The sequence below is a fragment of the Castanea sativa genome, chromosome 1 (genome assembly GCF_040712315.1).
Source record: "Castanea sativa cultivar Marrone di Chiusa Pesio chromosome 1, ASM4071231v1".
NCBI classification, from domain to species: domain Eukaryota; kingdom Viridiplantae; phylum Streptophyta; class Magnoliopsida; order Fagales; family Fagaceae; genus Castanea; species Castanea sativa.
The window spans coordinates 75,084,270-75,156,358 of NC_134013.1; the positions used below are offsets into that span (position 1 = coordinate 75,084,270).

The window sequence follows — 72,089 nt, forward strand, 5'->3', positions numbered from 1 at the left end:
TTTTTTTTTTTTTTAAAAAAACCAACTTAACGTGAAGGAGAGAGTAAAAAAAAGGAAATCTTACCAAAGATATATATATATATATATATATATATATATATATATATATATATATATATATATATATAGAAGAAAAAAGAAGAAGAGGAGAGTTGGTTATATATATATATATATAGAAGAAAAAAGAAGAAGAGGAGAGTTGGTTGCCGTATTTCAATATGAGTGATTGTAGCAAATATGAATTTTAGTAGTGGTTTAGTAGATGTGAAGTTAGAAATGTAATTTTATTCGATTGTCTTCCAATTTTTTTTCAGGTGTAGGGATATTTTGGAACCAAAAAAATGTCCAGTCCAAATAAGGAAAACCCCTTAAATAGTAGTATAGATGATGATGCTAAAAATCATCAGTAAGGTACACGGTCCTCACATGCCCGGAGCAACGCTTGCACAGCACCAAAAAGAAAAAGACCTTAAGAGAGTACCAGTGTGGTACCGGCCTAATACCCTCCGAAAGTTAAGTCAGAGATTGTTATTACTTTAGAGTGCCAGAGTTAGGGTGAATTATGTGTACCTGTTTTCTGTAGGTTATGACTTTTTTATAGTGGTAAGGAACCAACCTTGGTTCCTTGGAGAAGAGGAATATTTTCTTATAGAGAAGATCTTCATAAATGCACGTGATTTAAGGGATCCTTTCCATATAAGGGATTGGTTAATCGTGGAGCTCAAGTTGCTGCTATTTGAAATTCCCTTGGAGGCCAAGTAAGCCGTGTCACTGCCACGTGGCCTATCTTGACACCGTCGTCATCAATACCCGTCCTGAGCACTATCCGTTTACTGAAGGTCATCCGTCCACTGATGGACAATCCATCCAGCTTAGACTGTCCATCTATTGAAGGTGATCCGTTCACCTTAGATCATCCGTCCATACTTAAGGAGCCTCGTCATCTCATGTTTTTGTCTGTCACCCTAATAATGCTACCTATCGTATGTCTTTGCAAATTCTGACCGTCTACCCTAAATATACCCTCTTCAATAGATATATGAATTATAATATGCATCTTATTGTGTATCTTTAAGTGTATCTATACATATACATGAGGTTACAAGTTAGTATATATAACACAAAATAAATATACCTAAGTCTTCATGGCATAGTTTTATCAAATTATCAATTCAAAATCCAATAATACTCATTATCATTACATACACACTAAGGTTTATAATATCTCATTACATAACAAGGGGCACATTAATTTAAGATGAATCAATAGCTTAGCCAAAATAGGAAAATTTTCATATATCAAATCAAGAAGAAAAAATTATGATGAATCAAATCAATTGTTCAAAAATTCTCATGACAATAATATCAAATGAAAAAATCACATTTCATATAAGGAAGATGGACATTTTAAATAAGGAGTAAGGACCAGGGAAAAAAAGTTAATATTTTGTTCGTGCCTAGGTCACAATTTAGCTGAATGGACTGAAAAAAATTTGAAATTTAGGATGAAGTCGAATATGAGAGTGATCTATATTGGTTAAGTATGCAAAATTTGCCTACCATTTCAACCTTAATTAACAAAATTTTAAACTTGGCCATACCACCTCGATTTGATTGTTCCCAATCTGTACATTTTTATTTAAGAGTAGAGTTATTGGGATAACATTTTCACAATAAAGTTTAGAACCCCTTTCCCTATTCCTTGTGTGTGTGTGTGTGTGTGTGTTTGTTTCTAAAAAGAAAAAAAGTTTAGGTAGTAAGCGGTTACTGGTTTTCATTTGAGTTTATTATTGACATTCACTTTTTTATCTACCATTAGCAATTTTCCTCCTAAGCTTTGTTGTGAAATTATTATGCCGCTAATTTTGTTATTTTTCTTTATGTTAAAAGGAGTAGATGACATGAGATAGGACACTCATGATTCGACCGGTCTCGCTTCATTGTCTTCCTTGCTCAAGAAGAGATTTTTTTTTGGGCTAAATTGAAAACTACACCTCTAAAGTTTGAGGCTGCTTGAATTTTACATTTTGAAATTTCAGAATTTAAATCTTACCCCTTGAAGTTCTAGCATTTGCATCAGCATTTCCTCCATCTCTATTTTTTGTTAAGTACCAAATAAGATTGCCACGTGTATTTAGTTCATCCAATAAAATGATGTCACATTATTTTTATTATATCATGTCATTTTTAATTTTTATAATTTTTTAGGCTACGAAAATGATGTGGCATCGTCTTATTGGACAAACAAAACACGAGTGACAAGTTTACGAGACACTTAACAAAAAATATGGACGGAGGAGTTGCATATGCAACCAGAATAAAAATTCAGAAGGTAAAACTCAAATTCTGAAACTTTAGATTATAAAAATCTAAACAAAAATGCCTTTATACCCCTATGTTTAAGTAAAAACAAAACTAAAGGATAATCCGGTAAAAATACAATTCTAACTCCACTAAAATATTGTCTAAAAAATAGGACCACCCTCTTATTGATTTTCAAATTGCTTTATCTATTTATAAATTAGACTTTTAAAATAAAAACACAAGTTTTTTTTTTTTACTACAAAATAAACGTGTAATATTTGTTCTTTTTTTGAAGCTAGCCTCATGACATTACTGGTTATATTAGTAGTTTCAAATGTGTAATATTAATGAAAAAACGTGTAATCCTCAAATTGAAATGAATGAAAAATTATGACACTACAAAAAATTTATAAAAAAAAAGTCTCATTGAAACGTAACGAAGTGTATATAACGAGGCTAGTTATTATTTATTTATTATGTATTAAAGTGTCTCAATAAATAAGTTAGTTTGTATTAGTTTGTATATCGTGGAAAATGATGAAAAGTGTTTCAGGAAATTTGCCCACTTCGCAACGTGGCCAATAAATCATAAATGGAAAGAAAGAGTCAGTTACTATGCGTTTCATAACATAGGGTCAGGGTGGGTCCAAAAGCTTGGCATGCCAGCCAATTGTCCTCCCATCCTGCAAATAATCCTTACTTTCATTCAACTTTCTTTGTACACATACATAACCTCCGCCACCACCACGATAAAAATGCCTTGCCACCAAGCTTAATGGGACCCACACACCAAACCAACCCCCCATCGTAACGCTCCCAACAAATCTAACGGCTCACCTTCCCTCACTCATAAATAGTAAATACTCACTCCTTTCCGTCCCATTTGAATCCTGATCCATCTCAGATTCTAAACCCAACCCATTATCTTTTTCTTTTCTTTTCTATTCTTTTCTTTTTTAACAAACGAGGACTCTTCACTTTCCTTGAGTGGATATGGTCATCCCGTTTCACACGCAAGTTAATACACGATGGAATCTCATAGGTGTAGCTCTAAGATATTGGCTAGAACCTAAAATCTCATGAATATTATGAGACCTTAAAAACTATTAAACCAATGTTTAGAGATTAATCCATTATCTTTTATACTACTATTTTGAGATTAATCCATTATCTTCTATACTACTATTTAATGAGTTTTTCTTGTTTGGACCGGATTTTTTTTGTTCTAAAATACCCCTACATTCTTATATTTAAGTAAAGATAAAATTAAAGGACAATCCAGTAAAAATATAACCCTAATTTTCACTAAAATATTGCCTAAAAAATAGGTCTACTCTCCTGTTGATTTTCAAATTTATTTATCCACTTATAAATTAGATTCTCAAAATAAAAAATAACACAACTTTTTTTTTTGTTGCTACAACCACAAAAAAAAGCCTCAACACATGCGTGAAGCATGTGTGATAAGACTAGCCAATATTATTATTTAAAGGGCTTCCTCTATTTGAATTCCTCATTTTTTTAGTTCAAAAATGCCTTTATACCCCTATATTTAAGTAGAGATAAAACTACAAGACAATTTGGTAAAAATACAACTCTAACTCATACTAAAACATTACCTAAAAAATATGATCACTTTCCTATTAATTTTCAAATTACTTTATCCACTTATATATTAGATTTTCAAAATAAAAAAACACAGTTTTTTTCTACAAAATAGGATCACTAAAAAAAATTTCATGTTCTGTTAATTTTCAAATTACTTTATCTACTTATAAATTAGATTTTCAAAATTAAAATTATATATATAAAATTTAAAAAAAAACATAGTTTTTTTTCCCCTACAAAATAGGACCAGTACAAAAAAAAAAACCTCATCGCAGGCGTTTTGCGTATAAAGCGTTTGGAAAGAAATCCTCTTACTAAAAATAAACATTTTTTAAAATTGGACTAATAAATTAACATAGTTATATATTTTGAAATTATAATTAATTGGATTTTATGTTTTCTATGTTCTTAATATATGTAAGTGCACAATTGTACCCAGACCCAAAAACAAGTGATGGGCTCAAGCCCAATAAGCTTTATACAATGAAATTTGTAGAGTATGAGTTTGAAACCTGAGATTGGGATGTTGGAAGTTGGTTAACAGGCTAAAGTGCCACAATCTATGCAAATGATAAGTAAATATAACAAAGAAATCTCATCGGACGTAAGCCGATGACGAGTTGTATAGTACTTCTCTTTCTGTGCCAAAAATTACAATTCTTAGTTCTTTTTTTAGCTCAGAAGCAGGTCCCCCCTTATTTCCCCTCTCGTCTTCTTATATACTTCTTCTTCTTCCCTTTTTTCATTCACGTGTCATACAAACCTTCCCCTTAGATACTTGTCCCATCTACCACCTTCTTGAAGTCTTCAAATAATAGCAGGAATGCTGAATTCTACTGTTCATAGGTCATTTTCCCATTACTGCAGCTAGGGAGGTAGATGCAGGGCCTTTAATGTGGTGGTAGCAGTTTTTTCCTCAGATATTTCTCACACGTTCATGCTTCTAAAGGGTGCTTGGATCACATTTTTACCCACCAGTTCTTCCAGAATTCTGCCTCCAATCCGTTTAGCAAGTCCCAAGGCCATTGCTGGGCCTGTCCGAGGATATACTCCTCCTCGGACAACTCCTCGGACCACTATAGTGCGGATTGACCTGTGGGCCTATGAACCCTGACCAAACAGACTTGTATTAACCAATTAGACCCAAAGCCCAAACGTTTGTTTGAACATTTTTACCCCCCACAATATGCATGTTAAATTTCATTCAAATTAGATGTTATTTACTATTCAACTAATAAACTTATTATGTTTTATCATCATTTAAAACTACAAAAATTTGAAATTTAAACATTTAATTGATAAAATAGTTAATTGATCTTTAATTTTCTTGAAAAATTTCAAGAATAGAAAATATAATAAGAAAAAGTTCCACATTTTACCCAATCCCAAAAACCTCCTACATCATCCAATATAAAGTTGTGCAAAAATAATTTTTCCTACTAGGGTGACTCCCTGATTTGGGAAAAAATAATTATTATATATTAATTTAAAAAATTTTATGATTTTTTGACCCTTAAAAAAAATTTGTGACCACCATAAATTTTTTTTAGACCCAACATAATTAAAATTTGGGCAACAAACTTGGTTGTATCATTTTCTCAAAAAAAAAAAAAAAAACTTGGTTGTAAACTTAGGCTACAAGTCCACTTAATATTTTTTGATTGGATGTGAATTTTGATAAATCCACCACGGGATTACATTTTTTTTCTTATACCCTCCTTGCTTGCAAAGTTTCAAGAAGATAAAATATTAATAGTCATATCATCATTTTATAAATAAAATTTTTTTAGCAATATCATCAAGCAAATGTTTAAATTTTGAGTTTTTGTAGTCTAAAATTATAAATAAAAATAAGTTTGTGAATAGAATAGTAAATAACATCTGATTGGCATGATTCAACGATTAAATTTTTAAAATATGTAGTCATGCTAATTTGTTTAATAAGTTGTAGTCTAAGTTTGTAGGCAAACTTTGTTCTTAAACTTTCGTCTCCTTAACCATATATTAGGCTCTTACAAACAAAATGAAAAATTTAAGAAAAAAATTATTAATTAAAACTTTGAGAGATATATATCTTGCATAATTGATAATGAGACTATTAAGTAACAATTTCAAAATAAGAAAATCATAAAAGAAAATTATAAAACTTTATGTATTTTTTACGTGCATTTTTTTTTGTTGTCAACATTTATTTTATTAGATTTTATATAATTTAAGTTTATTTAGGACGAAATTATCTATTTATTAAATTTTGTTAAAATTGACATTTAAGAAATAAAATAATATGAAAAGTTTGAAGTGAAATTTTGTTATTATTTGAAATGTCTCATTATTCCAAATTTACCCTCAGCCTACGTGGCTACGTGGCACGCTTACTCACTCGCCGAAGCCCAGCCCAAACTCCCAAGTCTCTCAATAGTCTCGCAAATAAAAGGAGACACAACACAACAACTAAGACAGCGTTGTAGGACCCTTTGCCTGAGAGAGAGAGAGAGAGAGAGAGAGCGCTTCACAGAGATTAAATAGATTACATATAGTGAATCAAAAAATCTCTTATATATTTTTCTCAGGGACCAAAACGCTTCGTTTTGGTTCATCTATCCAAACACTACAACAGTTCCACCACTATCACCATCTCTTTGCAGATCGTCCTTCTCTTCTCCGCCGATTCTTAAAAAAAAAAAAAAAAAACCTTATTCCTCTTAAGAAAAACCCTAATCTGCATCTCTAAATTTATTATTTTGAGCTCATTTCCGATATTGCCCCTTCTCGCTCAAACTCAAACTCAAAGAGTCGGTAGCATTATCATTTTTTAACATTCAAACAACAGTGTTTGGCAACGGGACTGAGAATAAACCGGAAGCGGGATAAGAGAGAGCAGGGAAAACCAGAATGGTTGGAGGTGGGAGCAGGAGAGATGAGTCGGTGGTGATAAACAGCACGAACGTGTTCGCGGCGCTCGGGAGCTTGAAGAAGAAGAAGAAAGACAAAGATCAAAGCCAGCAAGGTTCTTCGTCCAAGGCCAAGAAGAACGAGGAGAAGAAAGAGAAGGAGCTAATCTGGACCCCAGCCAAGCTCAACGTCAAGTCTTGGGCAGATGTCGACGACGACGACGAGGACGATTACTACGCCACCCCCGCCTCCGCCTCCGCCGCCGCCCCTCTCGACTCGCCCTGGGGTGCCGCCGCCGCTGCCGTTGCCGTCAAAGAAAGCGACGCTGAGCCTGTTGATGAGGTACTTAAAAACCTTCTTTTTGTTTTGTTTTGTTTTCTTTTTCACAATTCGTTTTCTTTCTTTTTATTATTTCCGTTTTGGTTCTGATATGTATGTGCATGTTGTAGATTTTGGAAATGGTATGTGGTGAGTGCTGAGTGAGTAATTGGTGTGTTTGGATTCTTCTTCAATTGGTGTTTTTTTTTGTTTGTTTTGTTTTTCTAAATTTGGTTATGGTTTTGATGGTGATGCTAAAAATGGCGATGCTATGTCGGAATTTGTTAATGTTTTTTTTGCTAATTTCAGAAAGGGCATTATGGACAATAATGGATAAGTTTTGTAGAATTTTGACGAGGAGAGTAATCTAGCAAATAGACTGGTTTTTTTTTTTGTGTTATACTATTTTTAGAAATATTCTAAAAAAAAATTGTGATTTAATGATTAGATAAATTTGATGTTTGTGCGGTTTGATATGATGATTATGTATATTTTGAGGGGTTCTTCTATGGTGCCCACGATGATCAAAATTTCAAGTGTTTTAATATTGGCATTTTGTTTATACTCGTGAAGGAATGGTGGAGACTAAAACACTTGAAAATACGTTGTTATTATTATGGTGGGTATCATATAATTTGCTATGTTCTGAGATGGACATCTTGTGTGTTTTAGAATTTATTTTTGCTTCCTTTTTTTCCACTGAGAAGTGCAATGGATGAATTTAGGAATATTGAACTGTTATTGAGCTTAATGGGAACCTAGGATTAAGAATTAAGGTAGCAGATAATGTTGGTTATTGTTGAATATGACCGTTATTTTCATGAGATACACGGATTTCATTTTAAGAAAGAATCGGACTTAACTTTGTGAATGTGGAGTAATAAATGTTATATCGTGATCTTTGTTTTGGAATTTTGTAATTGAAAGGATTTTGGTTGGATTGGTGAGCTCAGGATACGGTATCACTACGTGTGCATGGTCCATCATTTGATTGTTTAGTTTCACGACAAAGAACTTTGATCCTTCAAAGTGCACGTTTATTGGTCAAGGATTACGTGTGCTTTGGTCAATCATTTGATGTTTAGTTTCATGACAAAGAGCTTTGATCCTTCAAAGTGCACGTGTATTGATCAATCGTTACATGTGCTTTGGTCTATCATTTGATCATTTAATTTCACGATAAGGAACTTTGATCCTTTGAAGTGCACGTGTATTGGTCAAGCGTTACATGTGATTTGGTCAGTCATTTGATCGTTTAATTTCACGACAAGGAACTTTGATCCTTCAAAGTGCACGTGTATTGCTCCCCTGGGTAAAGGGTTGCACAAACATGTTAATAATAGCTTCATTGTAGCCTTCTTAATTTTGTATTTGTCCTTACCTTGAAAATTTTAGGATTAGATTGCTTCTATGCAATGATTATGAATGACAGACATGGAAGATGTCCCGTAGCTCGTCGGTATCCATACTTTATGTCAATTTATCATTTGTTGGTGGCAGCAGCTAATAATGGAGGATGTTGTCAGTTGATCAGTAGCTTCTCTTCTGTTGCCTCCGCAATAATAGTATTTTCTTTGTCGTCACATTGAGTTTGTCAAAATTAGATTAATAATATATAATGGATATGGGAAATGTAATGTAGTTTGTCGATATCTAAGGAGTATCCATAGTTTTTGTCAATTAAACACTTGTTGATGGTGTCAACTAAAAAGGTGGACATGGTCAGTTGATCCATATCTTTCCTTTTGTGGTGTTGGCGACCAAGCAACTGCATCTGAATCGATCAAAATGACAGAATGCTCCCTTTATAGTGTATATCTAAAGATTTAATTGTGTTATCTCTCAACTTGTGCAATTTATTGCTATGGATATAGATTTAGAATGATGTTCTGTTATCCAAAGTCCAAACATTTGGATGACCTTAATGGTGTGTTTGGATGGCAGAATTTGGGCACATGGATTTGGATTACAAAGGGTCAAAGATTTGGATTAGACAAATCTGTCAAGGATTTTAAATGTTAAAATCCTTGAATTCGAAATAACTTCTAAACCCATAGAATTTTAGAAATCCATATGACATACTTAAATATCTATGGATTTGGAATTAAGACATATCAAATCCATCACTTTAAAATTAAAATCCAAATTCAATTATCCAAACGCAACCTAAATAATAGCCTTTCAAGCATTTTAGATGAGGGCCTTACACTAATGACACCCAATGTACATTCATATATAGGCATATAGCCCAAAAAATGGTTGTGGACCACCAAAGTGGGTGGGGCTTTTGAACTAGCCAATCAGGTTGCTAGAGTTGGCAACAGCTAGTTCGCTGGGTGTTTGGTGAACCGAGCAACCATAACTTGGCCTTAGATATAAGTTTGAGAGTTTTGTAGCTCAACTGATTGGCACATCTTGGTATTTCTTACCGAGACATCCAAAATTCAAATCCTCCCACCCTCAAGTATGGAATTATCAATAAAATAAAATAAATTCTATAGCAAGAATTTTTCTAAAATAGTCTAAATCTATTAGAGATAGTAATATGTTAGAAATTAATAATGTCAAGGAGATCAGTATTTGGTTTCATATCTGAATATACAGTGCAGGAATAGTTATTCTATGTGCCTGATCTTAGTGCCATACTGGTTTGTAATAAACTTATTCAGGTCTTGTTTTCATAATCAATTGCGTGTGTAACGGACCAATTTTTTTATATAAAAATTAAATAAATAAATAATCTGGAATTGGTTGGCTTGTGTGGATAAAATATCACGTTGGCAACCACTTTTCCCAAATCAGTTATACAGATTATGGTGCCAATATATATATTTTTCCTTCATATAACTTGAATTGAATTTTTTATATTAGGAAAAAAAATCTAATTTAAATTGAAGATCTCTCTCTCTCTCTCTTGATGGTAAATAGAAGATCTCATAATTAGAAGTACAAAAGGAGCAATAATGGAAGGAAGATGACTAGTAGCACTGAAATCCATCATAAATTGTTGAAAACCAATAGAAAGAACTTGTAGCTTACCGAATATAGGGATCGATCAATTGACCCAACGATATATGAAAATAATCTTAGCCAAAGTAGTTAGTAATAAAATTATATAAAGGCAATAACTATGGTCAGAGTTAAGATATCGATGACACACTTTAACACTTAATGTAGAGCAAAGTTTAGAGGAATTAAGGAGTTGCTTATTACAACTAGATTATTCTTGCATTCTTCATCTGTATTTTTTTTTTTTTTAATTTGTCAACTAGAGCTATCATTTTTCCTCCTGAGATGTGGACCGTGAAATGTGTAATTGCAGTAATTGATTTGTGACTGCCCTATTTTTCATGAAAAGTGCATGTTGCTCTAATTACATTCAGTAATTTTTAGATTTACTAATATTTGGATATCAGGAAACCGAAAGTGAGGAAGGTCTTGATGAAGTTGATGATGATGTTGAGGAAGAACACGAAAATGAGCCGGGGGCACCACTTGAAACTGAGCCTGTTATTACAAAGCCTCCTGAGGCTTCTTTGGCTCCTAAAGATGCAGAAAGGCAGCTTTCAAAGAAGGAACTCAAGAAAAAAGAGCTTGAAGAACTTGAAGCTGTTCTTGCTGAGTTAGGATATACCAACAAAGAGACCAGTGGCCAAGATGATACCCATGGTAATGTGGCATTTACTGTCATATGTAGGCATAACATTTGGTTTTTTCTTCTGCTAACCAAGGATCTTTAGGATTATTTATTAGCAATGTACTTAATTTAAATTATGAAATTGATGCATTATCTTCTAAAATTTAAATGCCCATGTTGTCAAGAAGTTCAGAAATCCTGAATGATAAGAATTTAGTTGTTATTTAAGTAGAATTAATTTTTATGTGATAATGGGTTATCTATTTAATGTTAGTAATCGTGTCTATTTCGTGACTAAAGCCTGTTGGCTTCTTCTTGTTATTATATTCAACACTTTAATTATAGTAGGTCAGGAAGCAGTAATTTATTTGGCCTTCAAAATATGAAGTTTGATATCCACTGGCCGTTTTTTGCAACAAACATAAATGCTTTCTTTTGGCTAATAATTAACTTTTGCTAGAAGTACTACTGATCAATTTGATTGTTCTATTGGCATGTCTCTCCTAATTACATTTAATTGGTTTGCTTTGTTGATTTTATTTTTTATTTTTCTTTTGGCTGATTACCTGGTGGTTTTTCCTAAATGAAATGATTTTGGCCTAGCAGGTATTTCACAAGAGAAGAAAGCAGAGAATCTAAATGGAGAGTTAGATAAGAAGGAGAATGCTACAGGGGAAAGCAAAAGTGCAAAAAAGAAGAAAAAGAAGGATAAATCTTTAAAGGAGCCAAAAGAATCCCAGGACCAGCCTGATGGCGCCGATGCTGGAAATGCAACAGAAGAAGCTGCTGGAAGTGAGAAGGCAGAAGATGCATCTTCTATTGATGTTAAGGAGCGGCTAAAGAAAGTAACATCTATGAAGAAGAAAAAAACATCAAGCAAGGAGATGGATGCTGCTGCCCGAGCTGCTGCAAGTGAGGCTGCTGCTAGAAATGCAAAGCTTGCTGCAGCAAAGAAAAAGGAGAAGAATCACTACAATCAGCAGCCAGTGCGGTAAGCTGGCGAGATCCTTGGTTTTTGTAATTTCTTTTTCTCATATATGAACATGTACTCTTGGTTCATTTGGTGAATGCAAAATAAACTTTGGAAACTGGTTTTGTGAAGTTGAGTTTCATGAAGATACTTCTAATTTTACTTCAGGCAAAGGGTTAAAAAAAAGGTTATTTATATATCTTCAGTTGTTTTGTCATCATTGTTGTTGCTTATGTGTATCACCTGATCTTGAATAATTGTTGCTCCATATTGATTTCAAGTTGGTACTTGGTAGTAGTCTTCTTTAGCTGTTGCCTACATCCGAAGTGTTAGTTTGTGTGTTTATAGGCATGATCAGACAGTTTCCTATGTAGATGTCAAGGTGCACACAGCTGAAATTTGAGCTAGTAAAGATTTGAGAGATTGGAATATAGGATGATTTGGTTGCTAACATAAGGTCCTTCAAAGAGTTACATCTTAGGTTATGTTTGGAAATTGGAATTTCATAAAATATATTTTCTCTAAAATTAGGAAGCAAAGAAATATATAATTTTACTATTATCATTTAGCTTTTATTTCTTTTTTCTTGTTATAGGAATAAAATTAATCTTTTACATCAATTTCATTAAACGAATATGTGTTTATCCCACTTTTGGGAGGAATTCAGAAGGGTTGGGATGGGATTTGTCTTCCCTCCTAGTCGTTTCGTTCTTTCCCATTAAACTTCCCAACGGGAGAATGGATAAAATATTCTGTAACTTTCCTTTCAGTTCAGTGTAGTTCATTCCTTTCCCTCTCTCCTAAGCAAAGTTGTTATTGTTGATCATGGGTATATCTGCAGGTCACTTCATATCTTTTAAATTATTTTATAGCTAATTATTTTATATTGACTACGGTTACTACTTGTCAACTTGGTAGTCTTCCAAATTATTGCTTTTTTAATGTGTTTGGCACATGGTAGTCTTCATTATAAAATTTGCCCTTTTTGGAGGGTTTTGTGTGTGTGTGTGTGTGTGTGTGTGTGTGTGTGTGTGTGTGTGGGGGGGGGGGGGGGGTGTGCCCTTTTTTCTTCTACTTATTACATGTTGGCATGTTATTCCCTCACGAGTTTTGGGATTTGTGATCATCCAGTACCATAATAGTTTGGATTTTGGAATTTAGTCATGCACTCATGGACAATATTAGAGTAATAATTTGGTGAACGTGCAAAGATGATTTAAGTGAGAACATGATGCACCTTAAGGAACGGCAGATTCAGGTGATAGAATAAAAAGAACGAGTAAAATATTACTTATTTCTAATGATTTGGAAAATTTTGCCAATAAAATTATAATAATTTGGAATGATCTTATTTTTAAAGTTAATTGTTTACAATATTTATGAAATTCATCGCCATACAGGATTAATTATTAAAAATTGAGTTATCTTCATGATGAAGTTGCAAATACATCGAGATTCAGCAAATGACTCTTTATGTACTATTCTAGTTCCATTGTGACCGGATTAAAATAATACAGAAGTACTATAAAATTTCATAGTTCCTAAACCTCATTTCTTCGTGTAGCTTTATTATTGTTGTGCGAGTAGGTCTGTCAAGAAGGTAAGGATTATGGGTTTGTTTTAACAAACAAAATAACAACAATTCAATAAAAAAGAGAAGCAGGTGAATATCACACAAAGACGCAAATATATTATCAATGAAATTCGACAGATTAATCAAATTGAATATTTTCAGTTCATGAATGATATCACCACCAACTGCTCTACACCAATATAACTTTATAATCCCCATCAATTTAGCCCAAACATCTTTGTATGTCAAAGCTATAACTTTCTTCTACAAATGCCACCGCTTGGTGTGGGATCTCTCAGCACTCTCTCATGGATCTTCCGTGGGTTCAAGAGCTCCATTTCACTCACCTGAAAATTGCTATAACCATTGATCGTATGTTTTCTGTCATGCCCTCAAGGCCTATTCCTGCTCAGCCAGGTGACACCCTTTACCTCTCTAACCTCGATGACATGATCGGAGCACGTGTTTTCACTCCTACAATATATTTTTATGAGCCTGCAGCTGACATGAATTCCAGCCAAAAACCTGTCATGAAAATACTATGTGATTCTCTTGCTGAAGTACTAGTCCCTTATTATCCTTTATCAGGCAGGCTTAGAGAGACCAAGAATGGTAAGTTAGAAGTGTTTTTTGGACCAAACCAAGGAGTACTCATGGTTGAGGCACACTCTAAAATGGCCTTAGCAGATTTAGGAGACCTCACAGTGCCAAACCCTGGTTGGGAACCCTTGATCTTCAAGTTCCCCGATGAGGAGCCATACAAAGTTCTTGACATGCCATTAGTCATAGCTCAGGTAACCCTTTTTAGCTGTGGTGGCTTTAGCCTAGGATTGAGACTTTGCCATTGTATTTGTGATGGACTTGGTGCCATGCAATTGTTTAGGGCATGGGCTGCCACAGCAAAAGCAGGTGCCATAATAGCAAAACCTGAGCCATGTTGGGAAAGGGAAATCTTTCTACCTCGCAACCCTCCACTGGTGAAATTTCCACATGTTGAATTTATGAGAATTGAAGATGGCTCAAGCCTGACTATGACTTTGTGGCAAACCAAGCCAGTTCAGAAGTGTTACCGGGTTAGCCAGGAATTCCAGTCTCATCTTAAAACTCTGGCTCAACCAGATGATGTATGCACTACCTTTGATGCTATGGCTGCACATATATGGAGATCATGGGTGAAAGCACTTGATGTCAGACCACTAGACTATGAGCTTAGGCTTACATTTTCTGTCAATGCTCGCCAAAAGCTGCATAACCCACCATTAAAAGAAGGGTTTTACGGCAATGTGGTGTGTGTGGCTTGTGCAACAAGTACTGTCTCAGAGCTTGTGAATGGCCAGATTTCAGACACAACCCGTGTAGTTCGTGAAGCTCGACTCAATGTTTCAGAGGAGTATTTGAGGTCTACAGTGGATTACATTGAGGCAGTCAGGCCAAAAAGGCTTGAATTTGGAGGGAAATTGACAATTACCCAATGGACTAGATTTTCCATTTACGAGTCTGCAGATTTTGGATGGGGAAGGCCAGTGTATGCAGGTCCTATAGACCTGACTCCCACACCACAAGTTTGTGTCATCCTCCCAGGAGGAAAGGCTGATCATAATGGGACAGTGGTGGTATGCATTTGCTTGCCAGAGGCCGCTATTGATAAATTTACTGAGTATTTGTGTATGATGGATTCAAGCAATGCAAGTCATCTATAAATACTAATAAGTTACTATATTAAAATGATGCATTGAAAATAAAGCATCAAAGCATGATGCATATAGTTCATAATGATAAATACTCGTTCGGTTTGTCTCAACAAGGTTTGACGTTTTAATGGCAACATCTTGGAGACTAAAATTTATTTTCATTTACTACCTGGTGCTTGCTTCCCTTCCCATCTGTTTTAGATTTCCTTTCAAACAGAAGTTGGGAAGGTAAGACGTAGCTACCTTCAAGTTCTATGTTTCAATTAGCATTTGATTGTCAAAGAATCTTATGAGACAAATGTTTATATGCTTACTTTTCAGTATGTTGCATAGATGTAAAAGACCATTTTGCATAGTTCCCCCCTCCCTTCTCTTTAAGGATTTGAGATTTATGAGTGTCTATAAGCCCCTAACTTGTACTCTGGTGGTATGCTAATTAGTCTAGAGCATGACGTAAACCCATTGGTTCTAAGTTCAATTTACCACACTGTCGATTTATGGGGCTTTTGGAATATCTCATGGATGGAGGTGGAATAGTCTAGCCAAAGACACCACACCACTGTCTTATATATATGAAGTCACAGTCACACTTGTAGGTATATAGAAAATTTTAGTCCTAAAAAGCTTTAAAAGATCACCATAGTTAGGTTTTTAACTAGAAGCAAGACTTACCAAATTCTAACCATTGTGGATGGTCAGATGGGTGGTCAGAACTTAGAAGCGCTCCAACGGTCTAGTTTGATACAAGTATTTAAAAGGAAATTTTAAGAGTGATGGATTAGAACTTCTCATACCTTTGATATAACTTGGTTTGAGTATTTATAAGGGTAATCCTAAGAGCACAATGAGAAATTTCCCTCTCCATTAAATTTAGAGATTAGGTTAGACATCCCACGTATCTTAGAGAGTCCTTGGAGGAGTGGGTGAAAATCGACACCCTCTAGTCCCTTTGGGTCACAAGACAAACGGCAAAGCTTAGGTATAATTTTTTATGTACAATATCTTAAGTTCCCAGTTGAATACAACTACATGATTGTATTGGTCAATACAATATAGTAGTGTGCAGATAAAAATAAATAAATACAATATAACTAGTGGGTTAATCCCACATTGGAAAATTAGTGTGAGTTAAAGAAGTTTAAAACTTGTGTTGTATATTAAAGAGTTGGGTCCTTTTAGATATATCTCACTGTAAGTTTCTTTAAAACATTCTCCCCTCTCCTCGTGTGTGTGTTAAAAATATTTAGTATTCTTTTAGTATTAATAAATAGTGTTAGCTTTTTCAAGGATAATTAAATTCAATTATATGACCCTCTCCTCGTGTGTGTATGTTAAAAATATTTAGTATTAAAAAAATACAGTATAAATAATGTTAGCTTCTTCAACGATAATTAAATTCAATTATATGTTCCATCGGTCAATCTAATTAAAGGAAACTAAGATATTGTAAATTGTACCCAAATTTTATCTAAAAGCAAATTACCAATCAAATAACATTAAATACAATTGTGGTACTTGTCAACAATAAATGCTAGAATGAGAGGGGTTTGTACTTAATATGCGTTTAACTCCAAATTAAAAAGTCAGTTTATTTTACTATCCAATTTAATTTTGTTACTATTTATGGGCCTCATTGCACTTTTTAGTACTATTTATAGATCTTACTATTCTATTTTAGCTAATTTTTACTTTTATCTATAGTACTTTTAGAAAAAAGTTTTCAATTTCAGCAAAATAAGCGGATTCCAAACAAAACCTTAGTATGAAAGCTAATGCCATCCTCTTGTTCAAATCAAAATAATTCCATGTGTGTTCATTTTTCCATTCTTCCCCCATTCTTCCCAATCAAGATAAATTCTTTTAGCTATTGTACCATGCAATAACACTTTTGATGATTAAGTATTTGTTTGGGATCCGCTTATTTTGTAACTGAAAACTTTTAGCTGAAAATACTGTAGATTAAAGTAAAAATTAACTGAAATAGTACAGTATGACTCATAAATAGACCTATAAATAGTATCAAGAAGTGCAGTAAGACCCATAAATAATAGCAAAAATAAATTAAATAGTAAAATAAATTAATAAAATTAATCATGCCAAATAGACACAAAAATAAAAAATTAAAAAAAATTTCTTTTAATTTCAACCCTTGAGTCAAAACTTTAAACTTAATACTTTTTTTTTAGCATTTTACCTTCTCAACTTTTTCCTCTGGCAGTGGCGTGATGCAATAGCTCACCTGTTCAAATCCGCTGTAGGGACCCTTTTTTTTCCTCTCACAAACAATGGCGTGACTCTCATTACCATTTTATCTTTGACCACACTGTGCTTAGTCAACTGGCCTATGATCCTAACTTCAAAATTTTCATCCAACTCAAAGTGCACTTGTGAGTGGTATTAATTATCATCGCATTTTTTGGTGCGATGATCACTTTATAAATATAAATACTTGGAGTGTAGGGTGAAAGAGTCAAGATTTTAAGTCTTTAAATAAAAATAAAAAACTATTGCAAACTTGTGTCCTTCATTAAATACTTATTATATCATACTTACCCAAATGTAGACTTGGCAAAACAGACCCAAACTTATTAACCTGACTTGAACCCTGCCTATAAGAACAGGTCACCCTGCACCAACCTGTTTTTTAAAGAAGGTAATTTTTTTTAAAAAGAAAAAACCTTTTGCCTTTTGTTTTCTAAATTTCGAAGATGATATGCAAAGTTAGATGTTTTTTCTTTCAGCATTGGTTCATGACATTTATTATTTATAGTAATAAGATACCGTACCCTAAAAAAATTGTGGTGCAAGATCTTTAGTATTTTTTTTTTGCTCGATTATGCTGTTGATATCATTAGTTAATTACACCTTGTGTAAATTTAAGAATTTATATATTATTTAGAATTTATTTTTAAGTATTTTTTTATTTGTTTTCTTATTTGTATTGAAAGGAAGACAAATACAAAGACAATACAACTGTTGTTATTATCTATCTTATTGCATGTAAAAGAATATGGGTCAACCCATAACCTGATTAATTTGACTAACCCGATTGATCCAACTGACTCACAACTTATTTTTGATGATCCAAAACTAATCTCATCCATAACTTGACCCAACATGTCCTATTTGGCAGGTCTATCTTACACATGTCTACTCAAAATAAAAGGAGCAACATAAAAAAGAATTGAAAATTTTAATGTTGTCTATAATTCCACAAGTAAATATACATTTCAAAATCTCTTATATTTAGTAAAATTGTCTACTAATAATTGTCTTAAACTTTTTCCAAAATTGTTAACAATGTAAAATAAATAAACAGATATGTAAATTATTTTATAACATTATTTACAAATCTATTGACATGGTGAACAGTTTGATGGTTGTCTTCAACGAGAATCACTAAGAATTAGTTATATTTAAAAATTTGTAAAAATATAGTAAAATAATATGGGACTTAAAAAAAAAAAAAAAAAAGGGAAAGAGAAAGAAAAATCTTTAGATAGACAGACGCGGAGCGCGCGTGAAGATGGGCAGTAGGTGAATAGTGTTGGACTCCACACTATATATATCCATCACCATCAGCCTCGGGATGATAATCATGACACCACTCAACATCACCTATAAAAATACACGTCATTATTCGTTCATTACAAGCTTTTTACTTTTTTCTTTTCTCCGCTCCAATCCAATCCAATCCAATCACCATTCAATTGTCCCAATTCAATTTTCTCACACGTTACTCTCTCTTCCTTCTCTCTCTCTCATTCGTCCAACCGTTCGACTCACTCGGCGCCTCGGACGATTCTTGCGGACTCACTCACTGTCTCTGTCTCTCTTTTTCGCTGTTCGAAAAAGCTCAAGGGGGCTCAAACTAGGGTTTACGCTACGATCCTTAGACAAAAAACGCAACGGTTTTCGTGCGCTGCGATCCTTATTACTCCGTTTGTTTGCTGAGAAAAAAGAAAAGGTGAAAGTGAATAGCAAGTAAGGAACTTAATTTCTTTTATTTATTTACTTTTTCTTCACAGTTCTTGACAGCTACGAAGAAGATAGAAGAAACTCTCTTCTGAGTTGCACTTTTCACATTTGCTTATTATCTGTTTTTCTTTCCCCTATTTGGTAATATTTGATTATCCTCCGTTTGCTTGCTGAGAAAATGGAAAACAAGATTTTAGTTTCTGTGATTTTTCTTTTAATCACTCAGTTTTAAGTTTCTTTTAATTTAATTTCTTTAATTTATATTCAGGAAGACATGGTAGAGACAAACCTTTGAAAATTGGTGGCTATGATCATAGTGAGAATTATACCTTCAAAAAACGTAGAAATTTATAAGATTTTCTATATATGTATGTGCGTGTGTGAAAGCAAGGATGAAATTTGTGGAATTGTGAAAGTGAGATTTTAAAGTTTATTCTTCATGATAGTTACTTTGAATTCTGGATGTGAATTTTAGAAGATTATAAAATATTTAGTTTGGAATCGTTTGACTGGTATATTACTTTTTCATGCTATCTTTTTGGGTTTTTATATTGCTTGCTTGAATACAGAGGGAATTGATGGAAATATAATAGAAAAAAGAATATAAATTAAAAACTGAAAATTGAAAACTATATTAGTTTATTCATTATTTTTACATTGATAATCAGCCTGGAGCGCATTCAATATAACTTTGAATATTGAGTTGCAAATTTTTAGATATATAAAAATACCTGTGCCTTGCGTTATATACTAATTCTTGCGTGGTTAGTTGAGGAGGGTTGCAACCACAACAATAATGTCTTTTAGCCCAAAATTTTGGGGTCGGCTATATATAAAAATATGTGTTATGCTCTACCTGCAATAGAAATAGATCCATATTTTGTGGTTAAAGTGATAGCCTGGCATCTTTTGTGGTGCCCCATGTCTGTGGTTTGAACGGAAGATAGAGCCATATATATATTTGACCACATTTCTTATGGAAGGAGAAAGTGCCATATGATCTTGACTCATTGGTAGGTACCATATCCACCAAATTAGGGTGGGTTTCTAAAGAAACACAGGTTAATGAATCTCTGTATGCACCATCTATTAAACATTTAGTAAATGATGATAGTTCTTGAAATACAAATTTATATGCTTACCAGATATAGGTGCTGATAATTTATAGGATAGTGGCACCCAGCAATGCTGATAATTTATTTCCTATATGCTTACCAGATATAGGTGCTGGGTTTTTAAACATTACTATTTATTAAGATAATTTTATGGAATCGTTAATGTCTTTGGTTTTTTTCACATATTTTCAATATGCAATCTCATACAGGGTTATCTGTATATATTGAAGACCATCTGGACTTCATAGATTGTTATGTGTTATTTTTCTTGGTTGGAGTTTTTATTGTTAGTGAACGGTACTAAATTCTTCTACTTGTGTTCTTTTCACAGTTTTGAGTTTTTTTAATTGAGAAGATGAAGCCAGGAATGTCATCCTTAAATCCAAATGCAGCATTATACATACCACTTCGCAATAAGAACCAAGTTTCTGGGTTAACAACAGAAGATTCTTTGAAGAATGTTGGTAAGAATACTTGGTCCAATTGTCCTCCTAATGGCCCTGTTGGAATGAATCAAAGCTATCCCCAAGCTGGTGCTGATTATGACTTACATGACGTAAATGAACTTCTCAATAGCACTGATTTCACAAAGAAGGGTGTGCAGAATTCGAGTGAGCTGACAAAAAAACAGTGTGTTGATGAAGATCCTGAGATGGATCTGGCTTATCTGGCAATTATGTTTCCCAATATGTCAGAGCAGTCCCTTGCTGATGTTTATTCTGTTAATGAGGGTGACCTGGAAACCTCTATTGATATGCTGAATGAACTAGAGGTAAAAGTTGTATGCAGTGGAAAGCCTTTACTTCAATTTATAACATACCAGTGATTACATATGATGTTGTTTTCAATGCCAATTTGCTTCTTGAACGACTGCATCAATAAAGTGCAGGGAGGACACTCCCGTCCACCATTCCCACCCTTTCAAAAGTAATATATTTGATAGATGGTTAGATGAGTTTCAATCTTTACAACATAGTAACATTAAGTGTATCCAATTGGGTAGAGGTGCTACTTTATATGCTTAGTACTTTGCCATTATATGCTTATATGCAACAACTTTGGTTTTGTTTCTCCTCCTTTCTGTTTTATGTAATTCTATCGTTTATATTAGTAATCAATTAAAACTCAATTAAAACGGTGATTCAAGGTTTGAATAACAGTTATCTTTGTGTGGTGTCTAAGACTAAGCTTTTGCTTTCTCTGTTGTTTTGAAATGTGATCATAGAATTTTCTTCTCATTTATTTCTTATCTTTCCTGCTCTGGGATTGTTTCAAATTTGCAGTTATCTCCTAGTGATTTTTCTGAACATCTGCCTAGTAGATTGGACATTGGTGATGTGTCAGAATGCAAAGTCACTGAAGGTTCTTCTATGAACCAGAAGATCATTTTCTCTGGGGAAGCCAGTGGGTCTTCTGCTGGTCCTTCTGGTTCAAGCTTCTAATTGCGTAGACAGATAAGATTGATTGTAGAGGGAGAATGGCTGGGCCTTATTCCGCAGTTGTAGATAAAGTAAGGAATAGATTGATTTCATAAAGTAAGAAATAGATTGATTGCATATTCAGGCTTCTAAGACATGGATTTTGTTTCGTGATAGATAATCACATTCACAATTTGTAGATAAGAAATATGCATTCCATATTGTTTCCTGGATTTCTTTACTGGTTATCCCTTTATGTCACAACTCAACTTTTTGTTTAGTGCAAAGAAGGATATTACATATTTTCCTTGTTTTACTCGTTACATATCCATTCTCAAAAAAAAAAAAAAAATACTTCTTACATATTAATTGCTGGCGAAAGAGACTTTGATAACCTTGCCCTATTGCTGCATGCCGCCATCGGCTGATTTCCATTGAGTAGAAATAGAGGGAAATTAATTCAACCAAAATCTCGAGACTATAGTTTGAATCTATTTATTTTATAATAAATTTCTCAGGTTGTTTATCTTTTCTTCATGTGAGATTTCTGTTCACACGGGTGCATCCAACAATTTTTTTTTGGGGACATAAATATACAAATACACCCTTATGGTTTATGATTCCAATCTGCTACCATGTGTCTTACGATAAAAAGATAAGAATAATTTGGTTGTGTTCGAAATCTGCTGAGTTAAAGAGTTTAGAAATTATGGTGTGCAGGCCAGCTCTCGACCTAAAGTGGTTCTGTTCGAATAAATTTATTGTGAATTAAAAATTACGGCATTATAAATAGACACGTATTTATACTACGTTGATGATCTAGACTACATGCTTAATAACCGAATTTGATTATCTGATGGTCCAGCTTCATTTTCGTTGTTTTCTTTTGTCAACTTAATGATGTGATTCAACATTTGTAATTTCCTCTATCCCCATTTATTGTAAGAAAAAAGAAAGTGAGAAAGATGGAACATTCGCAATCATTAATATAAATCCTAGGTCCAGCTATATTATTGTCTTATTAGCAAATTGTGGAAATAGTTTCGGCAGTCTTCCCTGATGCAATCAATCAGTGTTTATCATTTTCCAGTAAGTAATGAATTGCAGCACTTAAATGGGGTTGGGGGATTTTAATCGTGTGCATGTATCATGTGAAGCATGATAAGTGATCTATACGTTTAAATGGTAAACTTTTTTAATCAAAGAATAATTACCACCCGTCAGTAGCTTAATATAGCTCAGTGGCATTTATTCCTTCATGCGAGTTTAGCTTAGTGTCAAATCTCCTCATCCTTAATCAAATCGGTTATGTTTAGTGTTAAATCTCCTCAACTAAAATTTTCTCTCTAAAAAAAAAAGGACGGTACAGGCATAAAAATTCTGGCTAATAAGTAAGAACAGAAAAAAGAAAAAGAAATATTCTTCACAAAAATTGTTATATATTCTTTTCTTTAAAAAATTTGAGATGGAAATTTTCCTATAACTTATCTGAAGGCATAAAAATAATTACTAATCTGGAGAATCAGATATTTTACTCCAAGAATACCTTATTCATGGGAATGAAAATTTCTAACAAGAATTAATTTTGGGCTGGGTTTGGGAGAGTAGAGACGCGAAAATGAAAATAGTATGAATCAAGTCCATTCCTGTGGTTTGGTATCATGCGCGAAAGCGATCGGACTGTAGTGCCTGGTCCATGGGCCCCAGTGTGACCCGTTCCGTTTTATTCTTAAGGTCGACCCAGCGACACTATAGAGTTTAGACGGTTCAGATCTTGCTTAACCTATAAGTAGCCACGTCATCAGTTATAAACCACCCGCAGGTGATGATATCCTCACAGAATTGTTTTGGCCAAACCGAAAATTGCTTTGAGCATTTGACAGTATGGTACCTCACAGCGAAGCCTCCTAGCTGTTCTCTCTCTCTCTCAAAATTGCCAATTCTCAATTCGATCTCTCTTTCTCTCTCTCTATCTCCGATTCAATTCGTACACATTTCGCGATCTTATCTATTTTTATCAGTTTCCTAATCAAAATCACAGATTCAAAAAGCATTTTTCAAAAGCACACTTTTTTTTTTTTTTTCTTTTTCCTCTTATAATTTAGATGAAGAATTTTAGGTCTGATTAGGTTGTGTTTCAGCGAATCGAAGATTGGATAAATTCGTAAATAAAGATCAGAACTGGGGGCGAATCAGTCTGGGCCTCACCGAAGCCCGGCGGGGTCGGCATCCGGTGCGGGACTCTGGTTCTTTCTACGTTCTCAACATGCGCCACATCACCACTCCCTCGCCTACCTCGATTCCCTGAGCCGCGCCGCACCCAATCATCCCCAACCACCACCACCCCCGCCGCCGCGGCGAAAAGCCGCCACCATGGACTCCTCCGTCCACAGTTCCCATTCTGCCCCTACCCTCGTCGAAGAGCTCGAGTACTTAGCCCGCTACCTCGTCATCAAACACTCCTGGCGCGGCCGTTACAAGCGTATACTGTGCATTTCCAGCCTCTCTATAATCACCTTGGACCCCACCACTCTCTCCGTCACTAACTCCTACGACGTCGCTTCCGATTTCGAGGGCGCCACGCCGATTATCGGCCGTGATGACAATTCGAACGAGTTTAATTTGAGTGTGAGGACCGACGGGCGTGGTAAATTCAAGGGGATGAAGTTCTCGTCAAGGTATAGGGCTAGTATTTTGACCGAATTGCATAGAATTCGGTGGAATAGGTTGACTGCCGTGGCCGAGTTTCCGGTTCTACATCTCCGGCGCCGGACCTCGGAGTGGGCCCCTTTTGTAAGCTACTGCTTTACTTCTGTCCCTTTTAATTGTGTACGCATTGTGCAATGTGGTTGTTTGCTGTGTTAACTGTTTAAAGTTGATTGTAAAATTCAAGTTTGTTCGGATTTTAGTGTGGTTTTAGGATTATTTTTGATTTTATGATATTGTGAAGGTTCGGTTATACGAGGCATTAGTAGTGTGAATCAAATGTTAAAGAGTTGTTGAGACTGTATGAAGGCACAAAAAAGTGTGTCTTGCTGCTTTAGTAGACAGCAAATTTGATATAAGCATAGAAATGAAAATTTTTGTAACCAAGTGTGAGTAGAGCTTGTTAGTTAGGATAGAAACTGCGGTGCTAATAGACATGAAAGTAACTTATCCACAAGAAAAAAAAAAAAAAAAGACATGAAAGTAACTTCACGAAAAGGATATAGTTTGCTTGACAAGAGCTTATTACTATTTTTCTTCCAATTTAGCTGTGACCCAATAAAATCTCTGCAACATTCATGGTCAAAGGCCGTTGATACAAATAGGTTAGACTTGGCAGCCAATTTGATACATCTAGGCTTTTGCTAAAGTGAATGTATGTAGCACAGAATTCTTGGATTCCTTCTAACTTTTTTTTTAAAAAACTTTTATGATTGGTTGTTAAATCATAGGGACACTAGTTACAATAACCAAGCTCATTGAAATTGGTATGACTATATGTACAATGTACCTCACTATTCTTAAATTTTACTTTTCAGAATACTAAAACTTTTGTATTTACAACTGGTGACTTATACAGAAACTGAAAGTTACATATGTTGGTGTTGAACTTATCGACTTAAAATCTGGAGACCTTCGCTGGTGCTTGGATTTTAGAGATATGAATTCCCCTGCCATCATTCTCCTCTCCGATGCTTATGGGAAGAAAAATGTTGAATATGGAGGTTTTGTTCTTTGCCCTTTATACGGAAGAAAATCTAAAGCTTTCCAGGCTGCTTCAGGGACCACGACTTCTTCTATCATCTCAAATTTGGTATGGCTGGCGTCTAAAACAGTTATATATATGTAATTTACTGAAATTTTGCCCAGGGTTTCCTTTTAGCTCTGAAGTGCCCCCTATGCAAATAACTCAGACTTTACTTGAATGTTTGTTTATCCCTTTTGGATTGCATTGATGCGCTGGGAAATATTTTGCATCAAGACTTATATAGTTGTACCTTTTTGGCAGACTAAAACTGCAAAATCGATGGTTGGCTTGTCACTATCTGTGGATAGTTCTCAATCTCTCAGTGCAGCAGAGTATTTGAAGAGAAGGGGTAGTGCATTAGTTCCTGCTCTTTTTAGCCATAGTCATTTTCTTTTGTGTTTCAGCTTTTTATACTTTAGTTTTTGGAAACTTGTCAAATACAGCAAAAGAGGCAGTGGGAGCAGAAGAAACCCCTTGTGGAGGTTGGTCTGTGACAAGGTTGCGGTCTGCTGCGCATGGAACTCTGAATGTTCCTGGATTGAGTTTGGGAGTTGGACCAAAGGGAGGACTTGGGGAGCATGGTGATGCTGTATCTCGTCAACTTATTCTTACAAAGGTTTCACTTGTTGAGAGGCGGCCAGAGAACTATGAAGTAAGCTGACCGAATTTTAGTTTTTTGAATTTTATATTTTGGGCTTTTGGTAGATGTTAGAGTTGGAGTAACTACTCCTTGTGTTAGGCTTGACTTCATAGACTTTTGGTCATATTTTCAAAATTAAGGGAATGAACTGTTAGTTCTTTACCCTCTTCATGATGATTGCTCAATCAATGCATTTATAAATAAGTGGTACTTATTATAGATTTTTATTTTTTGATCAATGAATTTTTAACATTGTTTTGTCTAAATTCTTTTATTTTTATTTTAATAACTGTAATATTGAAGAAGCTGAAAAAAATGCAATAGATAAAGGAAATAGCTTAAGTATATAGGCTATATTCTGTACTTATCTCGGCTATATACACAACTGTCCCCCCCAAAGAAATCAAGCATACAATGAATGCATAAAATCTATAAGATTAGAGGGTTTGCACTGATCTCCCCTTTTTTATTTTGTAAGTTTTGGCCCTAAGGGTAGAGGAAAGGGGAGATTTGACCTATTGACCTCTGTTTCATGAGGCATGGTCTCCAATTGATTGCGTTACCCCTTAAGGTTGGGTCTAAACTAATTGAATGACATCTAGTGAAATTAAGGAGCTAACATGCATTCACTTAATTCTCTTAACTGAAAGTTCACCCCTTAAGGTTTGGGTCTAAACTTATTGAATGACATCTAGTGAAATTAAGGAGCTAACATACATTCACTTAATTCTCTCAACTGAAAGCTCACGCACGTCGAAAATTGTAACAAGATTATCTTCATTTCACTTTAAATGGAGAGTTCGTTATTTTGTGGATATGATACTGTACAGGGTGCAACATCATTTAAAAATTTAATTGATGTGGCATTGGATACATCTTTAGATTTGTAATATTTAATCTAAACCATGAAATAAATCCATTTTAAATGGAGAGGATCCCAACAATCAAAAGAGTCATCCTATATCTTTCCTTCCATAATTGCCACAAGCCACATAACACATGAGAGCCCTACATTGCAGGCTCCATATCTGAATGAATTAGGTCAATTTGTCCAACATTGAAGTAACATATACAGTGATTTAGGCATCACCCATCTAATCCCAAACAACAAAAAGACAAAAGTATAGAACTCTGCAGCAATCGGGGAATGTAGCAAATGATCCATGTTCTCACCACTTCATTTACACATACAACACCATTCCATAATGGTCATCATTCATTTAACAAAATCATCTACTATTTAGTTTTTTCCCAGAGATGTAGTCCATATAGAAAATGCATCCCATATATAACTGTCACCAAACGTCTTCACATATGATCGTTCTCTTAAGTTAAACCTTAACTATTTCCCCAAGAACGAATTGATAAAAGTACTACATAACTCTCTGATACCTAGGCCTTGTATGTGAAGTGGTGAACACAAGATCTTCCATTCCACTAGATGAAGTTTTGTCTCCTACACAATACCTCACCTAAATTCTTAATAATTGTCATGATCATGTTGAAGAAAATTAATATCCTATTTATAAAAAAAGAAAAAAAATCTGATTTTTTTTTATAGGTAAAAATAATTTTATTGAAAAAAGACTACCTCGTGAAATTAGACATGAAATAGCCTAAAGAATTATAATTGGAAAATATCTACATATAGATCGACTCTATGAAGGAGTGAACTTAATATTTGTGAGACCCGATACAAAAGACCACTCATAAAGAGAATTAATGAAGGACTAATGAAAATAAATAGAACTAATGAAGGATGTTTTAATTGAGTTGACGTATGCTCCACATCTGCAAAAGTACAACGATTTTATTCCTTCCATATAATCCACAAAACATAAAGGAGTAAGGTTCTAGATATTTGAATTAGGTCCCCTACTCAGCCACCCACATAATAAATCAAGAACCTACTTTGGTAATACACACTGAGCCCCAAACATCCTAAAAATATTAAACTCCACAACTCAAAGGCCACACTACAATGAATCAAGAGGTGGTCCCACTACAACGGCACATACAACATCAACTTGCTATTGAGTAGCCCTTCCTGATGAGGTTCTCACATCATATGGCAAATCATTGCTGATTTTTATACAAATCTTATAATTCTGATTAAGAGAAAAGTACATGCAAGTAGAAGATGATCACATGCATTTAAAAATGCGAATAATTTTCATGTATTTAACACTCTTTTAGTGTTATATTTACGTAGTTTGGTGTGTGTTTATTGGAGTAATATGAAATGTTGAGAATCATCACTAGATGTGTGCAGGCTGTTAGCGTTCGTCCTTTATCTGCAGTAAGCTCTCTAGTTCGATTTGCTGAGGAGCCCCAGATGTTTGCAATTGAATTTAATGATGGGTGCCCGATCCATGTGAGCATTTATTATCTTCACTCTTAATTATTGTTTCACTTAGGGGGTAATTTTCTGATGTGTATGGCATGAATTGTAGGTTTATGCAAGCACGTCTCGAGATAGCTTACTTGCTGCAGTTCGGGATGTGTTGCAAACAGAAGTAGGTAGATGTGTTCTCTCTTGGATGGTGCAATGATTTTATTTTAGATTTTGTAATGTGAAGCTTTAAATCCTTGTATTTTATTTTAGATGTGTTCTCTCTTGGATGGTATTTCCAATGGAGACATCCAGGGTTCAAATCCCCCACCCCATAGTAACTATTAAATTATATAAAAAAATCCTTATAATTTACCATGATTCTAATTAATTGCAACTAGATGATTTTTTTTCCCCTTATGAATAATTGCAGCTAAAATTTTATTAGTGATAGATAACTTACTAAATTTCATGTGGTGTGGTTGACCCCTGAACTAAATTGTGTAGGGTCAGTGCCCAGTGCCCATATTACCGAGGCTGACTATGCCTGGTCATCGCATTGATCCGCCTTGCGGAAGAGTTCATATACAATTTGGACAACAAAGCCCAGGCACTGATATGGAAAGTGCTTCCATGCATTTGAAACACTTAGCAACAACTGCAAAAGATGCCGTTGCTGAAGGTGGTTCTATTCCTGGATCAAGAGCTAAGCTTTGGCGTAGAATAAGGGAGTTCAATGCATGTATACCATATAGTGGACTTCCACCTAACATTGAAGTACCTGAAGTGACTTTGATGGCCTTAATTACAATGCTCCCAGCCACTCCAAATCTTCCTCCAGAGGCTCCTCCCTTACCGCCCCCTTCACCTAAAGCAGCTGCAACAGTAATTGGCTTTGTTGGATGTTTACGTAGATTGCTGGCATCAAGAAGTGCAGCGTCTCATGTGATGTCATTTCCTGCTGCTGTTGGAAGAATAATGGGTTTACTCAGAAACGGTTCAGAGGGTGTAGCTGCTGAAGCTGCAGGCCTTGTTGCAGTACTTATTGGTGGTGGTCCTGGGGATTCAAACATATTAACAGATTCCAAAGGAGAGCAGCATGCTACAATTATGCACACTAAGTCGGTGCTGTTTGCTCATCATGGTTATGTTATTATTCTTGTCAACAGGCTGAAGCCTATGTCTGTATCACCTTTATTGTCAATGACTGTTGTTGAAGTTCTTGAAGCTATGATATGTGAACCACATAGTGAAACTACTCAATACACCGTTTTTGTTGAACTATTACGCCAAGTAGCTGGATTGAAGCGTCGTTTGTTTGCACTGTTTGGACATCCCGCTGAAAGTGTTAGGGAAGCTGTAGCTGTGATTATGCGTACTATTGCAGAGGAAGATGCAATTGCTGCAGAGTCCATGCGTGATGCTGCTTTGCGTGATGGTGCATTGCTGAGGCATTTATTGCATGCATTTTTCCTTCCAGCTGGTGAGAGGCGTGAGGTCAGTCGACAGCTTGTTGCCCTCTGGGCAGATTCCTACCAACCAGCTCTAGATTTATTGTCTAGAGTTCTGCCCCCTGGGCTTGTTGCTTATTTGCATACACGTTCTGATGGAATTGCTACTGAAGATATCAATCAAGAAGGATCATTAACCAGTGGAAGAAAGAGACGTTTACTTCAGCAGAGGAAAGGTCGTACAGGAAGAGGACTTGCACCTCAAGAACAGTCCTCACCTTCTGTCAATACTTTTGAAGTTGGTGATTTGGTGAGGCAGACAGTTGCTGGTGCATTTAAAGGGTCAGATGGCTACCAAAAATCTACTCTAGATTCAAATCTTGGACAGACTACAACTGATCAGTCGTCCATTGCTCCCTCTGATGATAACTCGACCGGTGAAACTCCCTTTCCCAGAGCTGCACTAAACGATCAATCAGCTGTTGCTGGTTCAGCTGATTCTCCATCAGTGAGTCTTAACGAAGCATCAGAACCAAATGGTTCAAATTTGGTTGATTCTGATCCCAGTATAGCTGGTTTACAAAACATGGGCCTTCCAGCTCCTGCTCAGGTTGTTGTGGAGAACACACCTGTGGGCTCTGGAAGGTTACTTTGTAATTGGCCTGAATTTTGGAGAGCTTTCAGTCTCGACCATAATCGTGCAGATTTGATCTGGAATGAGCGTACCAGGCAAGAATTACGAGAAGCTTTGCAGGCTGAGGTTCATAAACTAGATGTTGAGAAGGAGCGCACTGAAGATATTGTTCCAGGAGGCACCGCGGTAGAGATTATGACCGGGCAAGATAGCGTGCCACAAATATCCTGGAACTACTCTGAGTTCTCAGTTAGTTATCCTAGCTTGTCCAAGGAAGTTTGCGTGGGTCAATATTATCTGCGTTTGCTGCTTGAGAGTGGAAGCAGTGGCAGGGCTCAGGATTTTCCACTGCGTGATCCAGTTGCTTTCTTTAGAGCACTCTATCATCGGTTCTTATGTGATGCTGACATAGGGCTTACAGTAGATGGTACTGTTCCTGATGAAATGGGTGCATCTGATGATTGGTGTGATTTGGGAAGATTAGATGGTTTTGGAGGAGGAGGAGGTTCTTCAGTTAGAGAGCTTTGTGCAAGGGCAATGGCAATTGTGTATGAGCAGCATTATAAAACAATAGGCCCATTTGAGGGAACTGCTCACATCACAGTTCTCTTAGATAGAACAGATGATAGAGCTTTGAGGCACCGTCTTCTTCTCCTTTTGAAGGTATCTTCAGATTTTTTCCTGTGATTTTATATTTTCATTTTTTTCTCTTCATGAGTGAGTTGACTTGATGCCTACTTGCTTCCGTGTTCTGTTGGGCATACTGGTGTGAGTGATATACGTTTTCTTTGTTTCTTTCTGCTGAAATTATTCTTGACTCTGTTCCTTTATAATTTGCATTACAACCTTTTGTTGACTAGGATTTGCTTGTGCAAATTGAATTTCTTGATCATGTTTCAGATTGATTGCTCTCTCTGTCTCTCTTGTTAATGTGTGTTGTAGTGGAATGATCACCATTTACTAGGATTTCAACAGTGAACACATTTTTATAGTGTTAACTGATAACCCTTAGAGACATTCTCATTGTCCTTTCAACATTGTTGAGGCCTATTTTTGCTGGCTTTAACCCTGTTCTACCATTTTGCTAATCGCCAGAGATGAAACTCTGAATGTTCTGAATAGGAAATCAGTGTTTTCTGATTTTGATTATCTGAAACCAACCTGGTACATGGAAAGGGCCTGAGATCTAGGCAAAGCATGAATTGAAGTTTGCGTTTGTCATAATGATTTTAGCATAGTATGATGAGGTAAAAGTTACTTATTGTATGTATGTGCAGGCTTTGATGAAGGTTCTATCAAATGTGGAGGCTTGTGTTTTGGTTGGAGGGTGTGTTTTAGCGGTGGATCTTCTGACAGTGGTTTATGAGGCTTCAGAAAGGACTTCTATCCCATTGCAGTCAAATTTGATTGCTGCTACTGCTTTCATGGAGCCACTTAAGGAGTGGTTGTTTTTTGACAAGGATGGTGCACAAGTTGGACCTGTGGAGAAAGATGCTATTAGGAGGTTCTGGTCAAAGAAAGCGATTGATTGGACAACAAGGTGCTGGGCTTCTGGGATGCTAGACTGGAAGAGATTGCGTGATATCCGTGAACTTCGTTGGGCGCTAGCTATTAGGGTTCCGGTTCTCACTCCTACTCAGGTATTATCCTATCATAAGAAGTTGTTTGACTGTACTTGCAGTTCTGCCTCATTTAATTGATTTTAGCTTAATACTAGTTATGTTGTATCTATTGGTTAAGTTATTTGATTTTTTTCATACTGTCCAACTTTGCAGTATTCTTCAATCCTTTGTACAATTGATTGTCCTTAGTCTATTGGAACCTGTAAACTCTACTTGATTATTTGTTTTGTTATCGATTTTTGAATGTGCTGCAAGTAAATCAGTGTTGCTCTTGTCTAGAGCATTTTGCCTTTAATGGAATCAAGCCTGCAGTGCTGAAGTGTCATTCTTATCTTCTAATTGAAGTACTGTATGAAGGGGGTGCTGGAGAAATTGCATGTCATTGATTTTACTAGTTTATTTTTCTTGAAATCAGTACTGTCTCAAAATATTTTTCAGTGTGGGAAAGGGGCCATTACACTCTGTTTGTTTCATTGGAAAGCCTTATGTGAAGATAGTTTTCCATATATTTTAGTGTTTGGTAGCGTATAAAAAAAATAGGTCAAAGAAAAACTATCTTTAGTCAGTAGAAAACCTTATTAAAAATGACTTATTTTTAAGAGGTGGTTTTCGACGAAATTTTTTCAGAAAACAACTCTTATCTCACCAAAAAACGTTATCAAGCTGATTTTCAAGGTTGCTGCAAAACACAGGTAAATAAGATAGTTTTCCAGAAAATGCTTTTTTGGAAAATGACTCATTTTCCATAAAGCTTTAACATTTAAGCAAACGGAGTGCAATGGTAAAAGTCTTGAATTATCAACTGTAGTCTTTGGGTTAAATTCTTGACAGCAGCCACTTCTTGTAAATATGCTGAAGTTTGGACTGTATCTAATCTCCTCCCAGAAGTTGCGTAGGCTCTTACATGGGCTGATGGCCAATTTTATTTTCAATGTGCAAAAGACTCATATGTTGTGGATTTTCATATAGAATATTTGCAATTGGTAGCTATACAAGTGTATTTCTGGTTCTTGTACCAGCTTAGAGATTGCATCTGTAACTTTTTCCTTGTCTTATTTCATTTTCTTGATACCTTTTGATAGATTTAATTTGTTTTCAGGTAGGAGAGGCAGCATTGTCCATATTACATAGCATGGTATCTGCTCATTCAGATCTAGATGATGCTGGAGAGATAGTTACCCCAACTCCTAGGGTAAAACGGATCTTGTCCAGTCCACGCTGTCTTCCTCATATTGCACAGGTATAAAATTCAGTTTGTAATGCTAAATGAGTCCTGGGTGGCAGCCTGATTATCTCCTTGGACTTGAAACGATTCTGTATGTGAGAGAGGGAAAGAGTCACAACTCCTAGAGTAAAATGGATCTTCTCTAATCCACTTTGCCTTCAGATATTACACTGGTGAATTTTGATTCTTTTTAAAAAATAAAAATAAATGCTAAATGAGTCCTAGGTTGTAGCATGATGATCCCTTTGGACCTGGAATGATTGTCAGTGTGTGTGTGTGTGTGATGGTCTCTTTTTAATTGTTATTACTTAATGAGTTCTAGGTGGCATTCTGATGCTCTTTTTGGACCTGGAAAAATTATGTGTTTATGTCAAGTGTGTCTTTATTGTGAAACCTTTGATTCCTAGTTTTCTATTTATGTCAAGCATGTGTATACGTTACTTCACGTGTGTCTACATTATAAAATCTTGATTTGTAGTTATTAATTGAATATGTGTGGATAATTAGGGGTTTTTTTTGGAGGTGCTTGCCTCTTAGTTACTTATGAAACCTGGATGGTTGTATAGAACTCATTATCCTCGATTCTGTTTGCCAAATTAATTTAGGCTATGCTTTCTGGGGAACCAAGTATTGTAGAGGGTGCTGCTGCTTTGCTGAAAGCTGTTGTTACCAGAAATCCCAAGGCTATGATACGTCTATACAGCACAGGCACATTTTATTTTGCCCTGGCATACCCTGGATCTAATCTCCTTTCAATTGCACAACTTTTCTCAGTGACCCATGTCCATCAAGCCTTTCATGGGGGGGAAGAAGCTGCTCTTTCCTCATCATTGCCACTGGCAAAACGTAGTGTATTGGGTGGACTTCTTCCTGAATCCTTGCTGTATGTCCTGGAGCGTAGTGGTCCAGCTGCCTTTGCTGCTGCAATGGTTTCTGATTCTGATACTCCTGAGATTATATGGACACACAAAATGCGAGCAGAAAATTTGATTCGCCAGGTATTCCAAACCTTCAAGTGGGGCGCATGCAATATGTGTTTCATTTGCTTAAGGAAATTTTATCTATAAACTACAACTGAATCTATGTTTCATTCCTTTTTACCAGGTTTTGCAGCATCTTGGTGATTTTCCTCAGAAGTTGTCACAGCATTGCCACTCTTTATATGAGTATGCTCCTATGCCACCAGTGACATACCCAGAGCTAAGAGACGAAATGTGGTGTCACCGTTATTACCTTCGGAATTTATGTGATGAGATTCAGTTTCGAGATTGGCCAATTGTTGAACATGTTGAATTTCTTCAGTCATTACTGGCAATGTGGCGTGAAGAGTTGACACGAAGGCCCATGGATCTTTCTGAAGAAGAAGCTTGCAAAATTTTAGAGATATCTCTGGAAGATGTGTCAAGTGATGATGCCAATAAGAAGCCTTCTTTTGAGGGGGTTGAGGAGATATCTAACATATCCAAGCAGATTGAGAACATTGATGAAGAAAAGCTCAAGAGACAATATAGGAAACTTGCAATGAAATACCATCCAGACAAAAATCCTGAAGGGCGTGAGAAGTTTCTCGCTGTACAGAAAGCTTATGAGCGCCTGCAGGTACACTTGGTCTAGATGTAGTAATATCAATCTTAAAATGATTGAAATCATGAAAATGCCCATGATTATCTATAAAATTTCAGTGATATTCCCATGGCCATTGGTACTGTTAGATAATGGAAGTTATATAAGAGGCCTGTTATTTCATAATATGGGTCTGACAACATAAATCTACACATACCTGTAGCTGGTACCTTGAGTCCTTAATTTAATTTATCTTCTAACAAAGTTCAAGAGTTCTACTTAATATCGTTTTGAAGTCTTCTCAATGTTGAAAGATCTGAATCATCAATATTCAACTTCATCTCACTGTTTTAAGTTTGCTAATTCTTTACTCAATTTGACTGTTTGTAGGCCACCATGCAAGGGTTGCAAGGTCCTCAACCTTGGAGGTTGTTACTTCTATTGAAAGGACAGTGCATATTATACCGACGATATGGATATCTACTGGAGCCATTTAAATATGCTGGCTATCCCATGCTGCTCAATGCAGTTACCGTGGACCAAGATGATAACAATTTTCTTTCATCTGATAGGGCACCTCTCCTTGTTGCCGCATCAGAGCTTATTTGGCTGACGTAAAGCCCAATATTCAATTTAATTGTTTCAGTATAATAATTGAACTTCAACATGCACATGTTTGATTACTTATGATTTACTCATGTTTAGGTGTGCATCATCTTCATTGAATGGTGAAGAACTTGTGAGGGATGGTGGGATACAACTTCTTGCAGTTCTTCTTTCCCGTTGCATGTGTGTAGTTCAGCCATCTACTCCTGCAAGTGAACCATCGGCCATTATTGTTACAAACGTTATGCGAACCTTTTCTGTTTTGAGTCAATTTGAGAGTGCCAGGGCTGAGATGCTTGGATTTTCTGGACTAGTTGAGGACATTGTTCACGGCACTGAACTTGAGCTTGTACCTGCAGCTGTTGATTCTGCCCTCCAGACAATTGCCCATGTTTCTGTGTCCTCTGATTTGCAGAATGCCTTACTAAATGCTGGGGTCTTATGGTAAGTCAGTACGTTATGTTTGTAAACCCATTGACTAGAAATTACTCTTAGGGTTAATAATATCATTTGCCCTAATATACATTTTATTTACAGTTTTGAGAATAATGATAGCTTGACCAATTTACCCTTTCAACTAATACAATTTTACTTGTAAAACTCCCCCTCAAGTTGGTATATAATTATATATATGGTCCGAAACTTGTTACATAACAAATCTAGTTGAGCCTTCCACAATGCTTTTGTGAACATCTCAGCAACATGGGCCCGTGTAGAGATATATGGGGTAGTAATCACACCACTCTACACTCTTTATCAGACAAGATAACAATTTACCTCTATATGTTAAGTTTGCTCATGGAACATTGGGTTGGACCCATATGAATTGATGCTACCATGTAAATCCATTGACCAAAAATATCTCTTAGGGTTAATGAATGAATATCATTAGCTCTACTATATATATATATATATATATATATATATATATATATATATATTAAGCAGATGGTATGGAAATTACAAGGGAATGGCGTCTTTTCTGTCTGCTCTTATTATGAGGTTATTTGTGGTGCATCAACAAACCCTTTCCCCTAGAAGAGCATTTGGTGTTCTAAGGTCTTGTTCTTTGTTTGGATAGCTACCTGGGGGAAGATCCTTACATGTGATAATATTTTCAAGCGGGGTCTTACCTTTGTTGGGTGGTGCTTTATGTGCTAGTGTAGTGCGGAGACAGTAGATCACTTGTTGATCCATTGTGAGGTTGCTTTTGTGAAATGGAGTTTGGTTGTTAGATTGTTTGGGATCCATTGGGTGCTACCAGAGAGGGTGGTTTATCTTTTATCTAGGTGGAGAAATCGGTTTGGGAAGCACTATTTGGCAATTTAGAATTTTACACAGTTATGTCTGATGTAGCTATTGTGGAAGGAGCACAATAATGAGGTCTTTGAGGGAACAAAAAGGAGCCCCCTGTGATGCCTCCTCTTCCCCTCCCGCCTCCCCCATCCCTCCCTCATCCTACCCAACCTCCTCCACCTCACCTTCACCCCCTCCCACAAACATCACCTTCTTTTTTTCCTTTTTTGCCGCCCTTCCTTTTTCCTCCTCCCCCCCCCCCCCCTGCTTCCCTCCACAGTTTGGGATTTTCCCTTATCCCTTTCCCCCTCCTCCATCCTTGCCTCCCCCATCCCCACCACCTCAGGGGTCTAACCATGTTTTGTCGAAACTGCCTAAACTTGCACCCGCACCTTTAGCCATACCAGTTACCCCCACCAAAGAAAATTCACAAAATATCCCTCCTTTACCTCAATCCTTGAACCACATGGACAGTAAGAGGTCGTTTCGCATTGATGCCAAACTTTTCTCTTTTTCTTTTGACGGGGGGCGGGCTGATTCGTATGCTATACACGAGTCACTTTGGGGTGTTAAGAGCTCTATTTGGGTTGGTCGTAGGGGGTTGGAGTGGATTCTTACTTGTCTCGCTGATATACATGACTGGGTGCCTGGTAGAGCTGTACTCTGTAAGAGACTGAGGGAAAATGGGAAGCTAATAGAGTTCCGTGGGAGTTCTAACAAATCCGGTCTTTTTGTAGTTATTACGGTATATTTTGGAGGGTCTAGGAGAGGCTGTATTATGATACCAGCAAGTTACAATCGTGCATGTTGGTCTTTGTTTCAGAGAGTTAAGGATTTTTTTCACTGGTGCTAAACCAGCTTCTATGGCTGAAGCTTCCTCCAATAATGGTGGTGGTGGAGGTGGTCAGTCAGCTAGTGGTGACCAGAGTGGGAAATTTTTGTCTGCTTTTGGTAGTCAGCAAAAGTTAAGGAATTTTGAAAATTTTGGAACAAATTTGGGGCAGAACGGGATTCTTGGAGGTCCTAAAGAAAATGGTCCAGTTAAATATGGCGAGGTTTCAGTCATTAATGGCAGACCCATGCGGGCTTTTTCTTTTAAATTGACCCCAGCTACTCTGGCTTTGAGAGTGTTCAAGTCTGAGGGCGGGAGACGTAAGGTGACCTGTATGGGTGTTAAGGAGCTCAGATGGCCCAAGGTTTCAAGTGATGGGCTAGAAGTTACAAAACATGCTGGTGGGCTTGTTAAAGCCCAGCCCGTGGCCATAGCACCTTCACTAAATGAGGGTACTTTGGTCAAGCCCATTTCGTTAAATGTATTATTTGATGCCCAGTCTTTGTGGGTTGAAGGTGAGAGCTCGAGAGGGAGATCGGGGGATAACTCTGGGTCGCCGGTGACTGTAGCGGTGCCGGAATCAGAGGAAGACCACCCCGACGAAGTGGCGAGGGCGACGGAAGGTCCCAAACTTGGGTTTTCCGGCGAGGTTGTGACCTATTGAAGGAAGAGGGACGTGACCCATTCCCCGATAGCTGGTGTTTTGAGGATAGGGTCGCCAGCGAGGCCGATGGGATGTGAGTTTGTGGTTTCTTCTGATCTTCGACATCAGGGTGCTGCTCATAACTCCTTTGCTCCTCTGTCGGGCCTGGGTAGCAAGAAGGGTCCTTGTTTTGAAGGAAGAGACAACTCCACGGTGGTTTCAGGTGAGAAGGAAGAAAAATGGAGTAATTCTATTGCTAAGCCAGGGTCGCCGTACCACTTGGAAGGGGTTGAACTGACCCAGGTAGGGTCTGAGCATCTTCTTCTTCAGTGGAAGAACGGTGAAGTTAATCCCAGTGGGTTAATTCACGGAGAGGAAGAGAGTGGATTTGTGGAGTGCTCACCTCTATCTAAATGGGATCCTTATGAACATGAGTTGGAGGTGATCCAGGAAGTTGATGAGGGAGAGGTTCGGGGGTCAGAGGTGAAAAATTCGAAATGGGTATGTAATCTGATGAAAGACTTCTGTAAGATTGTGGGATTTCCTATTGTTAAGCACGAAGATCAATGTCTGGCTCTGTTTCGTCTTCTTGAACAAGACTGTGTTGATGTTGTTAGTGCTGGGTCTGCTAGAGGAATTGTGAACTCAAAGCAGAAAGGGCTTAGAGAACTCAAAGGTTTAATTTCTTCTATTAATTATGACGGGGTAGCATCTAAGGGGAGGAACAGAGACTTCTTAGATGGTACGGGGGGCGATTACCAGTTTTAAATGAGTTTACGGCTGTTATCTTGGAATGTTAGGGGATTAAATAATCCTCAGAAGCAAGAGGTATGCAAAAATCTTCTCAAGGAGTGGAAGTGTGATATAGTTTGCTTTCAAGAAACGAAGCTGTCTTCCTTGAACTCTGCTGTTGTTCGAAGTCTTTGGGTTAGTCCGTTCCTTGATTGGGTTGCTCTAGACGCAGTCAATACTACATGGGGGGTGTTATTGGTTTGGGATAAGAGAGTTCTTGAAAAAGTTGATAGTGTTGTTGGTCGGTTTTCTGTTAACGTTTTACTGAAGGGGGTTGTGGATGATTTTGTGTGGGCTGGTTCGGGAGTGTATGAGCCCAATGATGATAATCAGAGGGGTGCTCTCTATGGGAGGAGCTTACAAGGATGCATTCCAGGTGGAATACGGCTTGGTGTGTTTTTGGGGACTTCAATATCATTCATTTTCCGAGTGAGAGATTGGGTTGTGAGACTTTTAGTCTGGCTATGTTTGCTTTTTCAGACTTCATTGAGGCTAATTACCTTGTGGACTTACCTCTTGAAGGGGCTTCTTTTACTTGGTTTAGAGATTCGGGGACAAATTGTATGTCAAGAATTTATAGAACCTTGGCATCGGTGGATTGGGTAGATCATTTTGGAAAGGTGTCTCAAAGGGTACTCCCTCGTGTAGTTTCAGATCATTGCCCACTTTTGGTGGTGGCTGGTAGTGTTAGTAAAGGTCGGAGTGCCTTTAAGTTTGAGAATATGTGGTTGAAAGAAGAGGGTTTTGTAGAGAGGGTTCGTCAATGGTGGAATGGGTATTGCTTTTCGGGTTCTCCTAGCTTTATTCTGGCTTGTAAATTAAAAGCTCTTAAAGAAGACTTGAAAAAGTGGAATAAGGAGGAATTTGGGGATTTGGCCTTTAGGAAGAAATGTCTTTTATCTGATTTGTTGGGTTTGGATGCTAGGGAGGACTTGTTAGGTCTTTCTCAGGAGGACCAAACTCGTCGTATTCAGATTGAAGGTGAGATTGCACATCTTGCCTCTTTGGAGGAGATTTCTTGGAGACAAAAGTCCCGGATGTTATTTGTGAAAGAGGGGGACAATAATACTCGCTTTTTTCATCGGGTTGCAAACTCCCATAGAAGAACTAATCATATTAGGGGTATAGAGGTGGATGGTGTCCTTTATGAGGATGAGGAAGAGGTACGGTCGAAGGTGGTCCATTTTTATCAGAATTTGTACACTGAGTCAGATACTTGGCGCCCTTCTATGGATGGATTAGAGTTTGCTAGTATTGAGGAGGATGAGCGGCTTGATTTAGAGAGGGATTTTTCTAAGAAGGAAGTGATGAAGGTTCTTCAAGAGATGGAGGGGGATAAAGCCCCAGGTCCTGATGGTTTCACTATGTCATTTTTTCAAAAATGCTGGAGTGTAGTGGAAATTGATGTCATGACCTTTTTTGATCATTTCCATAGGAGCACAGAGTTTGAACGGTCTCTGAATGCTACTTTTTTATCCCTAATTCCCAAGAAAAATAATGCTTTGAATATCAAAGATTTTAGGCCTATCAGCTTAGTGGGCAGTGTGTATAAGCTTTTGTCTAAGGTTTTGACAAACAAATTGAGGCGGGTGCTGGATAATCTTATCTCGGAGTCACAAAATGCTTTTGTGGGTGGCAGACAGATTTTGGATTCAGTACTTATTGCTAATGAATGTTTAGACAGTAGGCTGAAGTGTTGTACTCCAGGGGTGGTGTGTAAGTTAGACGTTGAGAAAGCGTATGATCATGTAAATTGGGACACCTTGTTTTATTTGTTGGAAAGGATGGGTTTTGGGGATAGATGGAGGAGATGGTTAAAGACTTGTGTCTCTACCGCCCGCTTCTCAGTTCTGGTTTATGGATCTCCTGTTGGTTTCTTTGGTAGCTCTAGAGGTCTCAGACGAGGTAATCTTTTGTCTCCCCTTCTCTTTCTTTTGATCATGGAGGTTCTAAGTCATATCCTGAAGAAAATGAGGAAGGTGGTTTCATTTAAGGCTTTCAAGCGGGTCCTATTAATTCTACCGGTATTCGTGTTTCACACTTTTTATTTGCTGATGATAGCATTCTTTTCTGTGAGGCCTCTAGAGAGCAGATTCTTACTATTAGGCCGGTTTTAATTTGTTTTCAAGCTTTTACTGGTTTGAAGGTGAATGTGGGGAAAAGTGAAATTGTCCCTATTAGGGAGGTGCGTAACATTCAATCTTTAGCTAATATTCTTCAATGTAGGGTGGGCAGTTTGCCTATGACTTACTTGGGTATGCCATTGGGAACTTCGTATAAAACAACATCTATTTGGAATCCGATCCTTGAGAGGATGGAAAAGAAGCTTTCAGGTTGGAAGCGGCTTTATTTGTCAAAGGGTGGTAGACTCACCTTGCTGAAAAGTACCCTTTCAAGCCTTCCAACTTATTACCTATCCCTTTTTACTATCCCTAAAGCTGTGGCGACTAGATTGGATCGAATTCAGAGGAACTTCTTGTGGGGTTCATCAGCTGAAAGTTTCAAATATCCTTTGGTGGCTTGGGAAAAGGTTTGTTTACCGCGTGAGTTTGGTGATTTGGGAATTCGGAATTTGGTGTCTTTTAATCTGGCCCTATTAGGGAAATGACTTTGGAGGTATGGTCATGAAACCACTCATCTGTGGCGAAGGTTATTGCCATGAAATATGGGGAGGGAAAAGGGGGTTGGTGCACTAGGGCTTGTCGTAGGGCTCATGGCTGTGGGTTATAGCGAAGTATTAGTGAAGGGTGGGAAACTTTCTCAAAGCATGCCTCTTTTGTGATAGGGGACGGTTCTCGTATCCTTTTGTGGCATGATAAGTGGACTAGAGATGTTCCTCTTAAATTTCTTTATCCTCAACTATTTCTGTGTTTAGCCAATAAGGAGGCTTATATTTCGGAGGTGTTAAGCCCTCTTATGGATGATAATGACAGAGTGTGGAGTTTAAGATTTTATAGGGAATTCAATGAATGGGAGTTAGCGGCTTCCTACTCCCTTCTTCGTTTCATCCAAACCCGAACTCCTAGGGGTGGAGGGTGTGATAGGCTTAGTTGGGATCTTAATGGAAGTGGGAAGTTTGATACTCGGTCTTTTTATCGTAAGATTCGAAATGTAGCTCCTTCCACTTTTCCTTGGAAGGGCATTTGGAAAGTTAAAGTTCCTAAAATGGTGACTTTTTTCATGTGGACAGCAGCTCATGGTCAGATTCTAACCTTGGATAACCTTATGCTTCGTGGTCGTCATTTGGCGAATCGTTGTTGTATGTGCTGCTGTAATGCGGAATTTGTGAACCACCTGTTACTTTTTTGTCCGATAGCTCATTCTTTGTGGATGTATATGATTCGGTTGTTTGGGATCGATTGGGTCATGCCTGGTTCAATTGTGGAATTTTTTTTTAGTTGGTATCATTGGCTTGGGAAGCATAGTTCTGATATTTGGAATTTGGTCCCAGGTTGTTTAATGTGGACTATTTGACTGAACGAAATCGGCGGTCTTTTGAGGATGAGGGGAAAATGGCGGTTTAGTTATTAGAGTCTTGCCAGCGGACCCTCTTCGATTGGTCTCGATGCTGGGGTTTCTCAGATTGTTCTACCCTTACAGATTTTTTTTCTTCTATTAGAATAGATTAGGGGTTGCTTAAGTCTTTTTGTTTCCTTTTCCTTTGTTCACTACTGTAAACTCTTTGTATTGTTCTCGCTTTTCTCTTATTAATAATATTCTCATCTTACTTATCCAAAAAAAAAAAGTCAATTCAAAGAACCAACTCAAAGACTTGCTACTTCTATCTTTGTTTGATTGGTCTCGTGTGTGGGGTCTCACAGATAGTACCTCTTTTCTAGATTTCAAAGAATCACTCTTTTTGGGTATATCGTAACCTTTTTCATTAATAAATTATTTTACTAATAAAAAATAATGATACCACGACTGATTTACCCTTACAACTAATAATATTACATATAACAATATTTTTCAATATATCTATTAGCCATATTGCTTAATCCCACCCTTTTTGTTAATCCAAAGGGGTAGCACAATCAGCTTGGGACCTTGCCTTCATGAAGTGAAGTCACTAATTAGAATCTCCCCTTCCCTCTCCCCTTGGGGCCAAAACTCTCTTATCAAAAATTCTACCCTTGAGTTGGCTGCTTTATTGCTTTGCTCTAAATTTTATGGCATATCTAGATAAGGTGTCTTCTTGCTTAATGGGGAAAGGAAAAAATTAAGATATACTTGCAAAAAAGAAAAGAAAAACAATTTACATAGTTTTTGGCATTGATGAAATGATGGTTAAGTCATTAAATACATCATTTTCTATTAGCTTAAGCTTTTGGGACTAGTGGTAATTTATCATTGTATCAAAGTATGTGGTCCTAAGTTCAAACCCTATCCCCACTCTACCTCTCATTTGAAAAACTATAAATTTCAAATGTTGGTCCCCATATATTAAGAGTGAGTCTGGGTCACACATAGGAGTGTGAGAATACTGGTTAAGCAGTTTCAAAATTTCCTATTAGCTTAAGCTTTTACTGTAATTGTTAGAATCCCGTTCATTCCATCCTTTTTTGGCTGTGGGTATAATCAATGGTATAAAGTGTTAAAAAAAATTATTTAATTTTCTATATATTTTTTGGGGTCATTATATGAGTTTTTCTTGTTGAAACTTAAATATAATTGTCATAATACTTATAATTTGGTCAAATTAGGTACCTTTTGCCACTTCTGCTTCAGTATGATTCAACTGCAGAGGAATCTGATGCGACAGAGTCACATGGGGTTGGTGCTAGCGTGCAGATTGCAAAAAATTTGCATGCTGTGCGAGCTTCTCAAGCCCTATCAAGGCTTAGTGGTTTATGTGCTGATGATAATTCAACACCTTACAATCAGGGGGCAGCTGATGCCCTCAGAGCTTTGCTAACTCCTAAACTTTCCAGTATGTTAAAAGATCAACTGCCAAAAGACCTACTGTCTAGATTGAATGCAAACTTGGAGTCTCCAGAGGTAAATTCTTTGAATTTTTCTGTTTTCACCTGTTTATTAGAACAAATGTTTAAGCATGGGCTTTTGATGCTGATGAATGACAGGCTAAACATTCATCTGCATTTTAGACAAATGCTAAACTTGTAATTAAAGTGTAAATAAATGCCTTCACCTAGTAAGTAGTTTAATATAGAGAAACCAGAGTAAGAGGTCAGATGACAGGTTTTGAAAAATAAAAATAAAATGATGATGATGAACCAGCAAACCTCTTGCATAGAGGTTGCAATGTCAAAGGCATATCCTTTTGGTCTTGTATTCCTTTTTTGGGGCCTGACTATTTTCTTGAGCCTTCAAGCCTGTCCTCTTTAGACTGTGTAACTAATTGTGGGTTTCAATGAGACGATCTTGCAAATAGTTGCAGTCTAATATTTGTGGAATAGAAAATGAAGGGTTCAGAAGGCTCATAGAAAATCAAGGGATCAAAAGGCTTATAGGCTCTAGTTGCATGTGGAGTTATGTAATTAATGGCTTTTTTATCATTAATTATTATCTTCCTTAGGCATTATGTTGCTAGTGTGATTCTTAATTTGTTTTGATTATATTGTTCACAACATTAACTGCTTGTGGTTTTAGATTATCTGGAACTCTTTGACCCGAGCAGAACTACTGAAATATGTGGATCAGCAACGAGAAAGCCAGGGTCCTGATGGTTCATATGACCTAAAAGATTCACAGGTCTTTGTGTATGAAGCGCTATCCAAAGAACTTTTTGTTGGCAATGTTTACTTGAGGGTCTACAATGATCAGCCAGACTTTGGGATCAGTGAACCAGAAGCATTTTGTGTTGCTTTGATTGAGTTTATATCACATCAAGTGCATAACAGGTGTGCTACAAGTTTTGATTCTCAAGATGAAGTTAATGACAGTGGCTCATCCCCTGAAGCATTTGAACATCCAAATGAGACGGCTCATGTATCAGTTAATAAAAAGCATGAAACATCTGAGAACCACAGTGAAGTGGCTGCTGCATCACTTGATGAACAGAAAATTTCTGATGATTCTTTGGAAGTATCTGATGGACAAGTGGCAAACAAGGAAAGATTTGATGTGTTTAAGAACCTTCAATCTGGATTGATCTCACTCAAGGTGCATATCTTGTTAAATTTAGGTTTTTTTTTTTTTTTTGGTGGCTAAATAAAATTGGGGAGGGGGAAGGGGGAACCAGCCACCGCAACCTTACCTAGGTGTGGCCAATGGTTGCTTCCTACAGTGCCTGGGGATCCAAGTAGGTAATCCACAGGTGCCCCCTCAAGTGGGATGAGCCATAGCCTAACCTCAACCCCACTCAGGGATCCAGTGGTTTCAGGCAATGGGAAGCAATAGTCCCTGATCTGAATCAACATCCATTGTCACCTCTGAGGGTTTGAACTCAGGACCTACCCATACTAAGGCTAACCTCAGGGTCACGCCCCTTGCGTAGGTGGTTTGCTATATTGAGTTGTTATTCAGGTGGTGTGTCTGATCCATTCTTGTACTTGCAGAACTTACTGACAAACAATCCTGGTTTGGCGTCAATATTTTCTACTAAAGACAAGCTCTTGCCTCTTTTTGAATGCTTTTCCGTGCCCGTTGCATCAGAAAGCAACATTCCTCAACTTTGCCTTAGTGTACTGTCACTCTTGACTGCATACGCTCCCTGCTTGGAGGCTATGGTTGCAGATGGATCTAGTCTTCTTCTTTTACTACAAATGCTTCACTCTGCGCCAAACTGTCGGGAAGGGGCTCTTCATGTTCTTTATTCCTTGGCAAGCACACCAGAACTTGCTTGGGCTGCTGCCAAGCATGGTGGAGTGGTGTATATTCTTGAACTTCTTTTGCCCTTGCAGGGTAATGAATTTTCCTTTGCCCTTTTTTCCCCCTCTTAAATCTATTAAGATTATAAATTATTAATAAGAACAACTATGATGTGCAGAAGAGATTCCCTTACAGCAAAGAGCAGCAGCAGCCTCTTTGTTGGGGAAACTTGTTGGGCAGCCAATGCATGGGCCTAGAGTTGCAATAACATTGGCAAGATTCCTTCCAGATGGTCTAGTATCAGCTATTAGGGATGGTCCAGGTGAGGCTGTTGTAGCTGCCCTTGAAATGACTACAGAGACACCTGAACTTGTATGGACACCAGCAATGGCAGCTTCTTTGTCTGCACAAATTGCAACTATGGCATCAGACCTTTACCGTGAACAGATTAAAGGTCGTGTTGTTGATTGGGATGTACCTGAGCAGGCTTCTGGGCAGCAGGAAATGAGAGATGAGCCACAGGTATCACCTTATATTTGCTATGATTAGACATATAGTTTTCATACTTTTGAATGAACTAAAAGTTCCATGTTCATGCAGGTTGGTGGAATCTATGTCAGGCTGTTCTTAAAAGATCCCAAATTTCCCCTAAGAAATCCAAAAAGATTCTTGGAAGGACTGCTAGATCAGTATTTGTCATCCATTGCTGCCACACATTATGACACTCAACCTTTTGACCCTGAGCTTCCTTTGCTTCTTTCGGCTGCTTTGGTTTCATTGTTGCGGGTGCACCCTGCACTTGCAGATCATGTTGGATATCTTGGATATGTGCCCAAACTTGTAGCTGCTGTGGCTTATGAGGGAAGACGAGAAACAATGGCATCGGAGGAGGTGAATAATGGCAACTACACAGATAAAAAATATGAATCTGATGACGGGTCAGCACAGCCCTCACAAACTCCACAAGAACGTGTTCGTCTTAGTTGTTTACGTGTACTACATCAACTTGCAGCTAGTACTACTTGTGCTGAAGCCATGGCAGCAACTAGCGTTGGAACTCCCCAGGTACTTGTCAATCTATCTGTTTTTCTATGATTAAAATGGTTGTCTTGTGGATTCTATTAACTTGGTTTTGTGACAACCATAGCTGCTCTGGTTTAAAGGGATGGACATCTAACCAAGTCTGCAAAAAGGCATTTGGAATGTTGTTTTCTAAGAATAAAATGATTTTAAACTGCAAATCCTCATCCTGATCTTGTCAATTGTACAGCATTGGAATTTTTTTCTTCCATCTCTTTTCTTTTTCTTTAGATAGAATTTTGTTTAGGTTTTAATTGCATTGGGAAATTTCAAATTTTAGGAAATTTTAAAGTTTTATTAGATAGTAAATGATCTGTTTTTCATTTTATAGATAGTATGACTACCTTGTTGATTCTGATTATTGTTCATGAGTTGATTAGTTTCTGGATTGTGGTGAAAGGGTCTTCTATTAGATTAGTTTAAAACTTGATATTGTTGGTTATGTATTGTACTCTGCATTTGTTCCTTAATCTTTATCCCTGGTTTACTCCTGTTAATCTTGTTGTTCCCAGGTTGTTCCGCTTCTAATGAAAGCCATAGGATGGCAAGGTGGAAGCATACTAGCTCTTGAGACACTAAAACGTGTTGTCGTTGCTGGAAACAGAGCTAGGGATGCTCTCGTTGCACAAGGTCTTAAGTGAGTAACTTCCATCATCTGTTTCCTTTAAATACTCCATAGGTTTGCTTCAGTTTTCAATTGTCGTGTGGTCTGTACCTTGCAGATCGTTATTTGTTGTAGGATATGCTAAAATATGCGCACACATGCTAGAAGAGTTACATGTGTATGGGTAGCATATCAATTATATTTATAATCATATAGAGAGTGGTCATGAATTCTGTTTTTTCTACTAAAAGGCGTTATGTGTTTTTCAAAATTTTATCTTACTATTAAACTTGATATAACTTCTCAAAATTTTAATGATTCTAGAGTCCATTTGTGAACTCATTTATTTTAATCTAATAATAAATAAATGCATAAATTGCATATGTTGTTGATATGGTTGAATGAGAATACATTGGCTGACACTGATCATAGTTGCCCCTTTTTTGTAAAATATTACCAGGAAACAAGGAATGAATAAGAGAAATAGTAAAATTTCCCTAATTTACTATACTATTTACTAATAAGGCTTACATGCTAATTTATTTCTTGATAGCTGAGTAGGTGACCAACTGTTTGGTATGATATAATTATTGGTTGTGAGACTTCCATTCACTAAAACTAAAAATTAGGTGAATCTGAAGTCATTATATCATGTACAAATGTTATATAAATAAATGTGATGCCAATGTAACTGGGTCAGGCTTTATCTGTGCCAACTTAAAGATAATGTCATTGCCCTTTGACTAATTTTTCCAACTGCAGTGGACATTCTTACTGCAATTGTACTTATCTTTCTGGTTGTAATATTCATCATACATTAATTTAGCCTTTTTGAGGCAAACCTTCTCAAAGGGTTTTCAATCTCTTGTGGTAATATGTACATTTATGGGTGCTCCAGATGCTTAATCAGTCTGCATGTGAATATCAAATATTTTTGGTTAGTTCCCTGTGTGAACGGACATAGAAAGAGTTTGTGATGTGTTTCCTATATCAAATTCACACTTCCTGTGCTTTCTGATATTGGAACTAAGTGTGAATAATGCAGGGTTGGTCTTGTCGAAGTGCTTCTTGGCCTTCTTGATTGGAGGGCTGGAGGAAGGAATGGACTTTGCTCTCAGATGAAGTGGAATGAATCTGAAGCATCTATTGGCAGAGTGCTTGCAGTTGAGGTTAGAATTTTTATCATTGTAGATATTTTTTGAGTTTTGTTTTTAATTGCGTTTTGTCAATTCTATGAAGTTTTGCACAACTCTCTACCTAGTGTAAAACCATGCTTAAATTTTTACTATGCCACAGGCCTTCATAGCCTACGTTACCTTCATAGCCTTCTCTGCCTAGTATTCCAATCTAATGTTGTTATTTGACAAGAAAAAAAGAGAGGTTATTATGATGTCATTGCTTCTGTTCTAGTGTCATTGCCCATTTTAGTTCCTCTTATCCATTTAAGGCTGTAACTGATCTATGCCTTTTAGATATACCTAAGACTTGATAAACTTTTCTGTTATATGCATTTAAAATTAGGCTGTATCCTTACCAGCATTGGTAAAAAGTGTGGGGCACACTTAAAAGGGCAAAGGCCCCCCAGAGCTAAGGTAGAAAGCACAAGTGTGCACCTGATTTAAGTGAAGGACACATTTAAAAAAAAAAAAAAAATTTGGAAATAATTATTAATGGGAAATTCAATAATAAAGTTATCAAATAATTATATAAATTGAAATATAAAATTTTATATAATTCTCATATGCTTACAAGATATGTGCAACCGTTAATTTATTTACTTAATGAGTATAGGTCTATATGAATTAATTAATATAAGTCTAAGTGCCATGTTCAACATCAACTGGTAAAGTAACTAAACAATTACCAAAAAAAAATATGTATATATATCATACTTTTTTTTTTTTGCATGAATGAACTAGGAGTTCCAGGATATAGCAGTTTTGGTACCAAGCAGAAAATCCAAGAGGGGAAGTGGGGGATAAAAATTAAGAGGCATGGGTTGTGCACTGTGCTTGTGGGTAGAGTGACTATGGTCTCCAGCTGGGGTCTTCTAGAATTTGTAAAGGGGAGGGGAGTAGGCTTAAGTGTATAATAGCATACCATACATTGGCTTTTATATGAAAAAGCTCTAGAAAGGCTTCTTTGAATCCGCCTTGCTTTAAAGGTGAAACGTGCTGGGGCCATGGCACTTTGTGCATAAGCGTGCTTTGACCAATCCTCACTATAAAAAAATAGTTGAGTTGCATACCAAGTAGTTGGTGAGACAGTATTGCTGGCTATTCACAATTCACACACCTTTGGATTTGATTTTATTTTCCTGTTCTTCTGAAACATCCTAAGAAGGATTATTAACTTATATTGTCTTTGGAACATTCTTTGTTTTTTTAAACTATATTTGCTTATTGGTTACTAGTTTGGAATTGTTTGCATGTTTTATGCATTTGCCATCTTATCATGTGCTCGTAAAGATGAAACATTTGAGGCATTTTTTATTAATTTGCTCTGAATTAGAGAGAGCTTTAGGTATCCTGAAGGATCTCTCTCATCTTTTCATGAGGATTGTTCACATAACCGGAAGAGAGTTTTTCAGACTTTCTTGAATTTATTCAAATGCTTTCTGACTCATGGAAACCCTTTTGTTTCTGTTTTTCCCTTCTTTTTCTTCTCTCTGGGGGCGAAATTGGCTCAAGATGCATAGTTTACACCTGCAAAGCTAAATTTGTGCCATTTATTTTGGTGGCTTAAAACTATCTGGTTTGAATGTGTTCATACAGGTTTTGCATGCATTTGCCACAGAAGGGGCCCATTGTACCAAAGTGCGTGACATATTGAATGCATCTGATGTAAGCCTTTACACACCTTTTCATTTTCCAAATCTTCATGCTTGTGGTGTAATTTGTTTGCGGGTTAGTATCTTTTAACTATATTGGGCAACCCATAAACTTGATTTTCTGGAGAAAGTTCTTGAATTGTTCCTCCTGAACTGTTCTCTGATACCCTGATATCTTACACTTTCTCTTGCTTATTAACAGAAAACAAACATATTTTGTGATGAGATTCTATTGCATTTTATTTCAACTGTATAAACCTTAAAAGAGTGTTTAGACAAACCTGACTACCTCAGGCCTCAAGGTTGTCCTCGTAGGACAAATAATCGGCCTTTTCTGTTGTTGTACTTGCCCGCTAATGCTGGGTTACTAGAAGAAGCTTTTTTTTGGAAAAATAAGGAATTTAAATTTATTGAGAAAGAGGAGATGCCTTATGCACACAGGATATGTGCACAGAGTATTCCTAAAAATTACAAGCTCTAATCATTACAAACAAAAAGAGTGAATTAATAATATAGTAGTTAATAACTGGGAATTTGTTTGTTTAACTCATATCAAAACCCATAGCAGTATTTTGCATTATATATAATTTAATCTCTACAGAAGCTTTAGGAATGACTGATTGGAAGAGTGGTTAGTTTGCAAATTTGATAAATAGATTGTAATTCATGTGATGGTCATGCTGCCAATTTTGCAGGTTTGGAGTGCTTATAAAGATCAGAAACATGATCTTTTCCTACCTTCAAATGCCCAATCTGCTGCTGCAGGAGTGGCTGGTCTAATTGAGAACTCATCATCAAGGCTCACTTATGCCCTTCCAGCTCCCCCATCACAGTCCGCTCCATCAAGACCTCCTGCTTCAACACCATACGACTCAAATGGGAATCAGGATCACCTATCATAGTACAAAAAACTGATGACAGACAGCCATGATCATGAAACATATTGAACCTCACAATTTACTCATTGTATAGCACACTGTACAGTTTAATCTTTTTTTTGTTTTTGGCCTACTAATCTTTCTCAGGGTAGATAATCAGAGGCAGTGTTTGCAATTTTCTAAGTGAAAAGTGGAAGGGGTATTCCATTTGTTTTCCCGTGTAAAGAGGACCTGATACCTTCTGTATATTGAGTTGGTTTACTGCCCAATTTGTTATATATAGATGAGAGGGGATTTTGTGTGAAATTTATAAATGCAAATTTTCTTTAAATTTTTTTTCTACTTAAATCAATATTATGCCCCATTTCATATTTTTACCCATTGAGACGTTTAAGAGTGGTTACAAATAATTAAAATTGGAAAGAGAGAATGTTGCGTGCTTCTAGCAATCTACATGAAAGTAGAATGGAGAAATATGAATTCTTCTGCTTTGGATGAGTAATAGGATTCTATTCAAATTCATGGAAGAATGCACCATAATATATATATAATGTGCGTAGCAGGTTAAGATTATCATTTGCCAGAAGCTAAGTTTTGATGTCAAAACTACAGTGGGTTAGGAGAATTTGTGTCATGGGAGTGCAGAGTTGCCTCTCTTTTTCAACATGATAGTCTAGGCCAACATCTGGATTGAGCTTAAAATGTTTTTAAGGGACAAATCCTCAACTGGTTGCTTTGTTCCACGTACCTGATCTCAAATGGTTGCTTCCCAAACATTTACTTGATTGGCTTCAGAAATCGTAGTGGAAAGGCTCCATTAGAGCACTTGCAGCAGTGGACCTAAATAGCTATATAGCTATTTTAGCTCCACCAAAACACCAAAAAGAAGCATGTAGCAGTAGAGCTAAATCTATATTTTTTTAGCTCATTGCTACAGTGCACATCTATAGATAGATGTGCACTATTCATGAGAGCTAAAAAAAAAATTAATTTTTTATTTTGTGTTCACATTACTTTTTTATTGTGGTGTTTTTATTGTAGTGAGATGTATTATTTTATTGTGGTAGATATATTATTTTATTGTGATGTTTATATTATTTTATTGTGTTGAAAGCTAAAATAGATCCACTGCTGCAACATGTGTGTAGGTAAAATAAATAAAGTAATTTTTGGTGGAGCTAAATTGCTAAATTTTTAGCTCCACTGCTGTGAATGCTCTTATGTGGTATCAAAGCTTCAGTTATATCAGAACGGCCCTCTCAAAATTTAGTCCCCTAGATAGAATTTTCTTACCCTACACTGCAGCAGTAACAATTACTGGTGGTGCATTAGAAATAAGTTATGGGAATTCCCTTGGGATTGGCAAGCTTGAGAAATTTAACTTGAACTCTTTGGAAAATGGAATTCCATTTCTCAAGGCATCCCTGCAAATAAATTTAGCTATTAACCTCTCCCTTATCCATATATTGCATTGAATATTGGCTTAACCATGGCTTGGGCTTGAACAATGCCATTAACTATTGGGAAGTGTTAGCTTTATCATGTGTAGTATTAAACTAGCGAGTATCACATTCACATCACACGCACCACAAAGGAGAACGGTTAGGCAGTCTAATCCAATCAAACGAGCCTGAAAAGCCTAGAACGAAACAGTCAACAAAAAGAGGGAAATGAGAGCGAGAAACACAATTTGAAGTAAATGCTAAGAACGCCCCACCCATCAAGTGCACAGGAGAAAGACAAGAACCTTGTAACTCAATTGGAACTTCCAACAGCGATATTCAAGATGCAAATCCCTCCACCTCAATTATTGAATTATCAAAGAAAAGAAAAGAAAAAAAAAGCATAGGGCCCTATGATCTGGGAAAAGATGGCGTGAGTCGTGTGCTATCATCAAATGAGAGTCTTAAAAATGTCAAAAACTCATAATAATAAAACAGGCCAAAAGGGCACGGCCCATATTATATGGCCCAACCTATTGACCTCCATACTCTGGCCCAAAACGTTTTAAGCTGCAAAAACAACGAGTCCCGTTTGGGTGCCTATTTCCATTACCACTAATGATGGGCATTGGGCTCTAATAAGTAGTAGTGAGATACAATTAGGGCTGCATTATAAGACTAATGGGTGTTTGGTTTACTGTGATATTATAATACATCGTAATATTATATTATTGTAATCTTACATTAATGTAATCTCAATACAAAAATACAACATTACATTGTTTAGGAAGGTGATAAGATATAATTTGTAATTTTAGATCATGGTAACGTTAGAAAAAATAAAATAAATAAAAAACTCTAATGTCACATCATCGTAATATGCATCACATCAATGACACATCACAACGAACCAAACGCTCTCTGAGAGAGTTTAGGTATTGGTTTTTAAAATTATGTGAAAAATGTGATTTAAAAAGTTTTATGAAAACATGTGTTTAAAATACTTATAATTAGAGGTGTTCACCAAACCATACAAACCACACAAACTGCAAAAACAACACCAAAAACGCCCGCAAAATGGCATAACAACACCGCACCGCACCGCACCGCATGAAACAGTGCACTGCATCGCATGATGCAGTGTGGTTTGCAGTTTTATAATATGAAAATCGCATCGCACCGCACCCTCTATATATATTAATTTATTAATTTATTTTATATTATATATATAATAAGGAAAAAAATATCAACATGTTAATAATTTAATACCCTAGCTGTATCTCACCATTCTGTTAGTAAAAAAAAAAAAATCTTATCACTCTCCCAGCAGTCAAAAGTCAGACCTTAGCTGCCACACTTCCACTTGAATTGCCAATAGACTACTCATTGCCGTTGCACCAATTGCTTCTACTATTGCAGTATTTATCTTTCTATATGTATTCAATTCAAGTTTTTCTTTGTTAAAGTTAATTCTATTGGTAGCTTGTATATGACAAACTTGTTAATTATATTATTTTTTTTATTGATTGTTGTCGTTGGTATATTGGCACTTGTAAGTGATGGGTCAGGACTTAGTACTCAGTAGCTATGTTAGATATTCCAGTTTAATTTTTGTGGGTTTTCTTTGTCTTTGTTTGGTATGAATCTGGGTTTAGATATTTACTACATGTTATTGGGATTTCAAAGTACTTGACTTCATTACATGTTTGATGTATACCTGAGAATCTGAGATAGTAATATTATTGATAAATGTTGAATTGTATGGTGATATATATGTTGAATTTTTATATTGCAGGTGATTTTTTATACGCTGCACCGCACCACACATATGACCACAAAAATGAGACATGGTGCGGTTATGGTTTTCACTAAACTATATACTGCACCGCACATATGACCGTAAAAATGAGGTGCAGTGCAATTATGGTTTTGGCTAAACTGCACTGCAAAGTGCGGTGATCAAAATGACATAAAACCGCACTGCAAACACCCCTACTTATAATGTGAAAAAAAAAAAGTGTTTGATACCATGTTTCTAATAGCATTTTTTTTGAAAGTGAAAAAACACAATTGAGTGTTTGATATGAGTATATATTTTTAAGAAAATGTGTTTATGTGATGTCAACATCATATGAGTCTCACAGTTTTCAAAGTAATTACACAAAATTACGACTTAAAACTAAAAATACCCTTGAAGTGTTCTCATAACACATTATTTGAACATGTTAAACTGAGAACAGTGATTCAAACACTTTTATTAAACACTCTTATCAAATGCATTTTTTCCCCATAGTTTTTGGTATTTAAACATTTAAAACGGTTGCTTAAACTTCATTTTCAAATGGTCCCTAACCATCTCCTAGTTATAAATCACCAAAACAAACACCTGTCACATCTCTCCCTAAGAAAATTTTTGAGCCTTGTTCAATTGGTAAACGTTAGGTGCATTATAATTGTCAAAATCTCATCAGGCATCAACTTCCTCATGTAACATTAGACGAGGACTGTTATTAACTTATGGGTTATTTTTACGTGTGCTCTTAGGATAATTGTTAATGAACCATTTAAAAAAAAAATTTGACACAATTTTTATTGAAAAAATTAAAAGCCATAAAAAAAATTTATTTATTTATTCTTTTCCCATAAAATATTAAAATATTCTTTTTCTAAATCAATGCCCTTATAGCATTCGTTAACTTTTCCCTTTTAACTTCTTACCAAATTTGCCACACTGTCTTCTCTTCTCATCAGAATTTTATTTGATGCAAGATTCTATATAAGCTACCTTTGACAATGCCAAGTGGGGAAATTAATGGAGATTTTGAACCCTATTTCCCTTTCATTGAAAAACCGATACTTATTAAGCTACAAACACTCTTAACCATTTCATTGTCCACTTTTTTCTTCCCCTACTAATCTTATGTATTACAAATAACATAATGAGGATGACCCCATCGAGTAATATATGGCTGGTGAGATGCTTGGTTACTTCCCATAAGTTCTTACCCAATTGACGACTAGCATATAAATGGTCATCTATACTTACAAACCATTCATAGTAATGACGAGTAAGAGTATGGACGAGCGTAAGTGTATTAATTCCAGACAACATTCAATGATTGAGTGATAAATGAGTGCAAAACCGTTACTACCATCCAATAATGTGTATTCAAATGGCCGTTACGGACGGTAAAAGGCTAGGATTAAGTGGTCATCATTGAGCCATAACTCCTCCAGCTGTGGTACAACATTACACTAAGCATTTATCCACATAGAGGCTATATAAAGCCAAGAAAGACAGGTAAATGATTCATGAAAAACACACACATAGATTGCTCTACAGATTACTTATCTCTAAAGAGTTTAAGTTAATTGAGGCATTAGAAGGTCCTTGGCAGGCCCCAAACCGATGCCATTGTCCACTTAGTGTTTTCTCTTGCATAGGATTTCCAGGTCGTCTATCGTACTGACAAGGAACATACTGACGAGATGAAATCTTGCTTCATCACCAATAAAATATGCTAATCTATGACTAAATGACCAATAAAATTTTTTATCTTTCCCCACTCTCTAAACATACCAAAGATTTTGTGACTAATTTACTTTTATAATCAATGTTTACGCATCTTTTCAATTTTTTCCTCCTATTTTTTGAACTATATTATAAAAATGGAAACACATTGGCTAGTTTGATTTTGACCTAAAGTTTATGCGATATTTTTTGCATTTTTCCTTAAAAAAAAAAAGAAAAAAAGAAGAAGAAGGTAATTTATCAGCTTATTAACTGTTAAATATTAGCATTGAGTTATACCTTATTATATATGCTAGAGTAGATGTAGAAGAGATAGCGTAGAATAAGATCACAGGAACACGAGTTAGGTGGTTCAGCCTTTTCAGCCTACATCTACGGAGGAAACCCTTAAGGGCTACATCTTTATTATGTAGAAGTGTAGTACATAACCTGTATTACAATGAACTATAACATGTGTATATATAGTAGACTAAACCCTAGTCTTCTAGTACAAGTAGGAGACTTGTCTTGCACACAAAGTCTTGCACACAAAGTAGATGGGTTTGGACCTATTACATTGGGCTAATATGTCTAATATATCTCTAACACTCCTCCTCAAACTGTGGAAGCTTGATGAAGGATTGAGATTGGATAAACTTGAGAAGATGCCTTGAAGAAAGTCTTTAAGAAACCAAAATGATAAATTGGCAAATTGAGAGATTTCAAAGCTTCAAATAAAGAAACGAAGTCCAAAATCGGAATTTACATGAAAAATTGAGCAAGATAGGCCTTTTCTAAAATTTTGACTTTTGGTCAAATTCAACACAAAAGTCAACAGTAAACTATTGGTCAAAATTAACGGGGCAAGTCAAATCTCCAAAGGCCAATGGGTCATATGTCATGTTGACGTCACTAATCAGTTTCCAATCCAAGAAATCGGGTCGAGTAACCCGCGGTGACGCTAACATGGCATCTTGATGCTGACATGGTGATGACTAGATTATAACATGGTAGTGATGTCGTCTAAGGCTTTCATGGCATGCTTGCATGGCCGCTAATGTGGATAGGATGATGTCAATAGAGTTTTTCAATGCGTGCGTTGCTTACCAGCGCGTGGAACGCATGGAAAATCCAAGAAGGTGCATGAGAGCACGTGTGATGTCATATGAGGACCAAATTCATGGGTTTTGTAGATCGGTGGACGACAAGGCCTACATAGCAGTGTGTATGCACAAAATGATGATCTAGGAGTCAATAATCCGAAAAATTTCATGGAAGATTTGCCAGATCTAGTGATTGCGTGTGGCGATGCTGGCAACTGTCGATGGAGACCAAATTTTAGAGTTTTTCTCATATGATGCCCGAGAGCAAGGCTGTGTGACTGGTTTTATCTGTCAAATGCTTGAATTGCACAAATGTAAGATTGAACATACATGGCTTGAATGTGTCTATGAATCCTTGACACAACAACGAGCAACGGTAGCCACGTGATGCTCTGAAGTCCAACTCTAGGAGGTAGCAAGGCAAGCGGTTGTGATGGAGGTAGATTTGTTCACAACATGTGGGAATCTTCTTTGCTTGTAGAGATGTTTTGCTTAATGCCAAGAAAAAAGTTTGGCTCTACATGTACTGTATATCCTAGAATAGAGTGGAAGAGATAGCATAGAATAGGAACACAAGAACATAAGAATTATGTGATTCAGCCTTGTCGGCCTATGTCTACAGAGGAAACCTTTAAGAGCTACATCTTTATTATGTAAGAATGTAGTACATAACCTGTGTTACAATAAACAATAACATATGTATATATAGTAGAATGAACTCTAAACTTCTAGTACAAGTAGGAGACTTTCCTTGCACACAAAATAGGTGGGTTTGAGTCTATTACATTAGCTATATGTCAAATATATCTCTAACATTTACGATGAGCTTTTTTTTTTTCTTAATATTATTTTAGTTATTGTAGTACAAAAAAAATTCAATGTATACGTTTTTCAAAGGGTAAATTCAGGGATGGACCCAGGATTTTAAGTTAGCGAAGACTGGAGTATAAAGAAAAAAAAACTCCAAATAGGTGTCCATGTAGTATTAAAAAATTATAAATACACAAAATCGTTATTTCTAAATACATTAAGATGCAATCATTTACCAATAAAGACAAAAACAAAAACAAAAACAAAATATATTTTTTTAATACTGGGCTGGCTAAGATTTTTTTTTTTTTTTTGAAGTTAAAGCATTCACAGTGGTATTATTAAAAATTTTAGCTTTTAACACCTTAAAAAACTACTTTCTCTATTTTACCACTATTGATGCCCATTTTTTGAATCCGTACCCAAAAGCCCATACGGAGGAAAGTCCAATGAAAAGCAAGGCCCAAAGACCCACCAAGAAGACTTAAGAGCAAGAAAGGTCCAAAGAAAGAAGTGCAAGGGAAAGCGATCTACAGCAAAATGCAGATCTGCAGCAGATTACAAATCTACAGCAGAATACAGATCTGCCCCAAATTACAACTGTTCAGCAGAATGGCTTCGGCAGATGAAGATAAATTGGGCCCAAGATCCTTTTGATCCAGTTAACATTATTTGGCCCACAAAGGCCCAAATCTTTTTGTATAAAAAAAAGATAGGCGTGAAAACTGATATGAAGAAGTACGATGAAAAGAAGTAAGGAACAGCAGAAAGTGTCAGCAGCAGGAATCATGTGAAAGAAAGAAAAGCCAAACCAAAGGAAATGACAAACGCAGTAAGAAATAAGACAAAAAACAAGTAACAGAACGAAATAGAACTAATCTGTTGTGGCAGAAACAACGTGGGAACGAAAGAAGACAAAAACAGAAGATAGTGGAGCAAGCACAGAAGGGCTAAAAGAGGGTCTATATTTGGTTTCCTGCCATGACTTCTTTTGGGAATATACCTTGCTGGGATGATATCTTACCCAAAATAAGTAATAAATGGTTGAGACCATCTGATGCATGCCATAGAACTAGGTAGTGAGGTAGCCCAATCCTTATCCATTTGAACCTAGAGGTATAGGTATACAACAAGAAGAAACAAAAGGAAATTTTGTCATGAAATGATTAGTGGTGCACAAACATGTACTGAGCAATGACAATAGTTGAGGCAACCAATGGGTTGGTGGGTAGTCCTAAAGGGATGCTCACAACAAACCAAAAACAGTTAGTGAAACCTTAGGGGTAAAATGGGGAAATCTCATTGAATTAGCTTACTATAAAAGGAGGAGGTAGCCATGAATGAAAGGGGGGAGATCGAATGGGGGAGCACCTAAAGGGGGAACCCATGGTAAGAAAACAGTAAGCACCTAAGGGAGGCACCCAAGGAGAGGGGGATCCATAAGGAAAAAGACCCAAGTGAGAAAAACAACCTATGGCAAGACGGTAGTTAGAAACTAAGAGTAAAAAAAGAATGGAAAGAAAGAAAGAAAGTGGTAAAAAGAAAAGAGAAAACACGGCAAGGATAGGGGCATGCATCAGTAGACCATTTTTTCCTTTCCTCTTAGCAAACCCACTCTTTGAAGTCTCCAAAAGTAATAGCTAGTAACCATTTAGGCCTATTCTCCAAAATGCACAATTTTGATGGCAAAAACCTATGACAAGGTTGTTCAAGTTGGGGTTTGGGTTCCTTCTTGGTTTACTTATTCTATAGGAAGATTCAATACTTGATTTCGATTGCAAATATATTTGATTTCTCTCATTATAACTTATATCTACTGTATTTAGTCATTCTGCTATAGCACGTTTTTATCACGTTTGCTGCACCAGTTGTCCTGATGTGGCATCTTTAATTGTTGTACTAGTTATTTTGTTGTAACACCTTTTTATTATGTTTACCGTGTTAGCTATTATACTAGCTAAACATTTTCTGCTGAAGCTTTCTTATTTCTTTGTTATTATGTGTTTTACTTTTAACACAAACTAATCATTATCCTACCATAAGTATATATATATACATATATCTTATTTCTCATATTTTGCAAAATGTATTTTATAGATGTATATGTGAATACGCATAAGTATATTTACGAATATGTTTATGTATATATTTGAGAATATGCCAACTCATGTAAGCTAACATTTGCTTGATTGGTATTTTCTTTGGGTTTTAGATTTGTTTATGTGCAAGAAGTAGAAAAGTATTTCTGCAGTAAAAAATGAAGAGTAGTCATTCACATTGTAGAAGGCTTTACTTATTGCATAGCATAAGGCTTTACTACACAGTAGAAGGCTTTAATGCACAGCAGAAAGTTTTACTATACAACAAAAAGTTTTATTGCACAGCAGATGGTTTTACTGCACAAAGTTTTGCTGCATAGCAAAAAAGTCAGACTTGTGGCAAAAATTGGAGAAAAGTTTCTTCTGCAACAGAAATAGAGGATAAGCCCACTTTGCAGTGTCTTTCCTTGGACTTTGGACTTAATGTTTGCGCACAAACTGGCAGCAGTAGAATGGTGCTTTGGAGCCCATTCCGCGGAGCGCCAGGCCCAACTTCCTTCTTATAAAAAGTCTAGATTAAGCATTGTCCAATAACATCAAGACACGTGTCTAATGTACAAGAAACGTAAAAAGAACTCTCGACAACTACCTCACTTTACAATACAACTAATACCAAATGTTCTATTCTTTTTATCACTTCATATAAAATAATTAAAATAACTCATCTATATATATATAATAATAGGTAAAGCTAAGAGAAAATCCAATTAGATTTCAAATTGAAATTAAATTAGAATCTAATTTAACGCCATGTGTCCCATCTAATCTAAGTTTTTAAATTTTTGTGCCAAGTGTGTTAATTCAATGTAAAAATTGGATTTCAATTATAGTTTAATTTTATGCCATGTGTCCCATATAATCTAAGTTTATTTAATTTTTGTGTCAAATGAGTTAATTTAGTATACAAAACAAGAAGTCCAATATAAGTAAACCATAAAAAATATCATTTTTGAATGATTTTGTATTTATGAGCCTTTTTTGTATAACTAAAAAAAATTCAAGTTTATAAGTCATATTTATATATATATATATATATATATATATATATATATTAATTAATAGCCAAAACTAAGAGAAAATCTAATTAAATTATAAACTGGAGTCTAATTTTACACCATGTGTCTCATCTAATTTTTAAATTTGTGTGTCAAGTGAATTATTAGGTGCAAAAATTAAAGAGTTTAAATTCAATTAAATTCTAAATTGAATTTTAATTGGAGTTCAATTTTGCGCATGTGTTCCATCTATTTTTTATTTATTTTTGTGGCAAGTAAATTATTGAATGCAAAAACAGAAGTGTCTAGATCTAATTAGATTTTAAATTATATATATATATAATTGTGATTATTTTTAAATGTATCCGTGCATATGCATGGAGTTACACACTAATTAAAATAATAAAGAAAGAGAGAGAATTTGAGTTTTTTAATTGAAGGAAGAGATATAATCTTAATAAAATATTGAATTATATTTTTAATAACTTGCTATAGTAAATACTAGTTTATTGTAGTTGCAAAAAATTTAGCTATAGCTTCTCCAATAACACTTGATTTTTTTTGTTTTTTGGTGGTAAAATAGTTTTTTTTTTTTGTTGCTAAAATACAATCACCATTGTGAATGTCTTTATTGTTTTTGTTAAGTTCTTTAGGTTTGATAGTTGCTATTTGGGTGAGGTTAGCTAAGCTTATTGAAGAGAAAAGGGGCCTAAGGTTTTGTAAAAGGGCTTAACTATGTTGATGCTCATTTTGGCAAAGAGGCCCAATAGTAGGAAGAAACCCAAAAATATAGGTGGAAAAGAGTTACTAAATTGAATTAGAAAACCATCAAACCCAAATGACAGGAACAATGGATCAAGGGCCTAGAAAATAGCAAATAGGCCTCAAAGAAAGCAAGCCGGCCTAAGGGAGCCTAGAGAGAGAAGTAATAAACTCATGGGCATTATGAGAAATAGAAAACAAGCAAGAATGGGCCAAAGAGGCCCGAGGTAATGAATTAAGTGAGTAAGGGGTTGATGGGAAGCCCATAAACCCCAAAAGAAAAGGATATGAAAATTTGGGCCGAGAAAGCCCAAAAGACTTAGCAAAGGCCCATGGGAGTGAAGAATTAGAATGGGTCGAGGATGCCTAAGAGAAGGAGATGGGCCAAGGATGCCCAAAAGGATGAAATGGGCTAAGGAAACTCGGAAGCAATGGGATGGGCCCAGGAAGCCCAAAACAGCATGAATACTAGCCTAATAATAATATTGGGCCACTAGAATTAAGCAAAGGAAAAAACATACAGCAAGCCCAAAAAAGGTTCAGCAAGCACGGGGCAAACAATGAGGAATGACAGAATGGTGTAGCAGAAGTACCAATAGGCTTGCCAAAGGAATAAAGAATGAACTAGAGAAAGAAAAGCTCACAATCAAGCAAGGCCCAGTCCAGGAAGGAAGCGAGCTATGAAGAACAAAGGCTCAAAAATCCATTCACGCCACAAAAAGCCAAGAATGAGTAGCAGAATGCACAGACGAGCTTTCAGGTCATGGCAAACACATGAGCAGCAGACAAGCAATGGACACACACGGAAGTGGAGCACGCACAAGGTTCAGGCACGACCAATTTGTACCTAGCCAATACAGGAGTGGTGGGCCATGGGCCAAAGGTAAGAGAGGGTATGGTCTGGCAGTGGCGAGAAGGGGGGGAGCCTATTCTGGGGTTCCCGCTCAAATTCTTTTGGGGGAAATGTCTTGCTGGGATGACATACTACCCAAAAGAGGGAAAGATGAGTTGGAATCATTAGGTGCATGCCATGAGGAATAGTGAGAGAGAATGCCCACCCTTATCCAGATGGGCATACCATGGTGAACAAGTAAAAAAAATAAGACTCTTTGTCTGGTAATGAAATATGGCACGGCCAATACAGGTAAGTGGTGGTGGTTGGGCAGCTGACAAACTAGTGGGTGGTTTGGAAGAACACCCACACCCAGACAAAAGTGGTTAAGAGATGAAATGGTAAAACCCAGTCACGGCAGGCAGTATAAAAGGAGCCTCCGCTGTGCACAGTAGAACAACACAACTAGAATTACCAAAAGAACAAGAACACGGAAGTAAAAGAAAGAAGGGTGTGATAAACAGAGAAGCAAAACTTAGAAAAGAAAGAGAGAAAGAAAAACAAGGAGAGTAGGCAAGAGTGAGACGATAGGTATGCACCAATAGGCTAATCTCTTCTTTCCCTCTAAAAGCCTACCCTCTATTGAGGATTAAAGATTTTTGTTTTTTAGCATAAGCCATTCAGGCCCATTCTCTCAAAGTGGATAATTTCTATGGCGGGACCTTCCTGTGAAGTTTCTCACATTAAAGAAGTGGTTCCCTCCTTGGTCTTAACTCTGTAAGGCAACCAAGTGCGGCAAACTAACTATTTCTTCTTTGTTTTCTTATCGATTAAATATTGGTGTTATCTCATCTTCATTATTGTCATTTTATTTATATTGCGTCTTTATTGTCATATTGCCCTTTTCTTTATTTTAGTTGGGAATTCTTTGCTTGTCCTGATTAATAGTAAGTGCTTTTCCTTTATTGTTGCTATATTATACTTGCCCGCCATAACTTTCTTGTAATAGTCTCATCTGCCATGGGCATGTGACCAAGGCATTAACAAAGAGGCTTTAGTTTGCGCACAAGCCGGTTTGAGGTGAGTTGCAATCAGACCGGTCCTGACTCTCCAACCCAAAACCTTTGGGCCGTAGTGTGGCAGGAGGAAGCCCAGCCCACAATTTTAAAAAGGGCCACCACATTTAAATTGGCGACTTCATTGAGGAGTTGGGAAAAGACAGGGAAAGTAGACAAAATCCCTCGCAAGCTATGCCCCCTAAATAAAAAACAACACGAAACATGAGTACTATGCCCTCACAGGCAGAGTCAAGGCCAACAATGCCCCACTAACACCAGCCCAACATTTGCAACAGCAGATGATGGAGGAAATCCTTCAAATGAAAGCGAACAAGACGAAGGAAAAAGGAAGCCAGCATAACCCAGAGCATGCAGCAGACAAAGAGGAGACCCTAGTCGAAGGTGCTCCACAGAATAACGCTTTATTACTATGGCCAAAGTTGCAATGCTCCTAGAGTAAGAAAGGGCCAAAGTGTCTAAGGAAAGGTTTACGCAAGAAGGCCTCCTTACCCACTGAGAATACTCAACAAGCCATACCCCGAGAGGTATGAACCACAAGTTTTTGCACAGTGCGATGGTAGAAAGAGAAGTGTCGTTGAGCATGTGAGCAAGTTCATAGATACACTTGTGTCTTCGAAAATTTTCTAAATCACTGTGTGACCATGCGTACACCTGGTACATCGGTCTGAAACTAGGGTTAATCCTAACATGGGATGACATGGTGGAAGTATTTTATACTAAGTACTTCCATGGAGAAGAAACAATAACGCTTGCAACTTTACAAGCGACTAAGTAAAGAAGCGGTGAAGATTTAATGGAATATATCAAAAGGTTCAGAGACATAGCACTTAATTGCTATGATCATTATGAAGAAAAGACATGGGTAGAAATATGTATGGCAAACATGATCAGGGAATACAAAGCTGTCCTGGAGAATCTGGAAATCTCCCAGTTTGCACAATTATTGTAGAAAGCCAGAAAGACTGCTCAATCGGTGAAGCCAAATTCTGACAAAAGAAACACTCCACAAGCTATGGCGGTGTCCACTAGTGACAGAAAAAAGAAGTCTGATGGAATATGATACCCCTCCACCACTGCCATGTACCCCAAATGAGCTAGACGTGCTCCTAGATAAATGGATAGCAGATGTAGTCTTTAAGCCTAACCAAGTTTCTAGAGAGCCCACCGAAGAGAAGCAGAGAGATCCACATTTCTATCGCTTGCACAATTATGTGCAACACCCCACCGTAGAATGCTGGGCGCTCCACAGATTGGTACACCAGAGAATTAAATAAGGGACTCTAAAGCTGTCCCAGTCGGAAGTTCAAAGAAACCCATTCCCAAACCACAAGGGGAAGGAAAGTCCAACCCTTCCTGCCGTAGCAATTACCACCTTGCAAAAAAGTTCTAAGTTCAAGAACTTGTTTGATCAATTGGGGCTCACAAAGAATGAGCGAAGGATGGCCACGGAGGCCTTGGTGAGCATTGCCTCTGGGGTAGGAATAGAATCCTTAGCAACAAAAGTCATAGATGACATAGCTCTCTTACAAGGGGTAAGTGAGATCACTTTTGATAAGCCAAGAATGTATTGACCCCTTAGGTAAATTAACCAATTAATTAGCCAAGTAAATTAATTAAGTCAATTTAACGTGCAATATGTTTGGTAGCACAAACAAATTAGCAAGTAACTAAATGCAACGGAAATTAAATTTGACACGGTTGATTTGTTTATGAATGGGAAAAACCATTGAGGCAAAACTCCATTGGGTGAATTTGGGGTCATTACTCCCGAGAATCCACTATTATCAAAACAAGCAGTTACAAGTAAAGGGATCCCAGTACCTTATATCAACCTACAGTTGAACCCTTACCCCAACACACAATTGGACTTACAATGTAATGACAATCTCTCATTTTCAATGCACGGCTCCTAGTACGTGACTAACCAATCAATGCGCGAATCCTAGTATGCGGTTTACTCACCAACTTGAGAAAGATGTTGGCTGCAAAGTTCTTCAGTTCATCCATACGATGAAGATTAAGAAGCTCCTTACTTACAAAACCCTATAACATACAAACGTAGCAACTTCTTCAATAGAAAGATGAACTAGGGCAAATTGTCTCCGGTCACAATATGCGTGTAACAACAAGTGCAACAACCCCAAGACAACCCTTAAAATAATCCTTATATATGTCCAGGTTTGTGAGAAAAGAAACCCTACACAAATAGCTTGAATATGTGTGAAAAACAAATCTGGAAATTTAATTTTCGTAAACCTCGATAAATAAGCTATCTGTCAAGCTGTTGTTGAGCTTCGGGCTAAAAGCTCCTTTTAAACCTCGATAGATAAAATTTGTAGAACTATCTGTCAAGCTTTAAAATACAGCAATTCTTCACTTGTTTCTTGAACAGACTTGCATGACTTTAACTCTTGACTTGAACACAATGTTGCTTGAAGACTTAAACCATCCTAAATCTACCCAATTACAAGTAAAGTGTGTTTTGTCAAAAAATTAGTCAATTCTAAATGACATGTTCATAACAAAGTCCATATGTATCCTAACAACTTTCATTGATGAAGATATGGAAATAGGGTACTCAGATCATAGGAGACCCCTTTACTTAGCAGCATCCATAAATCAAATCTCCATCAAGAGAGCTTTGATAGATACAGGTGCTTCTGTGAATCTCATCCCATTGAGCACCATACAAGCAGCAAGAATTTCAGAAAGAAAGATTCAGGGATGTCTAATGGAAGTAACAGGATTTGTGGGAAGAGGTGAATACACCACAGGCCACATTCAGCTGTGGTTGAAAGTGGGACCAATAGCCTCTTTGACTCGCTTCCATGTGGTGAAAACAGAGATCTCATGCCACATGTTATTAGGGAGACCATGGTTGCATAATCATCGACTGGTCCCATCCATTTATCATTAGTGCGTGAAAGGAATGTTTAATGGCAGAATGATACGAATAGCGGAAAACACGTCTCCCTTCGAATAAGCAGAGGCCCATCTGGTAGAAACTATGTTCTATGATAAGTGGGCACCAACTGGGGAGAGCTCGATATCAAAACCACAGGGCACCTTTGTGCCTAGGTGGGAAGATATCCAAGATGACCCAGAGCCCGATCTAAAGGAGGCTATTGATGCAGAAGAAGAAATGGAAAGAAGCGCCCACTTTGGAATCAAACGATGCACCACAATGTGCCAGGGTTCAAGCCCCTGATGGCAAAATCGTCTACAAATTATGAAGGTGCGCAGGGCCTACATGCGATTTCCAAGCGGGACCTAGGCAAGAAGTGTAGCATAAAAGTTTGGTGTGCTACGTGGCTCAAGAACGTTTGGAGGAAGAAAGTGATACGGAGAAAAAGGAGGGAGTTACAGCAAAAAAAGATGTACAAGTTACAGCAGAAGAAAGATTGGAAGAAATTGACTTGGGATCTAATCCACAAGAACCAAGACCCATCTCAATTAAAACTATCAGAGGAAGAAAAGTCAGAATTGATATTGTTGCTGAAAGAGTTTAAGGATGTTTTCGCATGGGATTATAGCGAAATGCCTGGGTTGGATCCCGAGCTGGTGATGCATACGTTGAATGTGGATCCTGAGGCCAAGCTAGTGGCTCAGCCTGCTACGGTATTCCACACTAAAGTAAAGGAGCAAATAGTAAAGAAGGTGCAAGAGTTACTGGCTGCGGGTTTCATTAATCCCCATCCAGCATCCACGTTGGTTGTCCAATATCGTGCCAGTAAAGAAGAAGTATGGGCAGATAAGGTGTTGTGTAGATTTCAGAAGTCTCAATAGAGCTTGCCCAAAAGATGAATTCCCACTGCCAAACATGGATTTGTTGATAAACTCTACAGCAGGGAACGCCATGTTTTCATTCATGGACGGGTTCAGCAGATACAATCAGATTAGAATGGCGCCAAAGTATACGGAGAAAACTTCTTTCAGAATACCCATAGGCAACTTTTAATATACTGTGATGCCTTTTGGGTTGAAAAATGCAAGCGCAACTTACCAATGTACCACGACGGCCATATTCCACGACATGATGCACCATAAGTTTGAAGACTATGTGGATGACATAGTTGTGAAGTCAAAAAGGTGAGAAGATTGTGGCCAAATATTAAGGAAAGTGTTTGAAAGGTGTAGGGCTTTCAAATTGAGAATGAATCCCCTTAAGAGTGCATTCAGAGTATCTTTTGGGAAATTTCTGGGTTTCTTGGTTCGCAGTAGAAGAATAGATGTAGACCTAACCAAGGCCACGGCTATAGCAACCATGAAGCCACCTACCACGGTGAAAGAGTTGAAGAGTTTCTTGGTGAAAGTCTCATACATTTGGAGATTTATCCCTAGTTTAGCATCAATCACTTCGACCTTCACCAGATTACTCAAGAATGGGCAAAACTTTGAGTGGGGAGAAACACATAAGACAGCCTTTAAAAGTTTACAGCAGATTATGATGAACCTTCCTACGATACAAGTCTCAATTCGCAAAAGGCCATTATTGCTCTACTTAGCCACTAACTCACATGCCATAGGCACTTTGATTGCCTAAGAGGATGGAAGTGGCGTGGAGCAACCGGTTTACTACATCAGTCGTGCCTTAAAGAGCATGTAGTATATCCTTCACAGAGATTATGCCATTACTTCCTGGCTTATGAGGTATGGTTGATGACTAAGTCTCACGCAATCAAAGCTTTGTTGCAGTAGCCAATTCTCTCTGGAAGGATATCCTAGAGGCTACTACAGTTGTCCCAGTATGATCTGAAGGCTAGAACGCCCAAAGCAGTGAAGAGCCAAGCCATAGCAAACTTGTTGGCACAATTCCCAGGAGAAGAGGAATTCCCGCTGGACGATGAGGTTCCAAGGGAGGTAGTCATTGCAGAAGTCAGAGAGCAGTGGGTAATGAAGTTTGATAGATCCTCAACTACCCACTCAGGAGGCGTAGGAATAGTACTGTATCATAAGGAGGACGAGGCTGTGGCGCTTTCATTCAAATTGGAATTCCCTTGCTCAAACAATATCGCAGAATATGAGGCTTATCTCACAGGGCTAGCTACGGCCTTTGAAATGGGGGTCAAGCATTTAAAAGTGATGGGCGATTCAAACCTAGTGGTCTGCCAGACCAAAGGGAGCCTCTCTTTTAAGGAACCCAGCTTAGCCCCATAGAGAACGATAGCCCAGAAGATGGAGGAAAAATTCTCAACATTTGAGATAGAGCATGCTCTAAGGAGCGAAAATTAGTATGCAGATGCTCTGGCTGCGTTAGGGTCACAAATAGTTTTTGAAGGAAGCAGCACCAGGATAGAAGTCAGCAAATAAAAGGATTCCATTATTGAAGGAAGGAGAGGTTCCAAGAAGAAAAATGTGAAGAAGATTGGAGGAAAAGTTCTCAATATTTGGGATAAAGCATGCTCTAAGGAGCGAAAATCGGTATGTAGATGCGTGGGCCGCGTTAGGGTCACAAATAGTTTTTGAAGGAAGCAGCACCAAGATAGAAGTCAGCAAACGGAAGGATTCCATTATTGAAGTACTGAAGGAAAGGTTCCAAGAAGAAAAATGTGAAAAAGATTGGTGGATTCCCATAAAAGAAGCTTTGATGAGAGAAGGAGACATGGCAGAATTGAAGGCGTTGAAAGACTAAGCCTTGGTAAAAGGAGAATTATATCGCAGGATGCCAGCAGGGGTCCTGTCGAGATGTGTAAAGCAAGAAGAGGCCCAAAGAAAGTTGAAAGAAGTACACGACAGAACCTGCGGGTTCTGCGGAGAAGTCAACCTTTACCGCAAACTCCAAAGGGCGAATTTCTATTGGCCAATCATGGGTAAAGACGCGGACCAAGTCTAGTCCCAATGCGAGGCCTGTCAAATTATGGCAAACAGAGAGAAAAGTTATGTTGTCTTTATCACCAAAGACTGGAGGAACCCGTTTATACAGTACCTGACAGAAGGTATCCTGCCACAGAAGCACAGTGAAAGATATAAGCTTAAGAGATTGGAAACACCTTACTTTTTGCATGACGGAGTCCTTTTCAAGAAAGGGTATAATGGAGACCCATTGCGATGTTTGGGTCCTGAGGAAGCAAGTGAGATGATAAAGAAAGTACACGCAAGAGAGTGTGAGGAGCACCAAGGGAAGAAAAAGTTGTACAGATGCTTGCTACAGATGGGTTATTATTAGCCCACCATGAAGAGGGACATGGAAAAATTTGTGAAGAAATGCCACAGTTGCCAAGTATAAGTCAACTTGATCCACACTCACCCACAGAACTTACACAGCATGGTCATCTCATGGCCCTTCCACACTTGGGGGCTTGATTTGGTGGGACTAGTTAATCCATCATCATGTGGGTACATATGGATCCTGGTGGCTACGAAGTATTATACCAAGTGGGCAGAAGCAATGCCACTCTGTAAGGCCACAGGAGGGGAGTGGCAAATTTTATCATGGAAAACATAATTGTTAGGTTCAGAGTACCCCACAGGATCATCAATGACAATGGCACGGCCTTTGTCAACAATGAATTGAGAAAGATGTTAGAATTCTACCAGATCAAATACCACCGGTCATCACCCTATTACCTTCAAGGGAACAGGAAGGCAGAGGTGACAAATAAAACCCTCATAAAGATTATCAGCAAGATGAGCCAGGAATATACTAGAGGATGGGCAACGCACCTGCCAAACGCCCTTTGGGCTTACCAAAACTCACCAAAGTCAGCCATAAGGTTTTCACCATTCTCTTTAGTCTATGGAATAGAGGTGATGAGCCCTGCAAGAGTAATGACTCCCTCTCTGAAAGTCATGCAAATGCCAAAGAAAGAAAAGGAGAAGTAAGTTTTTGCAACAGAAAGGTGTGAAAACCTAGAAGGGCTGGAAGAGAAAAGGGAAGAGACTCAAGAACGCAATTGCAGATACAAACAAAAGATGGCTGAAGCTTATGGCTGGATGACTAAAGAAAGAGTGTTTGTGGAAGGACAACTTGTACTAAAGGCAGCAAATCACTTCAGGCGAGGTATGGCAAGACCATCTAAGTTCTCACCAAAATGGAATGGACCCCTTGTGATAAGAAAGGCACATACAAGTGGGTATTATCGTTTAGCCCAGATGAACGGCAAAGATCTAATGGACCCCATCAATGGCAAGTGGTTAAAACGATATTATGCTTTAAAAAAATCATGTAGTTATCCCTGTTGTTTAGTTAGTTCCATGTTTCCTTTCCTCCAAGTGACTATGTCACAAGACAGTATTATAGCATGCTTTTATTCATAATGTAATGAAAAAACCATGAAGTATTAGAAAGCACATTGTATCATAGTCATAGTGATAACAAAAGCAGTAGCAAGTGTAATATCATAGTTTACAAACCTAAACTATAGCAGTCATGCAAGACTTGCCAAATAAGTACTGTAGAATATATAAAGCGTACTAGATAGGGAAATAAGGGAATGGAAACAAAAAGGGAAACTACATAATCAATGAAGTCCGGAAATAAGAGTCTGGTCTCCAAAGCGATTGGATCCACCAACACTAGAAAGAAGGCACTCACGACGTTCCTCCAAGTCTGCCACCTCCTTCCTCAAAGCCTCAATGCGTGTATCAATGGCATCCACAACAGGCTGAACCTTCTTTATGAAGAAGGCTCGGGCAATCTCACGCAGGTGGTCCAATATGAACTCTACAGCAAAGCCCACTCTGATCAACTCTTGTACCGCAGCCCTCCACTGCAAGATCCTCTCGGCGAAAACAATATTGATGAAGTTATGCTCAATGTCATTCATCACACTCCCCAGCAACTTCAAGAAATGCTCTCTCGCAGAACAGCCAAGAAGAAATCCCCGCATGAAGTCCCCACGGCTCCTATAAATTGCCTCCAAGTGAGAAGCACACTCCCCAAGAACTCTAAAGCCATGGAAGTCAACATAAGAAGGCCTAGCATCCCAGAAGTCCGCAGGATCAAGATCATTAACCTTGGGCTAGTCAAAGCGAGTAAAGAAGGCCGCAGCCTCGCTCACGGGGTTTGGAACCATGGCAGAATTGCTACCCACCTCAAACTGAGAATGGCAGAAAGAATCAGACCTGAAAGAAGAAATGAAATGCGGTATAAGAAATCCATGAAGTGAAGAGAACGAATTTATAACGAAAATCAGGAAGAGGATGGAAGAAAGAAAACAAACCAGGACCCATAGGAATGGGGGCTGTGGGAGTGGAAGAAACAAGTACTGTAGGTATCACAGAAACAGGTGCTGAAGGTACGGCAGAAACTAGTGCTGTAGATACTGCGAAAACAAGTGTGGGTGTGGCAAGAGAAGGGGCTGTAGGCAACGCTATGTCTGCTGCAATCTTAGGCTCCTCGGGAATCTCTATGAATTAGAAGAATGAATATGCAGAAATAAATGGAGATTGCATCAGGAAGTCATGTGTATATATATATA

The 72,089-nt window shown here is 37.1% G+C and overlaps 4 protein-coding genes across 8 annotated transcripts; all 4 read left to right on the forward strand.

Annotated features, from left to right (window-relative positions):
* The first annotated feature begins 6,370 nt into the window (after positions 1–6,370).
* Positions 6,371–11,946, forward strand: LOC142615132 (uncharacterized). The gene is made up of 3 exons (XM_075787835.1): positions 6,371–7,146; positions 10,539–10,791; positions 11,366–11,946. Exons 1-3 carry the CDS (start codon positions 6,805–6,807, stop codon positions 11,752–11,754), a joined length of 984 nt encoding a protein of 327 aa, XP_075643950.1. The 5' UTR covers positions 6,371–6,804; the 3' UTR covers positions 11,755–11,946.
* A 1,598-nt stretch (positions 11,947–13,544) lies between these two features.
* LOC142606112 (alcohol acyl transferase 1 allele RGb) lies at positions 13,545–15,002 on the forward strand. Its single transcript, XM_075777514.1, is given in 1 exon segment — positions 13,545–15,002. A coding segment is annotated over 1 exon segment (1,458 nt).
* A 3,585-nt stretch (positions 15,003–18,587) lies between these two features.
* LOC142621499 (polyadenylate-binding protein-interacting protein 5-like) lies at positions 18,588–21,806 on the forward strand. Of its 2 annotated transcripts, none has more exons than XM_075794764.1 (3): positions 18,588–18,977; positions 20,418–20,858; positions 21,370–21,806. In XM_075794764.1, the coding sequence occupies exons 2-3, from the start codon at positions 20,442–20,444 to the stop codon at positions 21,526–21,528; spliced, it is 576 nt and encodes a 191-aa protein (XP_075650879.1). In that variant the 5' UTR covers positions 18,588–18,977; positions 20,418–20,441; the 3' UTR covers positions 21,529–21,806. The 2 variants fall into 2 exon arrangements, with proteins under 2 accessions (XP_075650879.1, XP_075650880.1); XM_075794765.1 differs by having other exon boundaries at positions 18,686–18,960.
* A 1,537-nt stretch (positions 21,807–23,343) lies between these two features.
* Positions 23,344–51,367, forward strand: LOC142612543 (dnaJ homolog subfamily C GRV2). 4 transcript variants are annotated; one of them, XM_075784629.1, is made up of 22 exons: positions 23,344–24,297; positions 25,070–25,303; positions 25,499–25,586; positions 25,681–25,889; positions 28,150–28,251; positions 28,331–28,393; positions 28,717–30,957; positions 31,572–31,934; positions 33,016–33,156; positions 33,747–34,139; positions 34,246–34,740; positions 35,095–35,318; positions 35,410–35,754; positions 43,577–43,871; positions 44,484–44,996; positions 45,392–45,737; positions 45,823–46,166; positions 46,245–46,709; positions 47,237–47,361; positions 48,374–48,497; positions 50,103–50,171; positions 50,854–51,367. In XM_075784629.1, exons 1-22 carry the CDS (start codon positions 23,878–23,880, stop codon positions 51,058–51,060), a joined length of 7,806 nt encoding a protein of 2,601 aa, XP_075640744.1. In that variant the 5' UTR covers positions 23,344–23,877; the 3' UTR covers positions 51,061–51,367. The 4 variants fall into 4 exon arrangements, with proteins under 4 accessions (XP_075640744.1, XP_075640752.1, XP_075640760.1 ...); XM_075784645.1 differs by having other exon boundaries at positions 23,345–24,297; positions 28,140–28,251; XM_075784653.1 differs by having other exon boundaries at positions 23,346–24,297; positions 28,331–28,397.
* The last annotated feature ends 20,722 nt before the right edge of the window (positions 51,368–72,089 follow it).

Bases quoted from the DNA above. Each gene is read 5' to 3' on its own strand.
- LOC142615132 (XM_075787835.1), top strand. From the start codon at position 6,805: ATGGTTGGAGGTGGGAGCAGGAGAGATGAGTCGGTGGTGATAAACAGC. The intron at 7,147-10,538 runs GTACTTAAAAAC...TTTGGATATCAG, and splicing joins ACGCTGAGCCTGTTGATGAG to GAAACCGAAAGTGAGGAAGG. The intron at 10,792-11,365 runs GTAATGTGGCAT...TTGGCCTAGCAG, and splicing joins TGGCCAAGATGATACCCATG to GTATTTCACAAGAGAAGAAA.
- LOC142621499 (XM_075794764.1), top strand. From the start codon at position 20,442: ATGAAGCCAGGAATGTCATCCTTAAATCCAAATGCAGCATTATACATA. The intron at 20,859-21,369 runs GTAAAAGTTGTA...TCAAATTTGCAG, and splicing joins ATATGCTGAATGAACTAGAG to TTATCTCCTAGTGATTTTTC.
- LOC142612543 (XM_075784629.1), top strand. From the start codon at position 23,878: ATGGACTCCTCCGTCCACAGTTCCCATTCTGCCCCTACCCTCGTCGAA. The intron at 46,167-46,244 runs GTATCACCTTAT...ATGTTCATGCAG, and splicing joins AAATGAGAGATGAGCCACAG to GTTGGTGGAATCTATGTCAG. The intron at 47,362-48,373 runs GTGAGTAACTTC...TGAATAATGCAG, and splicing joins CTCGTTGCACAAGGTCTTAA to GGTTGGTCTTGTCGAAGTGC.